The 72,089-nt window shown below is 31.9% G+C and overlaps 6 protein-coding genes, 1 long non-coding RNA gene and 1 pseudogene across 7 annotated transcripts; 4 read left to right on the forward strand and 4 right to left on the reverse strand.

Annotated features, from left to right (window-relative positions):
* The first annotated feature begins 3,970 nt into the window (after window positions 1-3,970).
* LOC131627676 (S-adenosyl-L-methionine:benzoic acid/salicylic acid carboxyl methyltransferase 3-like) lies at window positions 3,971-5,859 on the forward strand. Its single transcript, XM_058898516.1, has 4 exons — window positions 3,971-4,045; window positions 4,560-4,964; window positions 5,067-5,321; window positions 5,524-5,859. The coding sequence occupies exons 1-4, from the start codon at window positions 3,971-3,973 to the stop codon at window positions 5,857-5,859; spliced, it is 1,071 nt and encodes a 356-aa protein (XP_058754499.1).
* Window positions 5,860-12,087: 6,228 nt separating this feature from the next.
* Window positions 12,088-16,235, reverse strand: LOC131627647 (uncharacterized). The gene is made up of 4 exons (XR_009291543.1): window positions 16,003-16,235; window positions 15,749-15,837; window positions 15,464-15,551; window positions 12,088-13,697 (listed from the first exon to the last, which is right to left on the reverse strand). It is a non-coding gene; the product is annotated as an uncharacterized LOC131627647 (long non-coding RNA).
* Window positions 16,236-17,189: 954 nt separating this feature from the next.
* Window positions 17,190-18,093, reverse strand: LOC131627692 (auxin-binding protein ABP20-like). Its single transcript, XM_058898530.1, has one exon. The coding sequence runs from the start codon at window positions 18,040-18,042 to the stop codon at window positions 17,410-17,412; it is 633 nt and encodes a 210-aa protein (XP_058754513.1). The 5' UTR covers window positions 18,043-18,093; the 3' UTR covers window positions 17,190-17,409.
* Window positions 18,094-26,122: 8,029 nt separating this feature from the next.
* On the forward strand, window positions 26,123-26,833 carry LOC131627648 (auxin-binding protein ABP19b-like). The gene has a single exon (XM_058898486.1). It carries the CDS (start codon window positions 26,128-26,130, stop codon window positions 26,761-26,763), a length of 636 nt encoding a protein of 211 aa, XP_058754469.1. The 5' UTR covers window positions 26,123-26,127; the 3' UTR covers window positions 26,764-26,833.
* A 7,741-nt stretch (window positions 26,834-34,574) lies between these two features.
* Window positions 34,575-35,346, reverse strand: LOC131627691 (auxin-binding protein ABP20-like). Its single transcript, XM_058898529.1, has one exon. It carries the CDS (start codon window positions 35,289-35,291, stop codon window positions 34,659-34,661), a length of 633 nt encoding a protein of 210 aa, XP_058754512.1. The 5' UTR covers window positions 35,292-35,346; the 3' UTR covers window positions 34,575-34,658.
* A 5,179-nt stretch (window positions 35,347-40,525) lies between these two features.
* On the forward strand, window positions 40,526-41,308 carry LOC131627649 (germin-like protein subfamily 3 member 1). Its single transcript, XM_058898487.1, has one exon. The coding sequence runs from the start codon at window positions 40,532-40,534 to the stop codon at window positions 41,165-41,167; it is 636 nt and encodes a 211-aa protein (XP_058754470.1). The 5' UTR covers window positions 40,526-40,531; the 3' UTR covers window positions 41,168-41,308.
* Window positions 41,309-48,320: 7,012 nt separating this feature from the next.
* On the reverse strand, window positions 48,321-61,623 carry LOC131627650 (auxin-binding protein ABP19b-like; annotated as a pseudogene).
* LOC131627651 (germin-like protein 8-14) lies at window positions 57,130-57,905 on the forward strand. Its single transcript, XM_058898488.1, has one exon. The coding sequence runs from the start codon at window positions 57,130-57,132 to the stop codon at window positions 57,763-57,765; it is 636 nt and encodes a 211-aa protein (XP_058754471.1). The 3' UTR covers window positions 57,766-57,905.
* Window positions 61,624-72,089: the final 10,466 nt, after the last annotated feature.

A 72,089-nucleotide genomic window follows, 5' to 3' on the forward strand; every position in this document is an offset into this window, starting at 1 on the left:
ACTCTCGTGCAAGAAGAAAGAGTGAGAACCATATCTAGAGGAAAAGATTCAAAGGGCTTGCTGAGATGAAGGACAAAAATGTGGTATGTTCAAACTGCAATCGAACAGGGCATGGAGCTTAAAGTTGTTTCCAGCTGGTCGGGTATCCCGAATGGTGGGGAGAACGACCATGCGGTGAAAAAAATATGGTGGGCATGGGAAAGGGCGACAACATGGAGGATACGCTTCAGGAAGAGGACGAAATGGGAACGTTCGAGCCAATTCAGCGCACATCAATGGAGAAACCAGTACTGCAATGAATCTTCCTAACAAGAATGCATTGCCCAGAATAAGAAATGACCAATGGCAAACCTTAGTGAATCTTCTAAATAATCACAAAGGCAATGAAAATGACAAGATGACAAGTAAAAATTGTGAATGGATCATTGACACAGGTTCTTCCAACCACATGACAGGTAATATAAAACTCTTAAACGAGATAAGGGAGATAACGGGATGCCCAGTTGGACTCCCAGATGGAAAACAAGTGTTAGCCACTAAAGAAGGGTCTGTGATCCTTGATGGAGGATTGAAATTGACAATGTTCTTTATGTGCCAAAATTGAGCTGCAACTTGATATCTATTCCTCAGTTGACTATTGAGACAAAATGTGTTGTTCATTCCACACTTCGAAGATGCTGATTGGAGCGGGTGAACAAAGAGATGAGCTTTATTTCTTCAAAGGGATTTGACATGAAAAGGCACACAAGGCTAGTGGAATATTTCATCTTAATTTATGGCATCAACGCATGGGACATCCTTATCTGGAGATCACTCGTTTGGCTTCTAACCTAGAGAATAAGAGTAGTGAGTTGGAAAATAACGCATGTGATGTGTGTTTTCAAGCTAAGCAAACTAGAGATGTTTTTCCATTAAGTACTCATAATGTTGTTAGTAGTTTTGATTTGTTACAATGTGATTTGTGGGGACCTTATTGAACTCCCTCTTCTTGTGGTGCATCCTATTTTTTGACAATAATGGATGACTTTTCTCGAGCCATATGGATTTATCTATTGATTGATAAAAAGGAAGTGTCACGCACATTGAAAGATTTATTTAATTTTTTGAAAGACAATTTGATAAGCAGGTTAAAATGATACGTAGTGATAATGGAACTGAATTCATATGTTTGAAAAATTATTTACGAGAGCATGGAATCATCTTCCAAACCTCTTGTTCAGGAACACCACAACAGAATGGACAGGTAGAAAGGAAACACCGCCACATACTTAATATTGCTCGCGCCCTATGGTTTCAAGGTAACCTTCCCATCTCTTTTTGGGGAGAGTGTGTCTTAACTGTTGGGTACTTAATTAATCGCACACCTACACCAGTATTGCAAGGAAAAACACCATATGAAATGTTGCATGGACAGGCCCCCTCGTATAATCATTTGAAGGTTTTCGGTTGCTTGTGTTATGCTCACAACTTAAGAAAAACAAGTGATAAATTTGCTAGTCGAACGTGAAAATGTATTTTTGTTGGATATCCTTATGGTAAAAAGGGGTGGAAATTGTTTGATTTAGACACTCAATGTTGTTTTGTATCACGTGATATTAAATTTTTTGAGTCTGAATTTCCTTACGCTAATATAAACGAGAAGGAGAACACTTCCCTTGAGGAACAACCATTGTTTTTTGATAATGAAGGTGAGACAAATAGTCAAGTTAGGATAAGCGAATCAAGTGTGCAGGCTGGTATAAGTCATAACGAAAGAGGGGGAGGTGCAGGTGACTCAGAAAGTGAGTTAACTGATGAGCCAATATCAGGTTCCAATCAAGATGAATCTAGCAATTCTCATATTAACCCTTTAGTTTCAGAATCTAGTAACGATGAGAATGTGAAAGAGTTAGGAAGAGGTCACCACATCAAGATGCCTTCAGTTAGATTGCGTAATCATGTGACTCATACTATGCAGAAATTAAGCCCATCTCCCATCTCACCCTCTTTGCAGCATATTTCAGGTGCGCCTTACCCGCTAACTCATTACATAAATTATGCAAAATTTTCCCAAAAACATAGCAGGTTCATTGCTGCTGTTATTTATGAACGCAAGCCCGTTCATAAATGGAGATTCTCCATGCAACAAGAACTTCAAGCTTTGGAAGAAAATTGCACCTGGATTTTACAACTTTTGCTGGCTGGGAAGAAACCTCTCGGTTGCAAGTGGGTGTACAAAATTAAATATAACTCAGGCGACACCATTGAAAGATACAGGGCAAGACTGGTCATTCTTGGGAATCATCAAGTAGAAGGAATTGACTATAGTGAGACATTCTCTCCTGTTGTCAAAATGGTCATTGTTCGTCTTGTTCTTGACGTGGCAATCGTGAAGTAGTGGGAAATTCATCAAATAGATGTTCGCAATGCATTCCTTCATGGCGATCTTCAGGAAGATCTATACATGAAAAAACCTTCAGGCTTTCACACGTCCTCACATGGATTAGTTTGCAAGTTGCTCAAATATCTATATGGGTTGAAGCAAGCCCCTCGATGTTGGTTTGCCAAACTATCCGCTGCTTTTTTGAAATTTGGATTCCAACAATCATGTTCTGATTATTCTCTCTTCAACTTAACAACTCATGGAGTGCAGCTCGTAGTTTTGGTATACGTTGATGATTTGATTATTTGTGGAAATGATTTTGATGCAATAATACGCTTTAAAGCGTATCTTAGTCATTGTTTTCACATGAAGGATTTGGAGAGTTTAAAATACTTTCTCGGCGTGGAGGTTGCAAGGAACTCAAGCGGAATGTTCTTATGGCATCGCAAATATGCCTTGGATATAATTCAAGAAACAGGTTTACTTGGTGCCAAACTTGTGCCAACACCCCTTGAGGAAAATTATCAACTTGGTCTCGCAACGGGAAGTCCCCTTGACCACGCCGAACGCTATCGATGGTTAGTTGGACATCTCATCTACTTGTTTTTTACCAGGCCCGAGATATCTTATTGTGTTCACACCTTGTCACAATTCATGCAATAACCTCGCGCTGATCATTGGAATGCAGCGTTTTGCATTGTCAAATATCTTAAAGGAAGCCCCAACCAAGGTATACTGCTAAGCAAGATATCTAGCTTCCAGTTGCATGGATGGTGTGATTATGATTGGGCAGACTTCCCCCTAACTCGACACTCAATGGCTGGTTTATGTTTTTGGGACACTCACCCATCTCTTGGAAAACTAAGAAACAAAACACCATCTCACGTTCCTCGGCTGAAGTAGAATATCGCGCTATGGCTACAATCACTTGTGAACTCAAATGACGTAAAAGTTTACTCTTTGATCTTGGGATTTTACATAAAGGAACTATGCGACTCAGTTGTGACAACCAGGCAGTTTTGCACATTGCCAAAAATCCAGTTTTCCACGAGCGTACGAAGCATATCGAAGTGGATTGCCACTTTATCAGAAATGAGTTACATTGCGGTAATATTCAGACATCGTATGTTTCTACGCATATACAATTAGCTGATATTTTTAACAAGGCTCTTGGACAATATCAATTCCAAACTCTATTTGGCAAGATGGGCATTTGAAATCCTCATGATCCACCTTGAGGGAGGTAATACATATGATTTGGCAATTAAATGACCCAATATTTTGGGATTTTGGTCAAATAAGACAGCTAGCATGATAAATATTTTATTTCTATTTCTATGCACATAATTAGCTGAGAAAATCTTGCAGGTATAAATGTACTTCATGTACTTAATTAGGCAGCTATATTTTAGGTTCTGTGATGAGCCTGTAATATGTATAAATTGGGAAATAGCCTTAGAGAATGATTATCTGTATTTCTATGCACATAATTAGCTGTATATCCGATAAGTGTCCTTTTATATATAAATATGGGTTGTTCTATAGCCTTTTATCAAACACAACATCAAAAGATAGAGAAAGTGCAACATAAAACTAAAAGAAATAACAATGGACGTAGAGCAGAAAGTGCACATGATAGGAGGCCATGGAGAAGAAAGCTATGCAAATAACTCATTGGTGCAGGTATATATATCAAAAATTCTTTTCTCTCTTTTTTTTAATTCAAAAATTATTTTTAAAAAAAGTAATACAAGGTTTATGCAAATTTCAAAATTATAAAGTAGCTGTTAGGATAATATATTTTTGTTTTGGACAAAAGTTCGAATTCACGTCGTCAATAAAAGAATAGTATGTGCTTTGACCTCTTAAAAATGTATATGAATTTTTGAAAGTGCCACATAAAATTATTGGTGATGCGGCACATATGAAGTTGAGGTTTCAACAAAAAGGATGCGCACTTATGAAATATATTATAATAGAAGATAATAGATAATGGATTAGTAAATCTAGTGGCTAGTATTTAGCTACAAATATGGTCGGACATATCCTACCGAGGATCCAAACTCGGATTTCTCACATCAAATGTATATATGATTCTTAACATGATATCAGAAGTGGTACAATGATGACGAAAAATGAATGTGTCAACCCATATAATATACACTTATAAATATTTCTCGATTTTATGTTATTATAGGGCAATGTGATTTCTTCAACAAAGCTCATAAGAGAGGAAGTCATAACTAGTCTATATTCCAACACATTTCCTAGTAGCCTCGCAATTGCAGATATGGGTTGTTCTTCTGGACCAAACACTTTATTAGTGGTGTCAGAAACTATCAAGATTGTAGAAAAAATTTGTAAAGATCTGAATCATTTGTCTCCCGAATACAAAGTATATTTGAATGATCTTGCAGGAAATGACTTCAACAGTGTCTTTAAGTCACTTGACAACTTCAAAGAGAAACTATATGATGAAATCAAAACTGAAATCGGCAATTGCTATTTCTTTGGAGTACCTGGCTCTTTCTATGATAGAGTTTTTCCAGATCGGAGTCTGCATTTCGTCCATTCCTCTTTTAGCCTTCACTGGTTATCAAAGGTTAATACTATTACCTCATTTTTTATGTGATTGTCTAAGCAATTAATCAAATCACTTATAAAAATATATTACTGATTTCTGTTTGTTATGGAGAATAACTAGGTTCCCGAGGGTTTAAACAATAATAAAGGTGCTATTTACATCCAAAAAACGAGTCCCTCAAATGTCATCAAAGCTTACTATGAGCAATTTCAAAAAGATTTTTCCTTTTTTATCAAGTGTCGTGCTGAGGAAATAGTTGAAGGGGGTTGCATGGTTCTAACGTTTTTGGGAAGAAGAGATGATGATCCTAGTAGCAAAGAATGTTGCTACATTCCAGAGCTTTTTGCAACTGCACTTAATGACATGGTCTTAGAGGTATATACTTATTTCATAAATGAGGGAAAAATAAATGATTACACGCGTGTGTAAACACACACACCCGCGCGCACACACACAAACATATATATATATATATATATATATATATATATATATATAGTTGTAAATACAATATATTGTCAAAATAAGTTTTGAAAGATGAATATAACTCTGAATATTTTCTTTGTATGATTAATAGGGGATTATAGAAGAAGATAAAGTGAATAATTTCAACATTCCTAATTATTATCCATGTCCGGCTGAGGTGAAGTTGGTAGTTCTCAATGAAGGATCGTTTAACATGAATCATTTTGAGGTGTCAGAAGTGGATTTAAATGTTTCTATTAATCAAAGTGGATATAAATTTGCACAGGCCATGAGAGCTGTGTTTGAACCTTTACTAGTTAGTCATTTTGGCGAAACTATCATTGAGGATGCTTTTAACCGCTATCAAGCAATCTTGGCAGATCGAATGACCAAGGAAATAATAAAGTCGACTTATTTTACTATATCATTGACTAGGAAATCAGTATAAGGATGAAGTTTGGTGTGCTTGTTTGTGACATGAAGTTTGTTGTTTTGGTTTGTTGATGGAAGCAAAGATTAATAATTATAGGAATAATATGGTTGTGTTGCTTTCCAAAATGATAATAAATTGTTTGTGTTTTTCCTTTATATATTTGATATACTACTTATAGCATAAATGTGTCCACCTTATAGATTAAAATTTATTTGTTCCTTGGCTTCAATAATTACCAGATCAGAGTATAAGATCATAATAAGACTACATCAAACTCTCTTGCATAATAGCAACCCAAATTCACCCATATAGCAAACAACCTAAAAGCATCTGACAAAATAATTAGGATAATTCCCAATTATTTGAACACATCACACCAAATCTATGTCGTATAACTACAATGAAAGAATAAGTACATCATCCTTTCCATCTTGGCTTTACAAAAAGGGCACATTACTGACTATATTGCGGAAAACATCTATACTATCCAGGCTAACTCGGGAGGATATTCGATCCAACAACAACTTCCATGAAACACACTAATATTTGAAGGAGATGGGTTAAGTTCTTCCAAATTTGTTTGAAAATAAACATTTCTATGAGTGATAATCTAGTTGTTGGAGACAAAAAATTGGATAGCAAAACTAAAGTTGATTTAATCGATAAAATCCCATTTTTCCTAGGCTCCAAATCCAATTGTCTTCTTCGTGTATTAACCTCACCAATTGAATTACCTCCAAAAGTCCCCTGTCTAACCCTTAATCTTTCCCACTTTTAAACACTTTTATTCATTTATCAAATAAAGTCTTGGAGATTTGTCGTCTCCTTCGAAACCTGTCGAAGAAACTTATTACCAAGGTTCAATAAGATGGCACAATGAGCTTTCTCTACCGTTTTTCCTTTTCTCTTTCTCCGTTAATGCAACGTTTATGGTCGCGACTCCTTTCAACGCTTCTAAACAACCCTACTGAATCATTATGACTTTCATTTTCAAGCGCCACAGGCCAAAATCATTTACTCCTGTGAACTTTTCAAGCTCATACTTTGATGACGGCATCTTCTCCATGCTCACCGCACTAATTTGTTATGAAAACAATGCCAAAAACAATGTATAATAGGTTTCTTTTATTTGCAAGAAACCCACAATGGTAGGAAAGAGGGAAGCAAGAAGAACACAATGAAATTAGTTATAATCTGTTATTCTTTACTTTCTCTTTGAAACAAGATTATAAATGTTACAGAATAACAAATAACCTCTCTCACCATAATTAGGATTTGCATTGTGCAATGATGAGAGACTAATATGCTATTTATAATATAACTAAATACACTAAACTAATGTGCGTTTACACACAGACCCATTACACAAGCTAACTTAGGGAAAATTTGAATTAAACAAATCGACTTAACAAACATGCCCAATTCGACATACTAATAATCCTAACATTTCGACTACTACATACTTGAGCAAACTTTGACTACAGCATTGTAGGCTGAAATTCTGGCACTTACAAAACAGATGTCATGACAGATGTTATAACATCACCTATTGATAGAAATTAGATTGTGCAAAAAATAAATTGCAGAAAGATAAACAACACAATCAAATGTTAAGCCAGTTCGGTGCAACGTCACCAACACTTGGGGCTACCAAGTCAGGAAGGAAATCCATTATAATAGTATTAGTTCAAAGCCTAAACAGTCTCAGTTTACAACTTATCACCTAATCACTACTTCTATGCAATTTGTACCTAGGAACCTCCTAAATATGAGAACCCGATCTCACTTTCTACTATCACCTTAGTGATAAAAACAATTACAATTCTAACAATTGTATAAAAACTAGTCACAATCCTAGTGCCTAGAAGAACCAAAAAGAAAGATTATATTTTCCCATAAACAATACTCGATCTTGCTTAAAAGTTTTGATTAATAGCAATACTCAACTCTTTTTCTTAAAAGCTTCAAGAGTGAGAACAATTAGTCTACCTCATTGTATCAGAAGATACATGAGTGACATACAAACAAAAACACTAAAACCTTAAAGGACTCCTAAAACACTAAACCCGTATTTGCAGTCACGATTTCTATTTGTGAATGTTTGCTATACTAGGTTTATCAAGTCCTTATTTATAGACTTTTGCAATATGGGCTTGGACTTTGAAACAAATCGAGTCTTTTCATTTTCAATCAACTGCAAGATCTTCATAGAAAATAGGAACAAAACAAGTCAAATATAAGTTTCCTAAAAAATTCTCAAAAATCCTTTTTATAAAACTCAATCAAATCTGCATTTTCCCTAAAAACTCCTTGATTGGATGCGCCCGAATGTTTGAATCTTCCGGAATCTCATATTTTCAATCAAATCTTCAAGGATTAAAAATCAGTCAGCACTGTCATGATGTTCTGGTATAACATATCATAATAATTTTAGTTTGACATATATTTAAAAGGTGCCCCTATTTTTAAAGAGATTGCATGTATAAGGATAAAAACTCACATACTTTGGCATATATTTAAAAGATGCCCCTGATATTTTTTGTGTTTAAAATTAAAAAAAAAAATTCCATCAAAATATTTGTGTTTGTCATCATAAAAAATAAGTCATTGTTATAAACAAATTCGTTTGAAAAATTATGATCTCAAATTTTAGTTTTGATAAGTATAGAATTGTCTTTTTTTTTCTTTCTTTATTGTGTGTTTCATGTGTGTAGAAAATCTATTATATATTTTAAAACAGAACCAAATATCTTATATCACATAGATATATTTTTGCCACATCATTAAACATTTATGCCACATCAAATATATTCTTATGTGGTACTTCTAAAAACTCATCTTCACTTTTCTAAAAAAATTATTTCTCTATTAGATGTCATGGGTTTAACACCCGGTAACTACAAAAAAATTTTAATTTAACAATTAATTACTAATAACTTCAATATAAAATAACTCTATAAACTTTTAAAAATAGATTTATATATATATATATATATATATATATATATATATATATATATATATATATATATATATATATATATATATATATATATATATATATATATATATATATATATTATTTAAGTCAATATAATATAGGTTTTGTCTACATAAAAATACAATTAACTACTTATACAAACTTAGTTGATGGATGAACAAAGTAAAACAAAAAATAAAGTATCAACCTTAAAAAATTTATACTAAAATTTCATATTCGAACGTCTCAGACTCTACGTAACTAATCATTATTGTCAAAATTAAGATATAAGATAAAACTCTCTATTTTTCGAAAAATACATTTTTAATTTTGTATTTTATTCATCAAATAAGTTATATCATTAAATTTTGTTAAGATGGCGTTAACCTTATTGAAGAATTTGTCTCTCATTCATAAAATGATGAAAATTTAACATTTTAAAAAATATTGGAGTAATTTTTTTTTTAAAATATAAAAAAAATTATTGAAAATTTTGACTATGATGATTTGTTGCATAGAATTTGAATCGCTCAAATCTAGAATTTCTTCTATTCATAAAATATGAATAAAAATTATTGAAATTTTTTACTATGATGATTGGTTATATAGAGCCTGAATCGTTAAATATAGAATTTCTCTCATTTATAAAAAGGTAAATAGCTTTTTCGCCCATGCCATATAAGCGATATTTGAAAAATCTCTCTGTAAAAAAAAAGTTGCATGGATTACCCTAACATTTGAAGATTCTCTTATTTTTTTACCTTCATCACATCCGGTCAGCAAAAAAAACTAACGTGACAGATATTTTTTTATTTTTTTTCAAATGATGTGGATAGCCCATGCGGCTTATTATTTTATGAGTGAAGACCCATTTTGGTCCCTCACAAAAATTACACAATCCAAATTAGTCTCTCACAAAAAAAGGACCCAATTTAATCCCTTACAAAATTTAACCGGATCATATTAGTCCTTATGTTAATATTTTTTTAAGCCGGTTTTTTAAGCCAGTTTTTTCATACTTTTGAACCATGACTGGACTGCCACGTTTGCTTTTATTTTTTATTTTTCATTTTTAAATACTAAATTGATTTTTAATTATAATTTTATTTTTAAACAGTTATGAATTAATAATATCAAAAAAGTCAAAATTGTTTTTATATGGAATTGAACCCAAGACCTTTAAACAATATCTTAAGTCTTTACCAATAGTCCAATGTAAATTCATGACAAATAATTCCTATGATTTTTAGTAATTTTAAATGATTCTAAATTTAAAATAAAAAAGTTAAAATTTTTATGAATGGAGTCTTAAACCCTAGTCCGTTCAAGTTAAATGATAGTCACTTTACCATTAGACAAGTCAATTTATATTGTTAATATTCTTATTAGTGAATACTTAAATTAATAATTAAGAAAAAAATATTTACTTATTTTAAATAACAAACAAATAAATATTTAATAATTTAAAATAATATAAAAAGTTAAAAATAAAATTAATAAAGTATAATTCCTAAATATAATTAATCAAATAAAATAAATAAATTAATATTAAATTAATTAATTACTATTTAGTTTGAATTAACAAAATTATTTCAAAAATTAATTGATTATTTAATTTAAATTGATTAAATATTTTAACAATTAATTGAATTACTATTAAATTAGTTAATTATTTTTCAATTTGAGTTAGTTTAGATTAAGTAAATATTTAATTGATCACTATTTAGTTTGAATTAACGAAATTATTTTAAAAATTAATTTATTATTTAATATTATTAAATATTTTAACAATTAATTGAATTACTATTAAATTATTTAATTTGAATTATTTTAAAATAAGTAAATATTTATTTGAATATTAACATTAGAAATTGATTTGTATAGTTGTAAAGTGATTATCATTTATCGGACTTAGGTTCGAGACCCCATTGTTACATATTTTATAAATTTTGTTTTAGATTCAAAATTATTTAATATTTTTAAAAATCTTGAGATTTATGTCATTAATGCATATTGGCCTAGTGGTAAAAGACTTGAGTTCGATTCCTTATAATAAACAATTTTGGCTTTTTGGATATTATAAAATCAAAATTGTTTAAAAATGAAATTAAAATTATTAAATCAGAATTGTTTAAAAATGAATTTAAAAATAAAAATTAATTTAGTATTTAAAATAAAATCAACGTGGCAGTCTAGTCACGGTTTAAAAGTAGCAAAAAAACTGGTTTGAAAAAAATATTAATAAAAGGATTAATATGGTCCGGTTAAAATTTGTAAGGGATTAAATCAAATGGGTCTTCACTCTTATTTTATTTATTTGTTAATTTTAATCTCATCATAACATTTTATATTATATTTTTGGTTTATATGTGAAAACATGGTAAATTCTAATTTTTTTTAAAGATGGGAGTTGAACCCACTACCTTGTGATTACAAGGATAGCACCCATCGACTGAGCTAATAACTCACTTATGTTATTCTAACGAATTTAAGGATTCTTATAGTATAAATTATTGTAATTTAATTTAATTAAAATTTAATATGTAATAAACTTAATATTTAATTACTGTAATTTAATTTGATTAAACTTTATTATTTAATAAATTTATTATTTAATTACTGTAATTTAATTAAAATTTATTATTTAATAAACTTTACTACTGTAGCTTAATATTTATTAAACTAAATATTTAATAAACTTAATATTTAATTACTGTAATTTAATTTAATTAAAATATCTTATTTAATAAACCTTATTACTGTAACTTAATATTTATTAAACTAAATATTTAATAAACTTACTATTTAATTACTGTAATTTAATTTGATTAAAATTTATTATTTAATAAATTAAAAATTAAAATAGTTTAAATTTAAATTTAATAAACCTAAATACTTAAAAAATTAATTAGAGTTTATAATATATATTAGAGTTTATAATATTAATATTTCAATATTAATTTTATTAACTATATACTATAAAAATGGTCAATACGTTAATTATAGTTAAATAATTTGATTAATAATATATTAATATGTTAATTTATAAATTAACTATAAATATTAATACGTTAATTATAGATAAGTAATTTTTATAGTATATAATAATACATTGATTATTAAATATAAATATTAATAGTATCAAATTATTTAATAATATTAATACTGAAATATTATTAACTATATATTATACTATAACAATAACTAAATGTATTTATGTAACAACTAGAAACATCTAGTGTAGTGGAAAGGTAACAGCAAAAGTATAGTTCTAATATGCTCCCTCAAGTTGGGTTGTGTAAGCTACAAAGGTCTAACTTGGTCATAATTGTGGAAAAGGTTGGAGAATGCAGTGGCTTTGTGAAAGCATCAGCTAACTGGGCTGAAGAAGAAATGGGAAGCAAGTGTATTAAGTTGGAGGTGATCTTTTCGTGAACCACATGACAATCTAACTCAACGTGCTTGCTTCTTTCGTGAAACGCAAATTTTCCATCACAATACATAGTCTCATGTCTCGATGAGATGTTTTGGAAAAGTGGTCATAATGACCACAGTAGTGAATGGACAGTCGCGTCGAAGACTCTAAAAAAATATTCGTTTCTCCATATGGTCGAAAAAGACTTTTTTGGGGGACAATTTATTAGCTACAAATTCGACACTCACTAAGGAAGAGATGCCAAGAGAGTAAAAGAAAATATTTTGTAGAAGAAACTGACTTCGGCAGAGCATTTGGATGCTTTGGACAAGAAATAAGCTAAGAATTGGCCATGATGGCAAGCTCATGTTCTATTTGAGACTTAAAAGATTTGAATCTATTTGACTTGGAGTCCGACACAGAAACATTCGAAATTGGCCAGAAACTGTATTTTGGCCTTATCCGTTCATTATAAAGGACGTGTGGAGACTTGTAAGAGACGAAGTGCATGCAGACATAAACGTGCCATCTTCTGAACAGATGACCATTATAGTTGAATTAGTATAAATAGGGGTCTTAGTATTAAGTTTTCTGTGTGTTCAACATTGTAGTGTACTCAAATTACTCAAAGTATCTAAGCGTGTTGAGAAACGAGTATATGAGAAATGTACGTTTGAAACACCATTTTCATTTATAAAGAAATTTATTCGCATTCAAAGCACTACAAAAAAACTCATGTTTGCCAGGTGCAAACCACCCCGCAAAGACAAATATCACCCTGCAACGTAACACTTGCGAGGTGACACTCTCACCTTGCAAAAACGTTAGTCGTAACTTTTTGCAAGGGGATTAGCACCCCGCAACTTTGCCAGGTGATTTTCACCCCGCAACGTTTCCAGATAAAAAGCACCCCGCAAACACGCTTTTCAAGACTTGCAGACAACTTCATTCCATGTGCACAGTTAGTTCAGAGCAGGGTACAGTTGTATGTTAAGTGACTTGCGGGGTGAGTTTCACCTAGCAATATTTGAATATTCAAAAACTTTCCAGGTGAATTTCACGTGGCAAATATTTTGAGATACCATGTAACTTTCACAACGCAAATAGCAACATATATAATAAAAACAATATAATTATATTATTCTAAATATTAAAGAAAATCTGATTTTAAAGATAAATTTTTATCTCCGTGTAGAATTTGCAATTTTTCTGAATTAGAGTTTTAACTACATCCATTGATAAATACATTTTCGGGTCTTATTAATATTATTGAAATAGTAAAAGAAAACATATTTTAAGAGGACTAGAGAAATACTTACAGAACAAAATAAATACAACTCACTATCAACAAAAAGGGAGGTTATAGTAGACAGAATGATAGCTACCCCAAAAGAGAGACGATCACCAAATGTTGCCCAACAAGTGCAGCAAGAGTGGCTATAGCAACAAAGTAAAGAGCTGCAAGAATAATCAAACATTGAATATTAAAAATGGTCAAAACTAGTTAAACTACAGGACATACTAAACCAGTCTACTAAATTCTAAACCAATCAACAATACATACTAAACCAATGAACAACCACTGCTAATTTCTAAACCAGTCTACTACAGGACATATTTCAAAGCAAGTTAAAATAGTTACACCAACACTGTTTTTGGATTATTTTTTATAAGTTTTTCAAAAGCTAAATAGTTACATACTAAACCAATGCATAACATTTTTCAAAAGCTTAACTTCTTATAAAAAGCTAACATTTTTCATAGAAAAATCATGCTCCAAACAAAACAAGAAGCAACCATAACAAAATGAAATAACTACTTCTCTTGTCTTATGTTTGGACTAATAGATTGGCTTCCCTCAAGCTAAGAAGGTTTTCTTATCCAAAGTTCATCAATATATAAAAGACAGCCTTTTAGAAGCCAAATATGCATGTGCCTTTATACTTAACATATTTGGAACCAACTCAGATGAGTTTGCAGAGGTAATATTTTGATTGGTTTAATGCCTTTTCAGTTGAAAATTTCCTAATTTTTACATCAATTGTATCATTATTGATGAATTGTGTTTTGATAATGTAGGATAAGCAGAACTTAACTGATATTATTCACAAATATCACCAAGAAAGGGCAGGACAACTTTCAGGGAAATCAGATGCAAATTCCTTGACCACTTACCCTGAATACATTCTTCCTTACCTAGTTCATGCACTTGCTAACCTATCTTGCCCCAATATTGATGAATGCAAAGATACTGAAGCATACAATACTATATATAGGTATTATTTTATATTTTTACTTATGTAGGACATCTCTTTAAGTGGAAGGAGTGTTTTTGTAGTAATACATTTAATGCCTTATCCATGTTTGTATGTACATTTTGAAGATATAGCCAACCACTTGCTGATTTTTTCACATAATTGTTTGACTTTTTGTTCCTGAATCCAGTTTATGGAAGCTTATGTAGAGTCTTAGTTTAGAATAATTGATAACTTAGAATTCCAAAAAATATGTGCAGTAACTAAAGGTCTTTTCTTATCCTGTAGACTGGTTTAACTTCTTATCAAAAGGTAACATTTTTCAATAGTTACATACTAAACCAATGCATAACATTTTCAAAAGCTTAACTTCTTATCAAAAGCTAACATTTTTCACAAAAAAAATCATGCTCCAAACCAAACAAGAAGCAACCATAACAAGTGAATGAAATAAAACAGCTACTTAACAACTTCTGTAACACTAGAGCACAACCTGAGAATTCGAACAAACGAATCCATACAAAATTTAGCAGTACAATTGATTAACCAAATTTGGTTCATAAATTTACTAATTGTTTTAAACAACTAACAGTTTTAACAATTACCACTAACAATTTAAACTAACTATTTATGAACATCATGGTTTAATACGAACGGCAAATACGAACAGTTTAGAACATTATGGTTTAATACGAACGGCAAATACGAACAGTTTAGACTAACTAATGGTTTTAAACAACTAATAACTCTAACTATTACCACTTATAGTTCTGCACTACAAGAATTATATATGAACGGAAAATACGAACGACAAATATAGCCAGTTCAACACTACAAGAATTATATATGAACGGCAAATACAAACGGTAATTCTATGTCAAAAGAGCTGACATTTGTAAACCATTTCAGAAACTATGCATAAGAGAAAGTCAAAGCTACAGATTCAATTCAAGTTCTACAGATTCATACCAAGCCAAAACACTTCAAGGCCAATGTCAATTCATTGTATCAGTTCAACTCGAGCTATCTTATTTTGCATCCATCCGAGAGAAAAGACCTGCAATCACACATCAAAACCAAACCACATATCAGCCCCAAACTCACACATTCAAACTGCACAAAATAATACATACACATTCAGTTTAAAAAATCCAAACATTCAAGAGGCAAAAACAATGCATATTCAAGCTTTTATTAACACTAACAGTAGCCCAATTGGATTTAAAATTGATGAAATCAAAATGAAAAAAATACCTAAACTCCACCGTCGCCGGAGACAGAAAGAGTATTAATAGAAACTTTAAAGCTTATATGATTGTTAGCTAGTAACACCACGTCCAACACTGCAAAGGCATAAACCCAAAATCTCAAACTCAAATTGCAGAAACGATGGAAGAGAAATATCAAACGCACGAAATGAAGTTCACTAGAAAGGAACAAACAATTGCACAACCACTGTATGAGAAACCCCAAATGTCAAAATCCTAGAAAGGAACAAACAATTTTACCTTGGGAGAAGGCTTGAAACGAACGATTACAAATTGCGAAAGGCTTAGAAGGAACGAACGATAAAGCTTATACGATTGCAAATTGTTGGGTTAACGATTCTGTGAATTTTTTGTTTTTTCTTCAGTGAATAAGCAAGTGTGGGAGGCAAAGTGGAAAGTAGAGAGAATGAGGACGTGGGGGAGATGGAGATGAAAAGGAAATATTAAAGAAACTTTGTGAGGTGTGAAATATCCAGCAAATTTTATTGTCATTGGCACTTGCGGCATTTTTCTCACCCTGTAACTTTTGTGTCTGACACATGTCCCTACCACTCTATACATTATTAATTGCCAGATTTACTTTTCTCTAAAATTTTTAAAAAATTCTTGCGAAGTAGTCCTCACACCGCAACGTAAAAGGGCGTTGAGACTTGCGGGGTGATTTGCACTACGCAACTTTTGTGTCTGTAAAATTAACAAAAGATCACCTGCCACTTCTCAGTAAGTGTAATATTTATTTTTTCAATAAATTTTTTAAAACATCGTTGCAGGGTGTTTAACATCCTACAACTTTATTTTCCAAAATTTCAAACTTCCCTCCCTCCTTTACGAGATGGAAATATATATATATATATATATATATATATATATATATATATATATATATAAGAAATTTGGGTTGCGACGTGGTATGCATCCTGCAACTGCAATATTTTGCGAGGGGCATTTCACCTGCCAAATTCACCCGGCTAATCAACAATTTTCTTGTAGTGAAGTCCTTTACATTTTCTTTACATTTTCTGGTCGAACCCTTTAATTTTCTGTCAAATTTATATTCCTTTGTCTTTTTTATCTTTACAAACAAGCCTTTTACATTTATGCATTGTCTTTTAAAATTATCAAACGCATTAGTATTCAGAAAACTCATCACAACACATACAAAATTATACACATATGTCATAGAATCAATCTAGCCGATCCTGCAAATAATCGAAATATCAATTTCGGAGGACTAGCAGTTATTTATCAAAATGAAGAGTAAACAACATGAAAAGTCCGAAATAATGTGTTGTGGAACTATATGCTGAAGAAGCCAGATATTTTTGTTAAAACAATAAGGAGGAAGTCAGAAATATAATAGCTTGCATTGGTAACACCAACACTTACCAAGCTGATAGCAATTGGTACATAAAATTGTAATGGTTGTTTTCTATTTATTCTTTAGGCCTTGAAGGGTCTTTGTTTGCACATAATAGTTTTTTGATAAGTTAATACATTGAGATTGTATAGTATAATAAGAACCATGCATACATCCTCTTACATTATTAAAATGAAAATTTCATAAAAACGAAACACACGTAACTTTTATTTCATACATAATTAACTTAAATTAAAACAAACATAAACTAGAATAATAAGCTAGCAATTCTAGCCACTGCCACCAAACTGTGCCTTAAGCTTCATAATTTGTGAAGAATCAAGGAGAGTAGTCTTTTGAATTATTGGAGTTGGTAACTTATTTCTAAATAATAAATCCACAAGTAATTGAATGCTAGGATTTGAGCTACCATAAACAGCATAAAACATAGCTTTCTTCGGACCAGTATTAACTAGAAAATGCAACAGTCCTGTTGGAAAAACGAAAACATCACCAACTTTAAGATTTTTCTCATAAAGTTTTGTAGGTGTTATAAATCCAGCATATATTTGACCTTGAGCAACGATTATTAATTCAGATGAATCCGGATGAATATGCATTGGAACAGTTCCATTTATATCAAAATCTACTCTTGCTGCAGAGATACCGAGTCCATTGAGACCTGGTATATCATTGACAAATGCAGTGGCGGATCTAAGATTAAAAATGTTTTTTGAGTCTCCAGCTACAAGAGTAGAGGACGCAAAATCATCAGCTGTTACATTTGTTTCTGACTTGCATGGATAGCCTGAAGGGGTTTTAGGAAACATAAAGTTGGCTACACAGAAATCATTGGTGTATGTAGCATGGGAGGTATATGAGAGAAGATAAAAAAAGAGAAGAATAATGTGAATCATTTTCATCTTAAAATGGATGTGTGATAATAGAATAAAGTTGGTTTACTAAAGGGTAAGTATTATATAGTGGACATTTTCATCTTAATTTTGTTAGAAAGTGGAGATGGAAGATCTATATTATAGAGTCAATTTACCTCACAAAAGGGTAAGCAGTATATAGTGGACCAACCAAGGTGGTGGTCCACTGGTCCTCCTAAAACTCCCTCTCACCTGGACTTTAATTTCCTGCTCTAAGGAGGGATGTAGCTGTAAGTTTAAGGTGGTGGTCCACTGGTCCTCCTAACACTCCAACATCCAAGGTAGTGGTTAGAATGTGTAACCTACAAGATAGAGTTATAATCGTACCTTAGTGTGATGCAAAATAACACGTATATATGGACGGCGATTAAAATTTCCCCTTATGGATGCAACAGCTGGTATGGGAGACCGTTGGATGGGTTCCCACATTGAGATGAATGCGGTGATTGGTTCGAGTGTGCAAATCCTAAGTGAGGGCGTACCTATTTGTAAGTTTGAGTGGGCAGAGTTTGTAATAGGTGAGACTTAATGGGCCGTTTGGCCGACTTGAAACAGTTGTTGTTGGATCACAGTTCTAAAAGGTTTGCAAGCGAAGAAATTATCAGGTCGAATCGCGGACTATGTCGCTCTCTTTAAGACGTTTCGCGATACTTTCCAAAATTATGCAAAACAGTCGAACTATCGCGCCGCCTCCAGGATAAAACAACCCAGTTCTATACTGTACGATTACTATTTGCACGATAAATAATCGGTCTAGAAATACACCTTCAGGTGGTACTAAGACCATTCAAATATGGTATAAATACCATCTTAGTATCTAGTTTGACCAGTCGTAGTAATTTCTCAAACCAAGAGAAGTTTCAATATTTCTCCAAAGAGAACTTAATAATGAACATTTGACCAATCACAATAATTTCTCAAACAAAGAGAAATTCGAGTAATTCTCTAAAGAGAATTCAAGAAAAATTATACTTGAAAATTTCTCAACTCAAACGAGGATAAACTAACATTATTCTCTGAGTAGAATTCAAGAAAATACTCGGAAAATTCAACGAGTAGAAAGAAATGAGGAGAAGTTGGCGCTTCGACAATTCGAAAGACGCGGAGTTATGAGAGTGAGGAAGGAAAAACTCAAAATAAGTTTTTGGTGTGTTTTGGAATGAAACAAGTGACTTCATTATATAATGAAGTAAACTAGCCAAGATTTCTAATCTAAGTAATGTGGGACTAAGGAGTTTTTGCAACTAACATACAATGTGGAACTTGAACTTTTTCAATTCATCTCCCTATATTGGAATATATACATAATATTCCAACAACCCCCAACTTGAATTTAAAAAAGTGTTTCAAAAATAACATCAGACGTTTCTAAGATTTTGCATAAGCAGAGGTGTCTACGACTTGAACCTTTGCGTAGCAAGTAGGATTCCAATTCAATAAGAGTGACGCAATTGTCTTGAACTCTATCTCACACATCAAACTCACACGCAACCTATTTTTAAGGTGTATTCTAATAGATTTTGCTTTAATGGCCCTGCACGTGTATCCCGGTTTAGTGAAGGCTCTAGGAATTCTTCCTCGAAATATCATAAGAACCGGCCTAATCTATACAATCACATAGGTGAGTCCATCAAGAGTACTCCTATAGCCTAGGTACTACTTCATACATAGTATAGATCTCATTAAGAGTTTCTATTATCTCATCCTCTTATTACTTCAGGATTCATGCTTCTCTTATTTACTCTAGCATGATCGCCTCATATTACTCACAACTTGTTATTATCAATTGAACATATTTCTTGGGGTCTCCAGTCATTTAGGTTGAGTTACCATCATGAACAAATCATTTCTTTATAGGCATTAGTCCCATTTTTTGGATTTATTATGGACTTTCTCTCTAGCTAATCCTTTCGACAATGGATCTGCTAAGTTTTCACCAGTTCATACATGATCCACTCTTACAGCACCTTTAGACATACAGTCTCTAAAGGTATTGTACTTTCTTCTTATTTGACGTCTTTTACCATTATAGTAACGGTTCTCAATTTTTTTCAATAGCCGTTGTACTATTGCAATGGATCAACATAACTGGCATAAGTTTTTCCCATAAAGGAATCTCAGCTAGCAAGCATCTTAACCAACTTGCTTCTTCACTAGCTGTGGCTAGTGCTATCACCTAAGACTCCATTGTGGACTGAGCCAGGATAGTCTGTTTCTTTGATTTCCAGGTTACAGCTCCTCCGGCTATATAAAATATATTGCCACTAGGAGATTTGGAATTATCGGATAAGGTGTTCCAATCTGCATCATTGTACCCTTCTAGAAAACCATGAAATTTTTGATAATGTAGGCCGAGATCTATGGTCCTTTTAAGGTACCTCATGACTCTCTCAATAGCTTGTCAGTGCTCGTTACTCGGTCTACTTGTAAATATGCATAACAATCCTACGACATATGCAATGTCGGGTCTAGTATAATCAGTGGCATATCTAAGGCTGCAAATGATGCTCGCATATTCAGTTTGTCTCACACTTTCACCAGTGTTCTTAAACAGTTTCACACTTGGATCATAAGGTGTGCACGCAAGTTTACAATAAAAGTATTTACATTTGTTTAAGATCTTCTCCATATAGTATGATTGATCCAAAGAAATTCCTTGCACGGATCTCGTGATCTTGATACCAAGAATCTCGTGATCTTTCATATCAAAGTTGTTACACAATAATGATTTCACATCATTAATGGTCTGAATGTTTGATCCAAATATGAGTAAATCGTCTACATAGAGACATATGATAGTGCATATGCAATTTTCGAATTTGTAATAAACGCATTTGTCACTTTCATTCACTTTATACTCATTCGATATCATTAAGTTATCAAACTTTTCATGCCATTGTTTAGGAGCTTGCTTTAATCCATACAGAGATTTGTCTAACATACAGACCTTGTTTTCTTGTTCGTGTATCATAAACCCATTCGGTTGTTCCATATAGATTTCTTCTTCTAAGTAACCATTTAAAAAGGTTGTCTAAACATCCATTTGGTGTACTATTAAGTTATAAATACCAGCTACTGAAATAAGTACCCTAATGGATGTAATCCTGGTGACTGGGGATAAGGTGTCGAAGAGATCTATATTTTCTCTTTGTCTAAAACCCTTGGCTACAAGGCGAACCTTGTATTTATCAATAGTTCCATCAAGTTTTAGTTTCTTTTTCAAAAATCATTTACATCCGATTGATTTGCAACCAGGAGGCAAGTCTACTAAGTGTCATGTGTTGTTAGATTCTAGATATTCTATCTCATCGTTTATAACTTCTTGCCATAAATCTGCATCCATTGATGACAAGGCTTCTTGAAGATTTACTAGATCTTCTTCTACATTATAAGCCGGATAATCAGGCTCGTAGTCTTTAGAAACTCTTACTCCTTTACTTCGTTGAAGTTCGGTTTCTACATTGTCGTTGCTTTCTGTGCTTCTTATTACATGAATATGACTCGATTGAGTGCCCCCACTATTTCTCATTTTGAAGGGAAATTCATATTTATAGAAATCATCATCATCATTTGATTATATGATGACTTTTGCATTTAGGTCATAAAATTTATATGCCTTACTGTTTGCTACATACCTAATGAGTACACATTCATATGCTCTACTAGAGATTTTAACTTGTTTTAGATCCATCATTCTGACATAAGCCAAACATCCCCAAGTTCTCAAATAAGACAAGTTTGGTTGTCTTTTCTTTAATATCTTATAAGGAGAAATAGTAATCTTTGACTTGGGAACTCTATTCAGGACATAACAAACAGTCACAAATTTCTCCCCGCTACTGAGGTGCAGCACCAGAATTCATCATTATTGCGGCAAAAAGTTCAGTATGAGTTATATTCTTTCTTTCTGCTTTACCATTCAGTTCAGGAGAATATGGAGAAATCGATTCATGTACAATTCCATGTTGTTTATAAAGATTATTAAATAAACTAGAATCATACAGTCTACCTATCACTACAAATTCTTAATAAATCATTTTCAAATACTTTACATTTTTTTTAACTTGTCAATTTCATTCACAAAAATATCATTCTTTGTGATGATGGTGTACAAATCTACCCCAATAAATTGACTAAATCTTTCCTTATTTATAAGAAGAAGAAAAAAAACATAAACATGATTCTTTATAATCTCTGAAGTATACATGACATCCTTCAAGATTAAAGTCTTTTTATAGGTGGACCATGTTCCACTTCTCCAATATCAACAACATTAGTGGTGTGGACATCTCCTAACAACACTTTCTTATCTTTAGTATTCGTGTATGTTTTAAACATAACACGATCGTAACAAACATGACGAGAGACGCCCGTGTTAATCCACCAACCATCAGATCTATCAACCATGTTGATTTCAATTATCATAGCAATGATTTGCCCATTAGCCAAGTTAACTTGTGTATTACGGGCTACAATGGGTTCAAGCATGCTTCTGCATCTCTTAGCCATATGACTTAGTTTTCCTCAGTTGAAACAAAGGGAAACCAACATCATTTGTTTAAGGTAGTGGTTGTTGTCTAGTTGGAGCAATTGGGACCATAGAAGGGTTCCCATTCTTAATTCGAATCACAATATTGCGGTTCTAATTCTTTAATGAATTGCCATATAGCTTCAGAACCACACCGAATTTCTTTTTGTTGTTTAAAACAACCAACACTTTTCTATTTAATCATGTGCTAAGATTTTTCTTCAATTTAAATGAGAATAATCAGACTCTCAATTAAAAATTATTTTATTTTGTAGTAAAGCATAATTTATAAAAACTTTCAAACTAGAGGCAATTTGTCAGTAATAAAGAAATTCGAATTGTTCATATAAATACATACCTTTAGTCATGATCTCATGAGCAATTTTTTGAAGTTCGTAACTTTGGGTTTCCACGGACCTTTCATCTACCATCTGATACTTCATGTAGCTGCTAAAATCATTCTTTTGTTCTCCAGGTTCTTCAATGTCATACTTGTTTTTTCAGAGCCTCTTATACATATTTTGAAGTATCTTAGTTACTGTAATAGTCATACAGATCATTTGCGATTCCATTCAGAATGTTATAATAATTCTTTCTATCAGGGGATTTCTTTCCTAAGCTGTAAATTGTTCACTTTAATTTGTGCAACAGATTCAACTTCAACACTATTACGTGACATCTCTCAAACATGAATGGTTTGTCAAAGACAGTATCCGCAGAAGTACCAATAATTTTTTCGGTAGCCATGGCAATTCGAAACGTCTTAAAATTGTTGGATCATGGTTCTAAAAATTTTGCCACCGAAGAAATTACCGGGTCGAGTCGCGGACTAGGTTTCTCTCTTTAAGACGTTTCACGGTACTGCCCAAAATCATGCAAAGCAGTCAAATTACCGCTCCGCCTCCAGGATAAAACAACTCAAATCTATACTGTACGACTACTATTTGCACGATAGATAATCGGTCTAGAAATACACCTTCAGATGGTACTAAGACCATTCAAATATGATATAAATACCATCTTAGTATCTGGTTTGACCATTCGTAGTAATTTCTCGAACCAAGATAAATTTCAATATTTCTCCAAAGAGAATTTAATAATGGTCATTTGACCAATCACAATAATTTCTCAAACAAAGAGAAATTCAAATAATTCTCTAAAGAGAATCTAAGAAAAATTATACTTGAAAATTTCTCAACTTTAACGAGGAGAAATTAACATTATTCTCTAAGGAGAATTCAAGAAAATTCTCGAAAAATTCAACGAGTAGAAAGAAAGCGGGAGAAGTTGTCGCTTCAACAATTCGAAAGACGCGGAGTTATGAGAGTGAGGAAGGAAAAACTCAAAATAAGTTTTTGGTGTGTTTTGGAATGAAACAAGTGACTTCATTATATAATGAAGTAAACTAGCCAAGATTTCTAATCTAAGTAATGTGGGACTAAGGAGTTTTTGCAACTAACATACAATGCTGAACTTGAACTTTTTCAATTCATCTCCCTATATTGGAATATATATACATAATGTTCCAACAGTTGCCCTCCAAGTCCTTGTTACCATATACATAGCCAAAATTGATGTTGTAAATTTTTTCCAGATCTACTTCCATCCTAATATTTTGTGATCATTATGAAAGTTTTCTGAGTTAGGGAAGATACTGATGATGCCTTTAGTGTTTGTCCTTGATACTGCTGATGCCTTTCTGTAATTTTTTTTACTTTAAATTATTTTTTTAACATTGATTTACAAAATAATTTTTAAAAACTAAAAATTAAAATTCATTCAAATGAGTCCTTGATTTTTTAGTTTTTGAAATTGGAAAAAAAATTAAGAAAAAGTGATACACTTTTAATAATGGCCAATTTGTAACATTATGTAACTTTAAAACAGTTTTTAAAAATAAAATTACCCACATCTTTTTCTTTAAAATTAATTTCAAAAATTAATTTACATAACTTTAAAAATTAAAATCCAAAACTCATTTAAGCTAGCCCTTTAAGAAAATCAAATCTACCAAGTACATTTTACAGCTCCTGCGAACTAATTTTCCCTATTATTTATGATTTTATTTGGTATCATCCTCAATTTAATTGGATTAAATGTAACATGGATGAGACCTCCATTGATGTGCTTGATACAACTATTTGTAGTGGTATTTTTAGAAACTTCTAATCAGAGTATTTTGGCAGCTTTGCCATGAATCTTGGTCCAGACAATGCTTCTTTTGAAAAATTACACAGGCTATGTTAGCTATTGAGATTGCAAAAATGATAAAAACCGATCCGATTTATGGCGTGAGTCCGATTTCAAATTCGTGATAATGGCTTTTAGTAAACCTTCAATTGTTCCTGGAAAAATAACAAATGCATATTACTTTGCATCTCATCTAGGTCCATGTCAATTATGGCCATTTACATTTTTAGGGTAGAAAATCACTGTGTTGATAGGCTTGCCAACATTAGGTTGAAAATTTAATACTTTACTTAATGAGATGTTGTCTATATGAATATTAATTTCAGTTTTGTTGAAATTTTATTGGCCTCGTTTTAGAGCTTTATTCTAATGGGGTTTTGTTTTGGTCCCCTTGACTTCCTTTGATCCTTGATTTTTTTTTCTTTCTAATATACTTCTAGGGTGGTATTTTGCCCCCACTTAATAAGAAAAACAAAAAAAGTTAGGCTGCTTTAACGAATATTGGACCAGAATGACATTATGATTTTTATTTTTATTTTTTAAATTTCCTATATATTTTAATTTAGAAGAAAAATATGTTCCTAGTCTTTCTGTTTGATATTTAATTTGAATTGTTTATTTAATCTTTTTTGTTTATGTAATGATCTTTTATATTACATTTTATCTAATTGTTAACTTTAAAGTAAAAATCCTTTTGCATTAAAAACACATTATTAAAATAAAACTAGAAACAAATTGATTATAAGGTATTTTAGATTTTAATATTTAAATTTTAATATAAAAAGGTGAAAGCAGAAAGAAAATAGACTATTTGAGTTACCTAAAAAAATCACTGTACTTGTTTTTATTTTTTAACAAAACTTGTTAAAAAAACAATCATGCTAATAAAGCATAGAGAAATTCATTTGAAATAATAGCTGTGACATATTTCTATTGGATAGAAGTGAAAAATATTTTACACTCTCAATATTTGTATATTAAACTTAATTTAAAAACTGAAAAGATGTTTTAGAATCGTAGTTTAATAAGGTTGCGGTAGCTGACACTATAATGCAGCCACCTCAATTCTAGCTTTTACGAATTTAGTAAAGATCCTTTACTATTTATGTCGTAATCAATAGGTTTGTAATTGATTTGTAATTTCCTCTTTTCTTTTGACGGGTTTTGTCCCGTTTTATCGTGTAAAAGGTTCGGAAACCCTTTGTTCTCGCATTAATGGTATTTCTTGATTAAAAAAAAAAAACCTCAAATGATGGTCCAAAATTTGAAATTATGTATCCACCTTGTAAGAATATTAACATTATAAATAACAAACCAATATCCTTATTCTCTCATTCCACATCCAATTATAAAAAATGAAGATGGTTCCCATTATTCTTCTCTTTCTTGCTCTTTTCTCATATACCTCAAATGCTAACTCTTTTACTAATGATTTTTGTGTTGCAAACTTAGGGCTTCCAAAAACGCCTTCAGGTTATCCATGCAAGTCAGAAACCATTGTAACAGCGAATGACTTTGTATCCTCAGGTTTTGTAGCTGGCAGCATAAAAAGCCCTTTTAATATTGGATTTACATCTGTAAATGTGAATAATTTACCAGGTCTCAATGGGCTTGGCATCTCTGTAGCAAGAATAGATTATGCTATAAATGGATCTGTACCAATGCACATTCATCCCGATGCAACCGAATTGGCAATTATCGTTGAAGGTGTCGTTGATGTTGGATTTATCACACCAACAAATGTTTATCAGAAAACTCTTAAAGCTGGTGATGTTTTCGTTTTTCCAGTTGGATTATTGCATTTTTCAGTTAACTCTGGTCCTGGAAAAGCTATTGTATTTTCTGCTTTTAGTAGTGACAATCCTAGCTTGCAAATACTCGATGGCTTAATATTTGGTAACAAATTAGCAACCGAAACAATTGAAAAGACTACACTCCTTGAAAAAGCTCAAATTATGAAGCTTAAGGAAAAATTTGGTGGTAGTGGCTAGGATTGTTAGCTTATGATTCATCCTCTTTGTTGGTTTTAAATTAAGTTAATCATGTAAGCAATAAATGTTATGTGTGTTTTTTTATCAATTTTAATTTCAATAAAATAAGAGGATGATATGGTTCTTAATTTCTCATATATTTTCAATGTATTTTTTTACTAATAATTTAGATTAGTGGTAACAATAGAGACATGCATAAAATCTAATAAATACTTGATTATATTTGTATAATATTCCCCAATCGATCAACATCTTCATAGTAAATATTTGACTTAATTAGTTGTGAAATCCTTTAACTTACTTTCATATTTCATTGCATTTTAGTACTTTAAAACGGTTATGTTAATCAACTTAATCTTTTCTGTTAAATTATGAGAAAAACGTTTACCGTTGATGATGTGACATGACAGTAAGGCAACAGATTACTTATTGAGTCAACATGTGTATTAAAAAATTGATATTTTATTTAAAATATGTGGTTTTTTTCAGAGGTTAAAAATCTTCGTAAATTGTTAATAATGTCTAAAAAATATATAACAATTCTTCTTCCTAACCTTCTCTTAAAAATGACAATTTAATTAATGAAACATTTGTAAAAAATATGAACATGTAATTATAAGTGTTCCAACTTCTTTTTTTGACAACCATATAAAAGTGAGGAAATAATTTTAATATAGCTTCATTAAAGCATTGAAATTGCACAACATATAGAAGTGAAGAAACCCAGATATTAACAACAAGTAGAGAAACAAAATGAAAAGGAATACTAAGGTCTGCACACACTTGTTCCAATCAAGTGTTTTCAGTGGCAGATGTAATATGGAATCTTTAAAACGGCTTAAAAGGTTGAACCATAGATTATGCTCTTTCCACATGTTGCTAGAGTGCTCAATGAAATACTTGCACCATTTTTTGTGAAGCCAAAAATTAATATTTCAGAAAAAATTCACACTTTTCGGGAAAAAAAAAAATTCCTGCATTATTGGCAATACATGAATTAAATTACGAAGCTTCATATCATCAAATTATTTTAAAAAATCAACTTTAATTATAATTATCTAAAAATCCACATTTATTTGCAACCTGGTTTATCAAATTAAAGAGAACGCATTTTTGCTCTGGTGAAGAGGAAAAGGAAAAATGGAAAAAAGAGAAACAGAAGCTCATGTGGTGGATAAAATATTTAATAAATTATAAATAGTAAAATATTATTAAAATAATTTCAAGTCATCCAAATTAGTGCCACGTCTGCTTTACTTAATCCGATTTTTTACAAAATTTAACTGAAAGGACCAATGTGACTAACAGAATTTAATTTAAGGGACTTAAAACGAACGTTTATTAAATAAAGAACTTAAATAAAATCTGAAATTAAGATAAGAGACTAAAAGATGCATTAAGCCTGGATATTTTTACACAAGTTAAAGAGAACCTTTTTAAATAGTTAAAAGTGAATAATAATTTATCAGATTAACTTTGTTAAATATTGATGGTTTCAATTATACAAATGTAATCAAAAATACCAATTTCTAATTTCCAATTTTATTGTTGACGAATTCTTCTTGGTCATAGCTTAGGTTTAGTGTGGATTGATTAAGAGGATGTTTATATTTGGAGAGTGGATCCTTTAGATGGGTTCTCCGTGAGATCGATTTATGATATCCTTGTTTCTTTGATCGGACGATCGGAGGATAGCTTAGAGTTCGTGGTTTTAGGACTTGCTATGGTCTATAACAGCTGGGCTCCCTCTAAAGTTGTTGTCTACTCTCCACAATTGCCTCAAAATAGGCTTCTGACTAAACTAATTAAATCTTCTGAGGCACTAGATAATGATGAGGAGCAGTGAGGTGGGGTTTCTTGTGTGTGGTGGATATTGGGTTTCTGATGATGACCTCTTTGTATCTTGTGAGTTTACTTTGGCCCCTTAGCCACAATTAATTTGCAAGTTGTTTTATTTGTGCTAGTGTTTTTTTGAGGGGTTATTGGCTGATCTATTTGGATTATTTGGAATAAAATTATAATTAAGCAAGATCATTTATCGATTAATCACTGGATGTTGATGATTATTAGCTTGACGTGGATATGGGTTAATGCTCAAGTTCTGGGTTTTTAAGTTTCCTTGTTAAATTAGGAGCGGGACCCACTCATTTGAATTGGTATCTAAGGTGTGTTGGGTGGATAAATATATTCGAATTTTTAAAATATCATTTAAATTTTTATTTATAAATACTATATACCATGAATTATCTCAAAAAGTATTATATACTAATAGAATAACTAAGATCATAAAGGAACAAAGATAAATAGATTTGGAATAAAATCTTGAAATCTCATATCCACACAGAGAAGGATAAATAACATTTTTTCCACCATAGAAAACCTATCTAAGAGAGGGGTAAGATGTGATCTTATTTTTCCTAGATGTAAAAGTCCTCTCCCAACCAAGGTAAGAAGTCTTTTTTGTAGTAGCGAAAAATTGAGAATAAAAAAATAAGAGAAAAGATTAGATCATCCATCCAGAATCAAAATGGATGATCAAAATCCTACTAAATAATTCAATAAAGACAAATAATTAAATGATAAAAGCATATAACCCCCTCGCATACTTAAAATAGAGATTCTCTCCAGTGTTAATAGTGAAATAAAAAGGAGAGAAAGCTATAAAAAAAATTATGGAGGAAGCAATGAAAAATGACTTAACTCCTTTTTCTCCTCATCTATGGTCTACCCATCCTAATTAGTCTTTGTTGATGCAATTCGTCTAGTAGGAGGCGATGATGCTCCTTGAGTAAATTTCTTTTTATTCTTGTAAGAAATAAACACACAAGAAAAAAAATTAAAACACATAATTTTATGGGTTACCTCCCACGCATCGCTTCTTTAGGGTCTTTAACTTGACAATTTGAGTTATGTTTGGCATTCCACTTGAAGTAGTAAGCTCTTGCCAATACTTGTCTAGTTAAGCTTCTTGAATATACAGCAATGCTTCAACTTCATAGATGTATGTATGTTCCACTTTACCATAGATCATAATGATGAAGGGAATATACTCTCCAAGTAGTCCTTGGAGAATGACATCAACTTGATCCCTCTTAGAGATTGGATCACCAATGGTAGGCAGTGAATCTATAATAGCTCTAATACGAAGTACATACTCTCAGGTAAACCTTCTATCTTTCTTGATTGTCTTCACTTAGAATCTTATTTGATGAACTCTTGCCTTTATTTGCAAGTGAAATTCTTATACACTTTATCTCACACCTCATATGAGGGCTTACACGAAAGAAAATTTGGTAAGAATTTAGATAATGTAGAAAGAAACCCGTGAATAGGGCCTAATCTTGAATAGTCCAAGGCTCATATTCTTCAGAGATGATATTTCCTAACCTGTCATTATTGGTTTTGAACATGGACGAAATTTGTGGATTTACCACAACCTTGTGAAGCTTGTGTGACAAAATCACACCTTCGGTGCAAACGTGTTACTGAAGCTTGAGTGCACCATTATATATGTTATTGCATGCAAAGATCTGATTACTTGTTGCGTGTCTTGCAGCGTACTGTCTTGATTTTCCATTGATGTTTCTCAGAAGCTTGATTCTGAAATTGATTCACCAGAACAAACAAATTATGTGTATTTCCTTCCAAAGATGCAGAAATTTAGCACTAGATCAAGGATGATGATGAAGAAATGCGAGCGAAAGAAGGTTCATTCTTAGGCGAATGATACCATAATAGGACAAACTTTGATTCATTGAGAGAGTTTGCACAAGATCTTCTTGTGTAATTGATAATCATTGCTTGATGCAATGTGAGGAGCTTGTTATATATAGTCATCATGCAAGCATTGATAGTTAGTTACACACAATGCAAGGGTTTGTTAGTTATTCTAATTACATCCCAAACTACTAGGAATATCACTCCAATAAATTGAAATTGAATCTTATACAAGCAGTTTAGACTCATTTACTTGAAAAAAATTTAAATAACCAGGTTTAATAAAAAATTACAAAAAAAAACCATGTTTTCGGGGTATTTACCAAAATGTCTAGGTTTAGAAACCTAGATAATTGAATGCGCCAACTAAAATGGCGCATAAGCGTTATTTAGGGGTGCATGCGCCATTTCAAATGGCTAACCCTAATTTTTCATTTGATTGCGCCAAATGGAATGGCGCATTAGGGTATTTTTTCCCCAAATAGCCAAACCATTTGGCGCCTAAAGCCAACCCCCTTTTTTTTATTTTAATTTTTATAATTAAATTTATAAACACCTATTTTGACACCCGTTATTCGAAATCGAAACAACGGGGCTATATATAAAAACCTGAAATAACAAATTTCATTAATTTTAGGGAAACGATACATCGACAACAATTGATTAAAGAAAACATAAAAAAATACATAACAAAATGCCTAATGGCGTCCATCGCCAAGATAACCATCTGTTCCGCACGAAGGTCTTGTTACCGGACGTCTAGCGCGTTCGTTGACGCCGCCGCGAAGCCTAGCACCACCCTCACCCCTTCGTGCTTCTTGCTGGGTCTGTATAGCTGGGCCTGGAAGTGGGTTGTTCCGCTGGTCACTGTCTATGAATTCATCCACGCTACCATAATTTCCGGAAACCGACTATCGTAAAGTCGGTTACCCAAGCCCTCAAAAGTGTTAAATGGTGGTGGGAGAGTGGGTTGAGACACGACTTCCGGTCTATAGCACCCAGTAGCACTAGAACTACCTTGATAAAAGCCAAATTGGTTCGACGGTGTTGCATAGCCAAAATGGGTGCCACGGTGAGATGATTCAGCATGTGAACCATCATCGGGACTTAGATGGAGGCTTGACGAACCGGACTCAATGTTTTGTCCGAACAACCTTGTGGACCCTGTGTAACCTGCAAAGCCATGTGGTTGTGAATGAGTCTGGTATTAGCTAGCGGAATGGTGTTGGTCTTCAGCTTCTTAGAAAGGTTGAGACTGTGATTGGAACAAATTTTGTTGCCGGTAGTTACGGTTAGAATGGGACGAAGTATGGAACAGATTTTGTTGTTGGTTGGTGTACTGATTTTGTTCTTGTTCTCGTTGTTGTTGTTGCTGCTGCTGCTTTAGTTGTCGTAGTTGTTGTCGTTGTTGTAGTTGTTGTTGTCGTTGCTGTTGTCGTTGTCGTTGTTGTTGTTGTTCCTCTTCAGGTTGTTGTTGGGGAGGATGTAGTTGTGAGCACGGGGGTCTATTAAGTAAGCCGGATCTGCAATAAATAAATTAGGAGTGGTAACCGTACGGTACCAACTCATGTATTCTGCGGACGGTTTCATCTCACGATCACTCACGGGGAAGTCGAGGACATATTGGTGACGGTCCTTCCACATCTGGCGCCATTCGGGTGCGTAATCCTTCCAGTTTTGATGATTCCACTGATGGTTGACTCGTCTGAGGTGCCACACTCTAAAGTCAATTGGAGGACCGGATATACCTTGATGCATTCCGAACTGTAGTTTCACCCGGTCACTATGATGCATTTCGATGATGTTGTACCGGATCAGGAAAGTTCTTGCAGTCCAAATAGCTGCATCTGCACCTCTAGGCTCATGGTCGCAATCGAGATACGGTCTCCATTTAAACTGCATGCATAAGAGTTATACATTATTTTGGTCAAATATTTATAAAAATACACTTATAAAAGAGCAAAATATTAGAGATAATACATCCTCGGGTCGTAAGTGATCAATAAGCTGGCGGTACATTGTGATATTTGACCGTAGATTTTTTGTGAAGCCTATTTTTTTCACGCAAAATCTAAAACGCAAATTCAATGTGTTAGTTAGAGTAAATCATAATCCACTTATGTTGCATTAAAAATTTGAATTAAAAAGTTACCTCATTGCATACGGAAAGGTCCAATTGGTTCTATTAATCGGGGCCATTATAGGCATCCTCCACGACCCCCACACTTGCACCAACAAAGCGCATCCATAGAATGTGCAAGAATCGTATTTTGCGTTCTTGCACAGGGATTGGTACAACGTAGCCAACACTGCAGACCCCCAACTATATAGACTCACTCTAGTAAAATCCATTAACAAACGTAGATACATAAAATTAACGGTGTTATCGATACTATCTGGAAACAAAATGTTTCCAAATAGCAAGATCAAGTAACATCTGGTTTTCTGAAGTATAGTTTCTTAGGAAGAATCATCATCCAACCGAAATGTTGAATAATAGTCCTTTAACCTCTTAAGGTTAACACCTTGTCCCCTAGCACCAACTTGTCCCTCTATCAAGTCTATACCCAATGCCTGATGGCAAAGGGAATTTGCTTGCATAACACAACCATTAATTGCCTTACCATCTACTGGAAGGCCTAGCAACATGTGAACATCCTCTAGGGTTATGGTGCACTCCCCTGTTAGAAGATGGAAAGTGTGGGTCTCCGGCCTCTAGCGTTCTAACAAGACCATAACAAATTTGTGATAGACCTAGATCAGCGTGCGTCTGTCTAGTCTCGTCATGTTGGAATCTTGGGGCAGACCTAGATCAGCGTGCGTCTCATCATCTTGAGACAATGCAAAGCTGTAAGCATGTTGGTAAACATTGTGCAATAGAGCATTATCCTATATAAGACAACCAATACTTCTAAACATTACAACACACACAAACAATATTGCCTATTATCAGCTGATATTACAACACCCAAACACTAACCCGAAACAATGACTTCATCTCCCCAATACTTGGTAAATGCCCATCTAAACGGTGAAATACCGCAATCGACAACGCAAATATTATTTAGGGTTACTAAGAATTTTACGAACTCGGTTTATTAGTCGTTTTTACTAAAATATAACACCGGAATCAAAAACTTTGCGCGAAAATACCCGAAACAATTATTTTTTTTAAAAAAAAAATACCCCAACACATTGGAGCCAAATGAAATGGCGCCTATGTGTGGGATGTTGCACTCATGCGCCAATTGAATTGGCTTGAAATTTTTTGCCCTAAAAATTAGATGTTTGCGTCAATCCATTTGGCTTGAAATGAATGCGCCATTTCATTTGGCGCATACACCTTTCCGATCTCCCAAACCTTGACATTTTGGTAAATACCCCGAAAACATGGTTTTTTTTTTGTATTTTTTTTTATCAAACCTGGTTATTTAAATTTTTTTCCATTTACTTTATATAATGATTAATTTTTAATATAAATATATTTTATAAAAAATTAAACAAAATACAACCAAAAACAAAAGTTAATATAATTGCAATGACTAAAAATAAATAATTTATTGACAGAAATTAAATAAGCTAATGATATGTTTGATTGACTAAATGAAATACTTCTATAATATAATTGTAATATTTTTATTAAAAAAATTATTTCTTTTATTTCATAATAATTGTAATATTTTTATAAAAAAAATATTATTTCAAGAAGATTATCACATTTAATTTTCAATGTAATGTTAATTGTAATTTCTTAGTTGTATATTCTCTACATAATATATTATATGTGTCACTTTCAATTAATTATTCCTCTAATTTGTATTTATGATAATAGAAAAACATTAAAAATAACAAGATTAATTTTATAAAGTTATTACTTTCTTTCATTTATTTATAATATTTCTTTAACTTGTATGAAATATATCAAAATTATATAACAAATTGTTGCTAAAAAACAACATAAAAAACATTGTGTTTGTATAAGATATTAAGAACCATACATCCTCTTACATACTAAAATGAAAATTGACATAAAAACTAAAAACACATAATTTTTATTTCATACCTCTAATTAAAATGAAAATTGACATAAAAACTAAACACACATAAATTTTATTTCATACATATAATTAACTTAAATTAAAACAAACATAAAATTAGATTCATATAAGCTAGCAATTCTAGCCACTGCCACCAAGCTGAGCCTTAAGCTTCATAATTTGTGAAGCATCAAGGAGAGTAGTCTTTTGAATTATTGGAGTTGGTAAATTATTTTTAAATAATAAACCAAAAAGTAATTGAATACTAGGATTTGAGCTACCAAAAACAGCATAAACAATAGCTTTTGTGGGACCAATATTAACTTGATAATGAAACAGTCCTGTTGGAAAAACAAAAACATCACCAACTTTAAGATATTTCTCATAAACTTTTGTGGGCGTTATAAATCCAGCTTTGATTTCACCTTGAGCAACAATTATTAATTCAGATGCATCAGGATGAATATGCATTGGAACCGTTCCATTTATATCGAAATCGATTCTTAACGCCGATATATCGAGTCCATTGAGACCTGGTAAATCCTTGACAAATGCAGTGGTGAGTCCAGAATTGAAAATGTTTTTTGTGTTTGCAGCTACAAGACTAGAGGATGCAAAATCATTTGCTGTTACATTTGTTTCGGACTTGCATGGATAACCTGAAGGGGTTTTTGGAAACGTAAAGTCGGCTACACAGAAATCATTGGTGGATACAGCATGGGAGGTATATGAGAGAAGATAAAAAAGAAAAAGAAAAATGTGAATGATCTTCATCTAGAAAAATTGGATGTGTAATAATAGAATAAAGAGGTTGTTTGCTATTTATAGAGTTAATTATTTTGTTACAAAGTGGACATGGAAGATGGAAGATATATAGAGTCTATTTACTTCACAAAAGGGTAAGTATCATATAGGGGACCAACGAGGTGGTGATCCCCCTAAAACCTCTTGCCACCCGGACTGTAGTACCCTTACCGATAGGAATGTCAACTTGTCTCCGTTAACAGGAATCTCTGTAGGGATTCTCCGTTTGTGCCCTAAAGAAGAGGAATTTTCCCCCGCGAGAACGGGTATGGAGAACAAAGTCTTTCCGAAGGCACATCGGAGACGTGGGTGACGTACATATCTTTTGTCCCGTGGAGTCTCCGCTCTGCCTAAAATAGCATAATATCCTTAATTTATATATCATTCTAAATTATTTTGTAAGTTTATTTGTCATTTCATATAATTAATCATTTACACAAATTTAAAAATATATATGTATTGTTAGTAAAAGAGTGAAATTAAATAATTATTTTAATTTTTTTTAGTTTTGAAATTTTGGTGGCCATGACACTCAATATTATAAATTAAATATTGTTAAAACAATATATTTATCAAAAGGGAATAATTTCTAAATTTTTTGTGATTAGTTTTTTAAGCTTTTATTATTAATTTGGTTTAAAATAATAAATAAATAAAAAATCATGTTTATAGATCTCCGCATGAACCTTGAGGATCCGTCGGGACTGGGAAGGAGGACAATATCCCCCGTAGTGGGAATCCGAAGCGGGGATCAGGAATAAATTCAAGGGCGGGGATTGTGATGGGAATGTATCCCCCGTCTCATTGACATCCCTAATTACCCTCAATAATTAAAGCACGCACATTTAGGCAATTTTGCATCCAAATTAACATTGATATAAAATGGCAATTACTCATCTGATCCTTACTATATGGGATGCACCCTTAAAATTCCAAGAATACCTTTAAATGAATTCGGAGATGTATCTCCGATCGCATTCTTCATAAAACAAGCAGTAAATTGGTTTGGATATGAATATCCAAATTCACTCAGACCATGGGTGAGTTCAGAGATTCATATCCGAAAACACTCTTAAACTCATTTCTTACGCATTTTCATTAAAATTGACGCACTTCTCAGGGACTCTATGTCGATTTAACCAATATTGGAGTCATAAGAATTGTATCATCGCGTTCTGACCCTTGCAGTCAAGTGTTTCCGATTTTACGTGAGCTAATATAAAAATACTCGGTTTTCAGGAAAATTAACTCTGAATCGAAATTTTATTGTGTCATTTAATCAGATAAATATTAGGGATCAAAGTGACAAAAAAACAGAACGCCATCCTAAAAATCCTAAATTCCTTATTTTTCTATTTTATTTGATTTTTTTCATTTTCATATTTTCAAATAAATTTGTAGACACTTAATATGATTTTATTTAAGTTTTAGTTGTATTTTTCAGATTTTTATAATTTTATTTTAACCGTTTTTCTATTTTCAAACTGTTTTCCTCAATAAGAAAATTGTTGGCATTTACATATTTGTTGCATTGCGGATGCATGGCTACTAGGTGTGCATATCCTTATATATCAAATACTACGTCAAAAAAAAGCACAACAAGAAACTTTTCTTATATGCATATTCGAACATACTTTTTTTTAATAAGAATATAAGGTTTATTCGGAGATGCATATCCGAACATACCCTTTTTCATAAAAATAAGATTTATTCAGATATGCATCTCGAATTTAAGTATTTTGTAGAAAAAATGTGTGTTTGAATATGCATCTTCAAAAATAGAGGACGTTTTGAGAATTTCGCGCAGGATCTGGGAGAATGTATAAGGGTGAGATGAAAAATTGTCTATAAAATTACGCCAGACAATTATAGCCACACGCAGGCTCTGGCCCATTCAATTCACAGGTCCTATTTGAATTTTAAAAAATGGACTTAATATAAGTATTTACGTCGCTGTTTGGATCGATTTTGAAATAAAAACACATCTGATCCATAAATAAAATTACTTGCAGTTTAATTTAATTTTGAATAATTAATTATAAAATTAAATTCAATATAATTTTATATAATTTAAATTAAATTTTGAATTTTATTTAGAACAATTTAGATTTGAACAACCCTAACTCTCCTATATATTACACATTACTATTAGTTTGGATTTATAGTTATTATTTGCACTTTAGTTAGAAAACTTATACTTTTTAAATTATATATTAGTGTAGTATAATTATAAATATTAAATTTTAAATTAATATTTTTGAAATAAAAAAATGTACAATTAATTTTAAAAAAGGCTTAAATATTTTGGTGGATGTCCCCATATCTCTATTTCTTGTTAGAATTGGTCCCTGCCGTGGCGATCATGTTTTTCTATTTCTTAATGACATTTGACTCAAATCCCTAAAGCCTTTCCACCAAGTCACTTGTGTTATTTAATTTATGTTTGCAATTCATTTGTATATATTACATAATGCTATATTTTTTTTGAAATAAATTTTGTTTTGTTTTGAGTTTTGGTATTAATTATTGTTTTGTTCTAATAAATAATAATATACAGTAATAAATAACTGCAAATATTTTACATATTTATTGTATTGGAAAAAAGTTAAATAATAATGTTAAATAATAATAGTAAGTTTTACAATATTTTGTTAAACAATTTTTTTCCAATAATAATTAAAATATTTTGTGTTGGGAAAAAATGTGTGCGTTTTATTTAAAATATTAATATCTCAACTATTAATATTTAATGAATAAATTAATGAAAAGTTATAAATATAAGGGACTCTAATGAACTAAATATTTAATAAACTAAATAGAAGATGAAATCGTGGCTGATGAAATAATTTTCATTGAGGCAATGTATTATTAACTATTAACTCTGAACTAACTAAATTAGATTTAGAATTTGTGATTAAAAGCGATTGATAACCCTAGTATAAAACCACTAATAAATTATGGGTTTTCTTCCTTCTGTGATTGTAACCACGTACAAAATCGTAATGGAGTTTTATGGGACAATTATGGTGCTGATTGGATTGAGATCGGTGTAGTTTGTGACAAAAGTCAGAGGTTGTGGGACACGAGTTAGCAACAATCTGTATAGAGAAAAACCATGAATAGATGAGAACCATGGTGGTGGCATGTGGTGTTGCCGGAAAAATGGCTCAATTGTTATGTCAGGTTTTGTTTTATAAAATTACTTAGCTATAAGAGAAGGTAGGGTAAGGGATTGTGTATGAAAAGATACACGCGTTCTCAATATATTTTCAACTCATATCAACCTTTAAAAAAAATCAGATGGTTTAGAAAAGTGGTCCACCAATGTACCATATAGTTGATGGTTCATTCTAGATGTTACTTTATAAATACAAAATTTTGAAAGGCTAGCTAGGCCGCTTTTAAAAAAATTGGACCAGTATGATATTAGGATTATCTTTTAAATTACATAAAATAATATAGTTTTGAAGAATTTTTTTTTAATCACAACTATCATACTATGCTTGTTCGTTTTAACTTTAAAAAAAATAATTTTTTTTTATATTTTTAAAAGTGAATTTTATAAAATCAGTTTTTAAAATATTATCAATTTTTTTTAAATTGGTTTTTCTAAATTAGAAGACTAATTTTAACATCCTATAATATAAAAATAGTTGAAAGACTAATTTTCCTAAATTGGAAGACTAATTTTGACATTCTAAATTTTTTTCTATTGATTTTTCTAAATTAGGAGACTAATTTTGACATCCAATAATATAAACATACATTATTGAATATCAAAATACAGTTGAAATTGCAATTTTTTCAAAAATTTATATTTTAAAAATAATTTTTATGAAAAGTTATTTGAAGTAACTTCAAAATTAAATAATTTTTTAAAATTTTGATGTCTATTTTTTTAATCAAATGAAAAAATATCTAAACTAACTTTATAAGAATAATTGCTCAAATTAAATTTTTATTTGAAATTTTTATAAATTTTTTTTTAAATATTCTTACACAAAAATATGTTATACTATAAGAGTCATTTAAAAAAAAATCCAAAATAAACGAACCTATAATGAGAATACAAAATTCCAACAAGGTTTTTCAAGCACAAGATCTACTAAACTAATCACCACAACCAAACACCAAATAATAAAAGAGCAATAGAAAAATAACCGTAGGCTAGAAAATAAAAGAAAGAAAGAAGAAGAAAAAACATTATTTGAATAGTTTTCTTAAATTTTTTTCTTCTATTAATTATTTTATATTATATTTTGTTTTGTACCGGTCAAATACCCAAATAATAAAAGTCCATCTATTACTCTTGAGCAAGGTCCAATAACAATTCGACTTAGGTGTACATATATCCTTACTTACGCAAAACTTAAGGTACACACATTTTTCATACTTTATACTACCTTATTTAGATTCATCCATTGATCTGGACGATAAAATGTTAATTTTATAGGTCCACTCATATTCAACTACTCAAGAAACTAACAACACCATATCAAAAGTCCTTCATTACGATTCACACATAATTCTTGTTCTGATCACGAACACATCTTATATACATTGTTAACCTTATAAGTAATATTTTCTTTTACATTAATGTCTATTTTATTCTCTTTGAATGTGCACGCATGTGTGTGCGTGAGACTAGAAACATATTGATTATAGGTTTTTGGATTTCAATATCTAAATTTAAATAAAAAAGAATGGACAACGAAAATAGACCATTTGAGTTATCTCAAAATAAAAAATTCTGCAATTTTTTTAGCAAATTTTGTTAAAAAGACAAACAATGGAAATAAAGTGTAGAATTATTGAGTCTTTTAAAAAAATTTGAAATTGAAACAAATATTCTTTAAATTTTAAATTATAAAAATTTAAAAATATAATCTTTTGAAAAGAAAATTAAAATTTAAAATTCATTCAACCCTATAACACACAAAATGTTTTTCATCCCATCCCTTTATGTTTAAGACATTGTAGCACGTTACATTATTTCAATGTAGTAGTATTGTGTAAAAATACAATTTTAATTATAATTGATAATCACATTATAATTGCAGTTTAATAAGATCGCGTTTGCAGATACAATATTGAAGCCACGTCTTATGTGGTCCACAATTTAAAATCATATCTCCACCTAATAAGAAAATTAATACTATAAATAGAAAACTAATAACATTATTCTCTCATCCCACATCCAATTATCAAAAATGAAGATAGTTCTCATTACTCTTTTCCTTGTTGCTCTTCTTTCATACACCTCTAATGCTTCTTCTTTTACCAATGATTTTTGCGTTGCAAACCTAGGGCTTTCAAAAACCCCTTCTGGTTATCCATGCAAGTCAGAAACTATTGTAACAGAGAATGATTTCGCATTCTCAGGTTTTGTAGCCCAAAGATTAAAGAGCCCTTTTAATGTTGGATTTAAAGTAGCAACTGTCAATAATTTACCAGGTCTCAATGGACTTGGTATCTCGGCGGCAAGAGTTGATTTTGGTATAAATGGAACTGTACCAATGCATATTCATCCCGACGCAACCCAATTAACAATTGTTGTTGAAGGTGTCATTACTGCTGGATTTATCACACCAACAAATGCTTATGTGAAAACTCTAAAAGCTGGTGATGTTTACGTTGTTCCAAAAGGACTATTGCATTTTACAATTAACTCTGGTCCTCGAAAAGCTCTTGTTTATTCTGCTTTTAGTAGCGATAATCCGAGGTTGCATATACTTGACAAGTTATTATTTGGTAACAACTTAGAAACTCGCACAATTAAAAAGACTACCCTCCTTGACGAACTTCAAATTAAGAAGCTTAAGGCTCAGTTTGGTGGTAGTGGCTAAGATTACAAGCATATGGTTCATCCTCTTTGTTTGTTTTAAATTTAGTTAATTATGTCAACAATAAATGTTATGTGTGTCTTTATTTTACGTTTTTATGTCAATTTTAATTACAATAATATAAGAGGATGACATGGTTCTTAATTTCTCGCAATCTGTTATATAATTTAGATTATTGGTGACAACAATAGAGACATGAATAACATATAATATAAATAATAAAAAGTTGAAAATAATTGTATAATCCTTATACTAGATCTTTTCACAAAAATTAAGGAGAACTTTTAAATAGCTAAAAATGAATAATAATTTTATCAAAATAATTTTGTTAATTATTGATGATTTCCCATTAAGATTTTTTTTACTTTTTATAACATTTTTTAGAAAATCGATTACCCATGACTTTTTTTTATGAAATGAGGAACTCTTGGATGGTATATATGCATATTTCAAAACTACAAATTAACTTATTGGAACACTTTTTCTAGATCTATTGAGTTGCGTTTTGTTCTTTTAGGCTATGAAAACCATCAAGCTCTACTATTTAAGCTAACATAGCATGGTTATGTTTTTGAATACGAAGCCTATTTTGAAAATTCAGGAAATAGGATACTAGGGTTACCACCTGATTTAATTCTTAAATATTTTATAGCAGGTTCAAACGAAAAAATTTGAAACGATATAGCTATCCAACACTATTACTCTATTTCACAAGTTGTGGGACTAGCCAAACTTATTGAGGTCAAGCTAAAAGAGGTCAAACCTAAATTTACAAAACCCTCGCCTTTATAATTCCCAACAGAATTATCGAAAACCTTACCCTTTCCTAAACCCCATAACACCATCTAAACATGAACCACATCTGTAAACACAATCTTAAATCAATTACCTATGCGACGTACAACCTTAGCACAACGAGAATAGCTCATAGCTCAAGGTTTTTGCTTTAATTGTGATGAAAAGTTTGTTCTTGGCCATAAATGTGCAATAGGAAAATTCTTCTTGCACATGCAAAAAATGATAATCCTATTGAAACTCAAGAGACTAATGAAATTTAAGATGTAGTGGAAGTTGAATCTAAAACAAAGGAAACCTATTTTCAATTACAACCACAAATTGTTATTGGCCTAATTTTCAAAAAACCCTAAATTTTAATTGGTTACTTGATGGTATATATGTTATTTTTATATTTGTGAAGACTAATGCCACGTGTGATGAATAACTAACTCTCTAGAAAGTTAGTTATTCATCACACGTGGCATTAGTCTTCACAATATTTGATAATGACATCACAAACAAAATTCTCCAACCACACATAACTCAACATCTCAAAATCCCTACCAAAACCATCTGTAATTTCTCTGTAATGGTGGGAAATAGCTCTAACTAATTACTATGTCCCGACAATGTCCTATGTCCCCGCCAATTTGCAAAATCACATGTTTTTCGTACCATTCTATTTGCTTCCAATTAATGGAGAATTAATGGTCTTAAGAATGCAATGGTTTAGAACACTTGGGCCTTTTTAAGTTGATTATGCAATACTCAAAATATCTTTTACCTATAACAATCAAGACCTAACTATTTTAGGTGACCTTAAACCCCTTACACCCTTAACCTACAATCACCTTTACCATCTACTCGAAACAGACTCCATGCTTCAATGTACCTTTTGCTTTACCAAACCCCTCCCTTAAGATATACATCTATTTACCGTAAACCAACCCAAAAAAACACTACACATGCTCTCTACATCCCTACCTTAAGCAATAAAAAAATTTGTGAACCACTATCCAACATTTTTTTAAAACCTTTAAGGCCTATCTCCCACTAAACCTTATGATCACCACACCCATCTTGCACCAATAATTTCTCCCATAAATATTAGGCCTTATTGGTAACCCCAATCATAGAAATAAGCCATTACCGCAATCATTAATGACATGCTTCAAAAGGACTTAATCAAATCTAACAATAGCCCTTACTCGACACCTATTTCACCATTGATGAACTCTTTAATGAGTTGGGTTCTACACGTGTTTTTATTATGATTGACTTAGGGCCAGGCTACCATTAAATTTAAGTTATACCATATGACACTCCCAAAATGGTGTTCATAACTTTTTACGTACCCTATGAGTTTTTGGTTATGCCTTTTGGTTTAACTAATGCTCCTAGTAATTTTAAATCGACTTTTAATGATTTACTTCAACCTTAACTAAAACAGTTTGTTTAAATTTTCTTCGATGATATTTTAATTTACAGTCCTTGTTAAGTGATCATGTGTGTCACCTGCAGTTGATTTTAGAATTGCTTGTTTCATGCCAGTTTGTTGCAAAATTATTGTTGAAAGAGTATTGTGGTGTACTTTTCGTTTATATCGTATCCACAGGGATTATTGCGATATCACCGCCGTTCTATAGCCTATTTTGTCTTGAGTTAATGTTACTTTAGTTTTAGGTTTGCAAAAGATCATTCAATTCTTTTAGTAGCAAAGAGTAAATTAATGAAAGTTCTAAGTTAAAGAAAATGTATCAAGATTCGATTTCATCGACCTAAATTTGTATGTTTCCTTATAAATAGATGCTTATGAACTTGCTAACGATCAATATAATTACGTATCGACACCTATATCGTCCGTGTCCGCAACGATATAGTTAGATTTACCGTATTGTTTAACCGACGATTTCTCCACCGTTCAAACAATACAAATAACGTTTTAAGAACCGATACTTAGTAAACATCAAACTCTAAATCCATGTCTGCAACTTATAGTTTGAAAGATGATTAGTTAGGTCTAGATACAAACATTGATGTCTCAAACATTTATACCAAAGGAAAAGCTTTAATAAACAAACTAAACCATCTATATTGATCATCACTTGTTCATACACATATATTCACAAGAAAAACATACAAAAGGCTAGGAAGATTACATCTTATCTTGATACAAAAGGGGTTTAGCTATCCATGAGAATGGTAGCTTGCACAAGAAGGTAAGGATGAAGATCAACAAGCATCAAATGGCGATTAATCGACGATCAAGGCTTTCAATCTTCAACTCTTGGTTTGCTACAGTGTATATTGCTCTTGTTTCTCTCTAAAATATCTCCCACACCCTTAAAAAGTGATCTGGCCCATAAACAAATAAACAAAGTTTCGCAGACCGCGCTTAGCGCGGTGCAGCCCGCTAAGCGCGCTATCAATAATTGCTCAAACCGCCCAACCGCGCTAAGCGGGCTCCAGACCTCGCTTAGCGCGGAACTCTCTGCCAGAACTTCCTTCTTTTCTTCAAAAGCGCGCTTAGCGGGCTCAACCTCGCTTAGCGCGCTACCTCTTTTCAGCAATCCTTGGCTTTGGTCTTGGAACATCTTCAAAGTGCTTTTTCCATGGTCCAAGCTTCCAATTATCTATAAAAACTACAAAATCCAACATAGATTGCAAAGATAAGAACTATTCAACAATAATATAAATATAAGAATAAATATATACCAAATGACAATAAAATACTAGTTATTAACCACAAAAAGACTTGAGAGTTACCAAAAATTACCTAAGATATTTACACAAATTGGTAACTAACAATTATCTAAATGTGTGTTTTCTGTTTTTAGTATTGATTATTTAGGATGTATTATTTCAATGAATGATGTTATTCTAGGTCTTATGATGATTTAAGTAATACTACACTAACTGATGCCATAATCACTCACGACTCTTATGGGTTTTTAAGCCTCACAGACTTTTATAGACGGTTTCAGAGATATGTTAAGTTTTTCTAAATTTTCAGGGAGCACATCAATTGATATAACATTTAAAACACTTAAACAAAGACAAAAACATCAATATTGGCTTTTCTGAACTTCTCCAAGAACCTCATTCTAGAGATAAATATTTTTGTTGTCGCCATAAGTTTGTTGACAACTTATTTCAACCGATTAGACAAGCTTGTTGTGTACGTTTTCAAATTTAATCCAAGCCAAACCTAGTCTCCAAGGCAATCAAATCATGGAATTGATGATAAACACTTAAAATTATGGAAAATATGATCATCCAATCTATTATAGCTCTTAGTCAGTCGATTGGAACACCTATTTTGGAGCCCTTAGCCAATCACTAGTGATTACTTGCAAGAATTACACGATCAAATCATCAAGAGGTGCATTATAAATAGGTATTCATTTCTCACTTTTTTGCATTGCACATTATTTATAAAAAAAATGTGTGTGTATGTGAGATTATTCTCTCAAAATCATCACGGCTCTTAGAAGGACAGAGTTTTCTTCTAGTCCTCTCTCTAATTCCTTTACCGCTCAACAACAAGAAGTGAAACTCCTTCAAGACTTTGCAGACAGAATCCTTAGGAGAATTCACACCCTAGACACAAAAGTCTTTAAAGATTGTGAATTCTTTAGGACTTTTGAAGAATTATACCTACCCCACATTCCTTTGCAGCCCCTCAAAAATGTGTATCAACCATTGGTCAAGATGTTCTTCTAAAATCTTTACTTCATTGATGGAATTTTTCAGACTCAAGTCAAAAAGGCATAGGATATCTGTGTCAATGGAAGAGTTTAGAAACATTCTAAATCTTGCCCATGAAGATATTGTCCTTGAGTCCAAAGATTAAGGATACAACTTCAATCTCAAGTTTGTTGCATCCTCTTTGATAAAGAATCCATCACCCTCTATACCAAGTCCACTCATTGCTGGATATATCCCCCCTGATAATCGTGTGTTCCATTATATGACTAACCACATATTTCTTCCAAGAAAAAACAACTCTGGTCTCATAACCCAACTTGATGTTGAAGTTGTACGTATTAGAGAACAAAATCAATGTGAAATAGGAAAATCAAGTAATCTAATACATGATGGGAAACAAGAAAGACGAAGTATCTCTACTATATGGTAATCTGATCACAAAGATCCTGGAATGCACCTGATTTGATTTTGAATAAGAAGATTACACAAAAGATGTAATAAAAATAGGAAAATATGTCTTACCAACCATTATATATGAAATCATCAATGGGAAAGTGACTAAAATTCCTATTCAAATGAGGAGAAGAGAAAAGCAAATGATGAAGAAGCACCTGTAGAGTAATTAGACGATTTCAACTATAGTAATCCAAAACTACCTTTAACTGGAGACTTACTCAAATTCATGATTGAAAAGATTGAAGGGCTTAATGACAAAATCGACTTCATAACCTGACACTTTATCCTAGACTCGAGCAACTACTATGAGATATGTTCTTAAATGATGGTTTTGATATAAAATAATCTCACTTATGTGTCTTACTTCTATGTGTTTGCTTTCTTATTTTGTTACTTCAAAATTATGCAAGTTTCCTTGTTATTTGTACTTTGAATTTTATCAATTAATAAAAGGGTGGTGTTTTTCCCTTTTCTAAATACTATTATGCCTAAATTTGCATATTTGAATTATCGCAATGTATCATTATCGCAATGTATCTTTTACCCACCTTTTCGATTTTGATAAGGGGAAGAGGTATAATTATAGAGAGAGTAGAGTATACTCTTCACTTAATTAAGGGGAGGTTTAATTCCAAACATATAAATGTTTTTGTAAGATTTTCATCGATTCATATTTTTTTTGGTCATTTTATCATTTCTATTATGCTAAAACAACTACTATAGCCCCTAAATCGAAACACATGCACATCTATAATAAATAGAAAATGCAGAATAATGAAACTGCGGCTTCCCATACTAAATAGAATTGAATTAAACTAACATAGCTGTCAATTGAGTTAATTATAAAAAACTTTTAAATTACGTACAAGGGGGTAACAATGAGGCATAATCCGAATAAAATGATTAACGTTGTCTTTGTGTATCAAGGTTGGAGAACCCTTAGTTCTCTCTTTAATGTGATTTCTTACTTTAAAAAAAAAATTGAATAAAATGACGTATTTATCCTCCTATTTTCTAAACATCATGAACTTGAATGTCATTCAGATCCTAGCAATATCTTATTCAATGTTTATTTATATTACTCTCTCTTCTTTAATATGAAAATTTTTATTATTTCTTTTGTTTCATAATTCTCATATTTTTATAAAATATTATTTTAGGAAGACTATCACTTGTAATTTTTAGTGTAATGTTATTTTTCATAAGCAAGATAATAGTAATGGAAGAACTAAGAGCATTTCTAATAGTGTTATCTATTTTTGAGTTTGTTTTTAGATCCGTGGATCCACGTCATTTTAAAACAACTCATCTAATTTTCACTTCAATGGTACAATTCTAAAAAACACATATTGAGTCTCACAACTTTATTTTATTTATTAATATTTTATTTATATATGTTTTTAAAAAAAAATTAAAACATTAAATTTAAATATTAGAATGTAAAAAACTTAAATATCATAATTTAAAAGCAAAAAAATTATTAAAATAACATAAAAAAATAAAAATAAAAATAAAATAAAATCTATAAAACCAATTATTTTTTGTGTTTATTATTATTATACTCAAAGCAATGTTGCATTGATGCAATGCAACGGTTGCACCATGCTCTCCAATTCCAATGGCATTTTGTTGAAAAAGTAGTATTGTTATAAAATTCATGCTGACGAATTGAGGGAAAGAACTTCCGGTGCTGGACGTGTTTTAAAGGTTCTCCAACCTGTTTATCCAACAAAAAAGGAAAATAATCCGACAAAAAAAAATTACTAACCAATTGAAATTACTAGAGAAATAACAAAAGATCTTTACTAAATTCGTAAAAGCTGCTATAATTGGGATTAGTAATTTCTCCTAATACTGTCCACTTCCGAACCAAATTTTTTATACTTCAAACCGTATTATCAACATTCCAGAAGTAAATTTCAGTACATAATAACCAAATAGACCACGAAGTTCCAAGTCAAACAACTCCCAATTTGTCTTCTCTAACTTTCTTTCTTTTATAAAATAAATATCAATCCATAAAATTTGACAAGCACTCCTCCAACACTACGACCGGTTTACCGACCCAAAACCCTATCTCATTCCAAATAATCTTTACCACTTTACAATTGAAAAAAAAAAAAATCCCTAGTCTCAAAATTATATAACAAATTGTTGATAAAAAATAAAATTAAAAACATTGAGATTGTATAAGATATTAAGAACCATACATCCTTTACATTAATAAAATGAAATTTGACATAAAAACTAAACACACATAAGTTTTATTTCATACATAATTAACTTAATTAAAACAAACATAAAATTAGAATCATAAGCTAGCAATTCTACCCGCTCCCACCAAGCTGAGCCTTAAGCTTCATAATTTGTGAAGGATCAAGGAGAGTAGTCTTTTCAATTATTGCAGTTGGTAAGTTATTTTTAAACAATAAATCAAAAAGTAATTGAATGCTAGGGTTTGAGCTACCATAAACAGCATAAACAATAGCTTTTTCCGAACCAGTATTAACTTGAAAATGCAATAGTCCTGTTGGAAAGACAAAAACATCACCAACTTTAAGATTTTTCTCATAAAGATTTGTAGGTGTTATAAATCCAGCACTAATTTGACCTCGAGCAACGATTATTAACTCCGATGCATCAGGATGAATATGCATTGGAACCGTTCCATTTATATCAATATCTATTTTTGCCGCAGAAATACTGAGTCCATTGAGACCTGGTATATCCTTTACAAATGCAGTGTGGAGTACATCAAGAGTAGATGATGCAAAATCATCTGCTGTTACATTTGTTTCTGGCTTGCATGGATAGCCTGAAGGGGTTTTTGGAAACATGAAGTCGGCTACACAGAAATCATTGGTAGATACAGCATGGGATGTATATGAGAGTAGATAAAAAAAGAAAAGAATAATGTGAATCATCTCCATGTTAGAAAATTTGATATGTGATAATAGAATAAAGGTTGGTTTGCTATTTATAAATTATAATGTTAATTTTCTTACAAGGTGAAGATGGAAAGGTGAGTATTCTATAGTGGACCAACTGAGATGGTGGTCACCCTAAACTCTAATTTCTCGATGTAGTTAAAGCACAGAGTTTTAGGCTATTTTGCATATGAGCAGTTAATTATTGAACAAGTGGCTCAGATTAACACTGTTATATATAAAATTACGATAAACAATCATAGCCACATATATGAGGTCGACAACCCTGATATGTTATAGAGTCCTATCGTGGATAGGATTAGCTACCATTATAATTTATACCTTTAGTGTATTTTAGTAGATAAGTAAATAATTAAAAAAATACTTATAGAAAGTTGAGAGAAATATAGAAGTAAAGTTACAAATGCATGGAGATCTCGAAAGGAAGATAATCCCTCCTCGTCCAACTTAGAGCAAGAACCCACTCACCAAAATGTATTTTAAGTAATGAAAATTATTCCAATGGGAAACAGGAAATATGTGATGTAATGATGAAGTCCGTCGTGAAAGTTCTCTGGTACGGTGATAAGAGTCACTAGTAAGTGGAGGGGGAGATGTACCCTCAAGTTTAACCAGTTTAGTACTATAACGTTCAAGTCAGTGAAGTCAGAGAAGTGTAACTCACAAGAATAAAGTGAATCAAATATTGGTGTGACGAGAGTCACACTTATATATGGACGACAATTATAACTGCTCCCGATGGATGTGCCTTGTATGGGAGATCGTTGGATGGGATCCAGCGACTGAGATGGGGTGCGGTGCTTGGTTCTCGTGTGCACCTCCTTAGTGAAGGTGTACATGTTCTTAGGTATGAATGAACGGAGTTCTATTTTTTTGTCTTAATTGGCCGTTTGACCGACTCGAAAAGGTTGCCCCATAAGTCCTTGTCAAGATAGATGTTGTAAAAAAATTTGAAAGTGGCCTCAAGAAAGTTCCATTGAATTCTACGGAAAACATCTTTAACTTCGTTTGGATATGATTTGTTACCTCTGTTTTATATGCGAGGTAACGAAGGGCATCATTAAAAGTGCGTCATTTTACATCTCGAATTTAACCTCATCGAGAGGAAGGGTGTAATGATCATGGGTTCGATCCCCGCGATAACTTTTTGAAAATTTTAAATTGCCAAAAAAAAAAATTTCCCTCGGTTTTGTCATTTAACTAACAGGTAAAACACAATTGAGCTTATTATATCTAATATGAATTACATATTTCATAAACAATTGTTGCATCTAAGACACAAAGCATGGGAAATGTTGCAAGTAAATTATAATAATACAAGGAAAGAAAAAGAAGAAGCGATTTAGCTATGACGCCAAGAGCCAATGCGCCGAGTTTAGTGCCTTAGTAGAAATTATGACAAAGGGACTTATCCTCCCCGCCTACTCCATGACCTAATCGCTGACACCTTACATGGTCTATAGAGTACGCTAAAGCGAATCACGAAGCATCACCTTCAAGTCGGTAACCCAATCTTCCACAATTTTTAGGGCCTTGACATGAGCCTTGTCCTCCCGTTTAATTAGTTTTTCGATCCTCCTCTTCCTAACGAGTCTTCTCTAAAATAGCATCTGAGGCAACCTGATGACTCTTCTTCCCCACCTTAAGCGTAATTTCCAACTTAGTTATCCAGGCAGCCAGGGTAGGAGTAAGTTTCTAGGTCTTATCCTTTTCTACCAAAGATTTAGCAACCTTAACCTTCTTTTGTAGCTCAGTCGGGTCCTTCAGAATAGCTAAGCACCTCTGCTTCATAATTTTAAACTACCTATTTCAAGTGTCTTTTTTCTTGTAGGGATTACCGGTAGCCAATATATATCCTCGGCTAGCGATGACCATAGAAAGGAATAAAGAAGCCATGTGCATGTTATAAATGCTCTAAGAGATTAGCTACATTTTTTTGCCTCAGCGAGATTTTGGACGTAAAGTATGTCCTCTGTTGTCATAATCGCAATAACTTCATCAGGAGAACGGGAAAGCTGGGAGAAAAAAGGCAGTCATCTACATGAAAGGACTCATTTCCCCTGAAGCATAGTCCCCAAAGAGATGAGTCCATTTTGGAGAACCTTATTCTCCTAGGGGGTATTGGTCTTCATCATGGGCCCTCTTCGTCGAAATTTGAGATGGAAATATCTCTTTAACAATAAAACTGGTCGACCCCAGAGGCAATGGAAGTAGTTTCAGTGATGGAGACGAGAGCGGTAGACAGAGTAGAAGTCGTGGTTTGAGGAGGGGATTCACAACCTGGCTAGAGAGACAAGTCTGAACACTTTGAGCATCAACAAGGTCAAAGAGAAGCTGCAACTTAACCATGGTATCTACAAAATTCAATTACACATATAATACAAAAGTATTGGACTTTGTACTCACTAAAGATTTCCTTTCTCTCGTACCTACTGACCGCACTCACGATTGTGTAAGTGTCAATTCGCCTATTCTTTACTTTTGTGGAATGAACTTCACTAGGGCCAATTCGCATCCTTCATCACCGCATCGTCAAGAGAAAGAATGCCTAACATTTGTGATATGAATAGACATCCTGAAACATCCGACCATTATAAAGGTCATTGCCCATGATGTCGACAACGTCAATGGCTTCGCCAATACTCAGAACGAACAGTGTACCCACTAGTTATGCTTCCACCCAACTGTACTTTACAATGTTAGTAGGTTGCATCAATGTTACGCCCCTCCTACGCTAGTATTACCCTAATATTCCAAGTGGGTTTTTACCTCACCATTACTCGGTTCACAACCGGTGGCTCTCAGGGAAAGTTGAATGAAGTCGTCAACACATTCCCTTATTTGTAGGATAACTTGTATTTCCTCCTCAGTCAAGACGGGAGGAGGAATGGGGACCGTTGTACGATTCACCTCTCAGGCTTTGATGGATAAATGGGCCTTTAAGGACCTAGATAAAGAAGTTTCTTCCCCTAGAGAACCCCTAAATGCACTTCCTAAAGCAAAGTCATCAGATAAAGATATCACTTTTGGATCCATACAATCGTGAGTAAATGGATGGAGGTTACAATCAGGATACACACCCATTCCCTTGCCAAGGTTTATGAAAAGCTTCCAAAATTCTTTACTTCCTCTATTTATAGAGGAATGTGGCTAAACGACTCTAATCAACTAGAGAGAGGAATTACGAGACCAACGATTAGGTTTCTCTTTTGGGATACATGCAAACTCAAGTTTACTCAAGTGGACTATAAGCTATGTCATGCCCTAGGTTGTCGTGTCAACACATTTGTCTGAAGGATGTGATGAAACATTTATATGATGGAATTTCATTTAATGGCCTTGTTCCCCAATAGTTTTTCAACTGATCCCAAATGTTTCAGTTCGAGTTCCCATCGGACAACATTTTGGAGGCCGGCCGAAACCACTAAAGATTTTCCCGCCTCACTCAGTGTCCGTCAAAGCCTTGGAGGAAATTGTTCTAGGACGGACATATGCCCAAATAACTAAGGCTGAATTCATTTCAAACTCACCCCACTTGGTGAAAGGTATTAAAGTCAGTTCACACAAAAAAACAAGGTACACTCTTTAAATTTCACTTTTCACCATATTGATCTTGAATTTCGAACTAACTTAGACATTAGATTATTAACCATGCAGGTCCATCTCACACAGCCGTGACGGAGATCAGAGTAACTGGTTCGATATCATCAATCAATCAACTATATTCATTTCTTTTTCTTGAATGGAACATCATCCTTCACTAAAGTAAATCTTGGTATAATTTATCTCAAATTGTAAGTATGAGTATTCACTACAAAAAAAAACAAATTTGTCAGGTGAAAACACGCAAACGCAAATATCACCCTGCAACGTAATAATTGCGAGGTGGTATGAACACTCAGCAAAAACGTTAGTCGCAACTTTTTGCAAGGGGATATGCACCTCGCAACTTTGCCAGGTGGTTTTCACCCCGCAATGTTTCCAGGTTATACTCACCCCGTAAACCGCTTTCCAAGACTTGCAGAAAACATCGTCCCATGTGAAACCATTGATTCAGAGCAGGTGGAACAATTGAGTCAGAGCAGACATAGCAGTATGTTCAGTGACTTGCAGGGTGAGTTTCACCTAGCAAATAGTAACGCATACAATAAAAAATATATATTTATATTATTCTAAATATTAAATTAATATTTAGAATAATATAAATACAATAAATAATTTAAATTCAGGATATATTTCTACACAATATTCTATATAATAAATAATAAACTATACAATATTCATGATAACCATATAAATCAAGCTACTAACATGTATATTTAATTCCCTGGGTTAACTTCTACACAAATCAATTTGAGAGATTAAAATTTCGTGAAGCATTCTTCCTCTGCAACAGGAGTCACCTTCAAGGGATTTAGTTCTACATTTAAACCACTTTAACAAATTCAATCTTTTAGGCCCTTTCTTGCTGCTATCATATTTATGTTATTTCTTACTACACATTTTCATACAACATACACACCAATTATTTCTATCATACAAATCAATTAAAATTTTTCTAAAATAACAAATAATTTATAAAATGTGTACCTTTGTAAATGGATTTGATGACAATATAGAAAGCAGATCCGAATCTAGCAAATTTTTTGAGTATTTCGGTCTTAATTTGGTAATAAAATGGAGAGAATTGAGAGATATGTAGAGGAGTTGGGAAGGGTTTCACAGAGAAAAGGGTTTGAGAAAGAGACAAAAGGGGTTTGAGAAATTTAGAAGTAACGGTGGAAAAAAAGGGAAAGGTGCATGAGATATATAAAGGAAACTTGCGAGTTGAATATCACCCCGCAACTTTTCTGATAGTTGAAACTTGCGAAGTGCAAGTCATCCCACAACATTAATGTCAGAATTTGTTTCCAACGTTCACCTGCCCCTCTGTCTGCAATCAATGCTTTTCACCAGCTATTTTAAAAAAACCTTGCGAGGTGGCTTTAACCCCGCAAAATTTATTCCGTTGGAACTTACCATGTGGAGTTCACCCAACAAATAATTTTTCACGTTATAACATTAAATATTGTCTGCCACTACTGACACATCATTGATTGAACAAATAAATTTCTCCAGAAATTTTTTAAAAACAGATGCGGGGTGTTTGTCACTTCACAACCTTATTTTAGAAAAATTTAAATTTTCCTCTAACAAATGCGAAATGGAAAAACTTACAATATTTTTTTTTTAAAAAAAAGTTGTGTTGCGAGGTGAATAACACCTCGCAAGTAGGGGTGTTCGCGGTGCAGTTTGAGCGGTTTTGACGAAAAAAATCATCCGAATCACAAGAGAAAAAATCACACGATTTGGTTTGGTTCGATTGACTTTTAGAAAAAAACCGAACCACACCAATGCGGTTTGATTCGGTTCGGTTGGTTCGGTTTTTTACAAATATTTTGTTGAGCCATACATACACATATAGATGACAACATAACTTCGTATTTAGACATTCTTCACTATCAAATAACAAAACTCATCATATTTTGACAACAACTTTTCATTTAATATGTAAAAATTAAATTAGACAAAAGTGGAATAATAAACATAAAATAATAGCATAAAACAATATAAAAATTATTATAATGAAACAAAAAAATAGAAGAGACGAGAGATTAGTGAAGATGAAAAAGAAAAAACAAAAGAGTTGAGAGATTAGATATTAGAGAAGAAGATGTGCGATAATAACGAAACTGAAATAGGGAACATTGACATAAAAATGAGTAGGTGAAAAAGAAAGAATATAAGTGAGTAGAGATTAGAGAAGAAGAGGGAAGATGTATGTGGCAAAGAATACGCGATAATACTATTAGAGATTTGAGAAGATCGGGACTGAAATTATATGTATAAGGATGAAAAAATTGTTCGAAATCATAAGGTTAAGGTGTGCGATTTGATTCGGTTTGGTTCGGTTTACAAAATACAAACCGTAAACCGAACCGAACCGTGCGGTATTGTTAAAAGATTACCCAAACAAATCTGAACCAAAAGCATTTTTTGCGGTTTCTGTTTGGTTTGGTTTAGTTTGCAGTTTTCTATTAAGTTGGTTTGATTTTGAACACCCCTACCTGCAAGTACCTTTTTTTTTTTGTGAGGTGATTAACACCTGGCATAATCACCCGGCTAATAAGTTGTTTTCTTGTAGTGATTGGTTGAATTAAAGTATATATTGTCATCTTGCAGAGGATAATTTGAATGGAAAATCATTAAATGCTTTAGGAAAAGAAGTTAGAAGAACAATATATGCTAGAGTAGATACATTGTTTTTTGAATTTTTTAGATTGTTATATTACAGCTTCTCTTAGATTCAAATTATCAAATTAATTATGGAACTTTTCGGCTGATATTTTCATCTACTTTGTAGTTTTACTTGTTTGAATATTTTTAAATAATTAAATATTTATTTTGTTTTGTTAAATAATTATAGTGGGTATATTTTAGTTTATAATTTTTTTTTTTAAAAATTGAATGATAAAATATGAAAAAGTACCAACTTTTTTATTAATAGGTTAAATTGTTGCCTAAAATAATAAATTTAAAATTTTGGCATCATTTTTAAATGTTTTGAATCAAAAGAAATAGCATGGTTTGAACTGTCACTAATTCACATTTGAAATTGTTCACAATTGTCACAATAGACTTTAAAAACAAATTGTCAAATAAAATTGATGATAATTATAAATGTTGCAATTACAATTTAGAGACAAATTCAAAACCGTTGAAATACGTAACGAAGTTTAACTATCATAAAACAGGCTCGTGAAACAAGATTTTGAAACAGTTAAGAAATGCTCGCAACGCAGAATTGGCGACAATTAGAACTATCACAACACTCAAAATAATCGTTGCAAAAGTTTTATTTTCTTGTATTGATAAATTAGTTGGTGTAAATTAGTTATATAGATGAATAAATATTTTTTTTTATACGTAGACAAAGTGAAAATAACCACTAAAAACGTCAAATCTAACAATATTGTTTTTTTGCGAGTTTTTCTAGGATTTATAATCACTTAATTACTGAAGAATAGCTTACATTCTTGAAGATGACTTTAATGTTACCTTGCTTGAAGGAAATCCTTACTACCTAGTACATTCTACACGATTTAATCTGGTCCTAGACATTTATTATTTATAATTAACTTACACTTAAGCAATACTTTGTCTAAGGTTAAGTTGCTTTTAAGAAAATTGGACCAGATTGATATTTTGATCTTTCTTAAAATTACATAAAAGATTTTCATTAAGATGAAAAATACTTCCCTGACCTTTAAGTTTGATTTTTATTTTGAATTGTCTATTTAATTTTTTATCATGTATTGATCTTTTATGTTTTACATTTTATCAACATTGTTAGACATTTAAGATTTCTTTTGCATTTAATATCTTTATGTTACATTGCGTGATTTTGTGAACTTGAACAAATATTTTTAAATAAAAAGATATTGTTGTAATAAAACTATAAACAAATTCATTCTAAGGTTTTTGGATTTTAAATATTTAAATTTAAATTCAAAAATGAAAGGAGAAATAAAATAGACTATTTGAGTTATCTCAAAATAAAAACTACCGCACTTGCTTTATTTTATTTTATTTGAAAGAAATAAACTTGTTTAAAAGACAAACAATGCAAGTAGAGAAATTTGTTTTCAGCTTGTTGAACCTCTTGGAAAGTTTTGAAATTGACAAATATACCTTTTCATTTTTAGAATTTAACAACTAAAAGAGATACTTCAGATTCTAAAATTCAATCAACACTATAATACACAAAACCTTCTTCTTCACTATATTTTTTTTTTTGCTTAAGTTTACAATGCATTGTAGCACGTTTTAAACATAGCTGTTGCGTGAAAAAAAATTCAATTTTAATTATGATTAATAATCAAACTATAAATGCAATTTAATAGGTTGCGGTTGCAAACACTATATTGCAACCACGTCACATGACGTGGTTCACAATTTAAAATCATATCTCTACCTTGTAAAAACATCAACACTATAAATAGCAAATCAATATCATTATTTTCTCATTTCACCTAAATGAAGATGATTCTCATTATTCTTTATGTTGTTGCTCTTCTTTCGTATACTTCCGATGCTAATTCTTATACCAATGATTTTTGTGTTGCAAACTTAGCATATTCAAAAACCCCTTCAGGCTATCCATGCAAGTCAGAAACCATTGTAACCGAGAATGATTTCACATTCTCAGGTTTGGTAGCTCAAAGCTTAAAAAGCCCTTTTAATGTTGGATATAAAGCTGCAACTGTAAATTATTTACCAGGTCTCAATGGACTTGGTATTTCTGCATCAAGAGTTGATTTTGGTATAAATGGAACTGTACCAATGCATTTTCATCCCGACGCAACCGAATTAACAATTATTGTTGAAGGTGTCGTTACTGCTGGATTTATTACACCAACAAATGTTTATGTGAAAACTCTTAAAGCTGGTGATGTTTTCGTTATTCCAAAAGGACTTTTGCATTTTAAATTTAACTCGGGTCCTGGAAAAGCTCTTACTTTTTCTGGTTTTAGTAGCGATAATCCTAGAGTGCATATCCTCGATAGGTTACTATTTGGTAACAATTTAGAAACTCACACAATTGAAAAGACTACTCTCCTTGACGAAAATCAAATTAAGAAGCTTAAGGCTCAGTTTGGTGGTACTGGCTAGGATTCTTAGCTTATGATTCATTCTCTTTGTTTGTTTTAAATTAAGTTAATTATGTAAGCAATAAAAGCTATGTGTGTTTTGAATTTATGTTTTTTGTCAATTTTAATTTAAATAAAATAAGAGGATGATCTCGTTCTTAATTTCTCATATAATCTCAATGTATTTTTTTTACTAACAATGTTTCATATAATTTATATCGTTGGTGACAACTGTATAGACATGTATAAAATTTAATAATTATAGTGAAAAGAATGAGTATAATTGTTTAATATGTTGGACTTTCCCTCCTATTTGGAGAGACCCAATTAGATGTGGGTTAGTGATCCTTGTGTGTGTAAGACTTTTTTATCACCCAATAATAGAATTAGGCTATTCATTCATTGTGTGAGAGAAACAACAAGAAAAATTAGAGAGAAGAGTGAAATCCCGCAACCTCAATTTTGCACAAATAAGTCCCATAAAATTGAAGCTTGTGCAAAATTCAACGGTCGGATCATCATGAAATTTTGATACAACATTTATGATTTATAAGAGCACATTCTGAACGTTGATGATTAGATTCAGAGCTTTCTAAGAGGCCTGTCGACTCCATCTTTGAGGTTAGAATTTCATTGTGTTTTTGGGTTGTTTTGTCTCTATTGATTCTTGTTGTATTCTAAGATGGATTGCAAATCCTGATGATGTTGATGTATACCTCTAACAAGTGTTAGAGACAACCTTCTATGTACTCATTGTTGATTATAGTGACGATTTTAAGTGGCCTACGGATCCCGTGGTTGTTTACTCCGAGTTAATAAAGGTTTTTCCACGATAAAATTGTGTTACGTTGTTTGATGTGTTTTTTAATTTGTTGATTGTCGTTGCATGTGATATTTGAGAAAATTTATCTTGTTGGATTTTTCCCTTCCGTTTGTGATTTCCTCCCAACAAGTGGTATTTAGAGTCGTGGTTTGATTTGAGTAACGTTGGAAACAAACACATCTAGGATGGTAAATTTGAATGGTTCCAATTATAATGTTTGGAAAGGAAAAATGTAAGATTTTCTTTATGTGAAAGGTTTTCACTAGTCGGTTTTCTCTAATGAAAAATCCGATGAAAAAGTGATGAAGAATGATCTTTATTGTATAGACAAGTTTGTGGTTATATTCGTCAATGGGTGTGACTTTTTGAGTTTTTTTCTCTCTTTAAGTGGGGTGTCTTTTTGAGTTTTTTTATCTCTTTAGATGGGGGAGGGGGCTAAGTCTATGGAAGGTTTCGTTATGATTTGACATGTAATGATGTTGCATATCGGGTTAATATGGAATGATAAATAGTTTTTTTTGGTTCGTCAACAAGCATGAAATAGGTAGATGATAAGACCATTTATTTGGCCTGAACTTGGTTTTTTAATAGGTCAACACTGAACTCTCTCCTTCATTGATTGACTTCGGAATATTATCACGTGCCTTAGCTTATAACTGTTCAAGTGGTTTAACGTTTTCTTTTGCTACTAGTAATTTTGGTGTTGCTAGTAGTTCTTCTAGTTTGTTGATGTCGGGTTTGATTGTCAGAGTTCTAATTCGTTTTCTCCTAAGCGTTGCTTTGGTGCTTGGGAACTTTGTTGGGCTAATGCTTTCTTGTGGTGGGTGTTCTTAGCCTCTTAATATGGATTATGTTTCTCGTCGATTTATTTAGCTTCTGTTTATCTTTTTTTGTATTTCGTAGCACTCCTTGTGCCATCTGTATTTAGTTTTGTATTTTGTGGAGTTTTCTCCCTTTGACCTTGTGCCATCTGATCACTCCACTATTTTCTCAATAAATAAAGTATTGTTAAAAAAATATAAAATCATTTTATGACTTTTGAATTGACTAACAAACAAATTTTAGATCAATGTCAAACTATATTAACTTCAATCTTTATCTCCTTGATTCCAATTTTTTTTTCTAATTGATATTTGTGATTTTAGTGTTATATCTTTATTAACTTCAATCTCTGTGTTTCATGAATTAACTTGAACCAAAGGACATTAATAATTTGATTCATTTCTCAATAATCAATTCAAAATTGGTTTTATATTTTAAACTTTTTAAAGAAAAAATATTAAAAAATATATTTCTTTCAATGAAAAAATATTTTTAGAAAATAAATATTTTTTAATTTTTAGAAATAAAAAAATATTAAAATATTTTTTCATTTTTAGAAATAAATAAATATTAAAATATTTTTATTTTCCAAAAAAGTTGTAAAACTTTTTTTTTATTTTCAGCAAATAACAAAACATTTTTTTTTCTAAAAAGAATTGTTTTTGAAAAACAAACAAGTTTCTTCAAATGTTTTGTTGTTGCATTTTCGGATAATAATTATCCAAATTTTTAAAAGCGTTAATTGTTAATTAAAAATTATTAACATGTAATAGTAGTATTTTTTAACCAATTACTCAAACAGTTTTAAATGATTTTCAACTTAAATTTTGTTAATAGACTTATTTATAATATGTTGTTGAATTCATTAACTATGTAAAAAATTCAAAATAAAATTATTCAAATACATTTAATTTGTAAATGGGTTCAATTAATCATATTTTTTCACACTTGTATATCAACTAATATGATTTCCTATAGCAGTTGGTATAGATAGTGTGTCTAGATGACATAGAAATTGTTGGTTAAAATTAGTGTTGTTCAAAAAATCCAAGAATTGAACCGAACTAAACTGAATTAAATTGAAGTTAAAATAATTAAACGGTTATTTATGGTTAGTGAATCAAACCATTATGCACAAACAGTTCTAGAATCGAACTGTAATTGAAATCGAACCGAACTGACAATGAAAAATGCTTAAAACAAGTTAAAAAATTGAAAAAAATTTAAAAAAATAACAGTTCGGTTCTTTGATGAACGGTTCGGTTTGGGAAAAATTGCCTTCTAACGGTTCGGAATTTCGAAACGGTATATCAAACCAATAATTTTGATTCAATTCGATTCTTAGTAAATTGAAACGGTTTGATTCAATTTGAATAAATTTTTATTATGATTCGGTTCAGTTCAATTTTTCTCACGAATCGTACGACGATTTCCCCTAATTAAAACAATTGATAAACCATATGAATTTATTAAGAACCATATATAGTAGTAGTCTCTTGTTTTGTTAAATATACAAATTTAACATAAAATAGAAAAGAAAATTACTCATATGAATTTATTACTGACATAACTTATTTAAAACCAACACATAATTCTAACCACTACCGCCAAACTGACCCTTAAGCTTCTTAATTTGTTCTACATCAAGTAAAGTAGTTTGTGCAATTATGGAACTTGATAAATCATTGCCAAATAATAGATTATCAAACAAATGCACACTAGGGTTTGAGCTACTAAAAAATGCAAAACCAGTGCCTTTTTTACCACTAGTGTTAACTAGAAAATGCAATACTCCCTTTGGAATAACCATAACATCACCAGGTTTAAGAACCTTTAAATAAACTTTGTTTGGTGTAATAAATCCGGCCGTCACTTCGCCTTCATAATTTATAATTAATTCAGTTGCATCAGGATGAGAGTGCAATGGTACCGTTCCATTTACATCATATCCATGTCTGCTCTTACCGCCGAAACACCAAGTCCGTTAAGACCTGGTATTTCAGTGACAAATGCAGGAGTAAATCCAACCTTAAAAGGATCTTCTATTTTTGCAGCTACAAAGCCAGAGAATACAAAATCATTCACTGTTACATTATCTTCAGATTTGCATTGATACCCTGAAGGGGTGGTTGGGAGTAATAGGTTTGCTACACAAAAATCATTGCTAGAAGTAGCATGAGGGATATAAAGTGAGGCAAGAGAAAAAAAGAAAAGAATAGTGTGAATAATCTTCATATCTTGAAATTGGATGAGTCAAGAGAATAATGAGATTAACTTGTTATTTATAATGATAATTCTTAAAACTTGGTTAACTAATTTCTTTAATTAATTTGAAATGGTTATAATTTAATTGGAATATATGAAATTATTTTATTATAACTTATTTTTTGAAGATAATTATTATAATTTATTTTGAAGATAGTAAATTATAAATATTTTAATGTATATTTTGAATATACCTGATTATTTTATTTAATTTAAAATTATTACTATTTACATATACTAGACTATTTAAAAAAATATTAATTTTAATATAGTTATCCACTTTTTTTTCCTAATACTTTATACACCCTTATCCATTATTTACGTATAACTTATGAACTTTTTTCCTAAATCTTTTTTTCCTAATATATATTTCTTCCTAAATCACCCTCGAATAAATATTTAAATAACTTTTTTTAAAAGTTATTTTACTACTAAAATATTTTAAACCATTTGATTAATTTAAACTCTATTCAAAAAAAAAAAATTGACTGAACAACTATTCGGTTAATCCATGAGTGACGTGGTTCGGCTTATAAATATATTCATTACTATTAAAATATTTCTCTTTAAAAAATAATATATTTTAATTATTTTTTGTTCATTTAAATTGTTCAAAGTTACAAAATTATAAAATACTAGTAAAGTTATGAAATTCATTTATGAGATACTCTAAACTTCGAATAGATAATCTAAACTCCTCTAAATTAATAGAAAATATATTATAATATATTTATATTTTTTTTATTATAATAATTATTGAATTGTGAATTTATAATCCGCTGGTTTCAACATAATATGTATGTATATCTATTATTTTTTATAAAACAATCTTGAGAATAAAATCTAAGACAAAGGGAGGACACTACAAAAAAATAAAAATAACTCTTTCATAAGCAAAAGCCCTCGTAACATTCAAATTTTTTTTTAACTAACCCCATAATAAATAAATTTTAATCACTTATAACTTATATAATTTGTGAAAAAAAATCAAATAGAAATAAATATTTTAAAAATAAAATAGAATAATAATATAATAATTCAAACTTAGGTATTTCAATATTTAAGTTTAAAAAAATAGAAATCAATATTTCAAAATTCTATAATACTCAATAATCAATTACACGCTCAACTTCGTGGGAGTTATATGCTCACCGGCTCCTGTAGATCCGTCAACCCCTTCATATCCCCCCGAAATCTTGATATTCCCAACTTTGGTTCATCAATTGTGAGAAAAGGAACTCTCGACAAATTTGACTAAAATTCTTGACAAAATATTTATGCCGTATGAATCTTAAATTTTCAATAAAAAAACATAATTTTAATGAAAAAGAGAACTTACTACTTCCTCCGTTCCTTTTTAAGTGTCGTTTTAGAAGAATTTCTTTTTTCAATTTAAGTGTCGTTTTATAACTTAATGTTATAATTTGTCAATTATACCCTTATTTTTTCAATAACTCCACCTCACATTTTTCAATTAGTTATTGAAAAAAGAGAGTGTATAAATAAATTTATTTGGAAAAAATAAATAAATAAGGGTATGATAGAAAAAGTAACTATAACAATCCACTATCTTGGTTGAAGAGCTTTTTGCTAAAATGACACTTAAAAAGAAACGGAGAGAGCAGTAAATATTTATTAAATGATTCAAAAAATTCGGTAAATATCACATCATTTTTATAATTTCCCAAAAATGACAAATAAAAGGAATTTGTTTTTTAGGTTGAAAGGTACTAAGGTAAAAGCAGTGATATTGGTTCGAATCCAATCCAATAGATGATAGTGATATTTAGTGTATCATGCCCATAATAAAAGTTTTTCTAGCCAAAAGATGATCCCAGTTTGTCTGACTTATCGTTAGTTTTGCATTACTCTCACTCAGGTAAGGACGGATAGGTGGCATAGTGCAATCCTCACTGATATAGTGTCCTATCACAGCCCTAATATTCCATTTTCTTTCCTTAGCTCTAAAACCTTTGATTGATAGCAATGAGAGAGAGGGAGGGAGAGAGAGAGAGAGAGAGAGAGAGATTCCAAATCACTTTTTCGTATTCAAAGGAAGAAGAAGAGTAGATGGACTTTTCTTCTATATAAAATAAAATAAAAAACAACTGAATTTCAACTTACCTTAGTCTAAAGTCAAGAACAAATTGCTATGACATTCTAATCCTATCGGTTGACAGTGGAGTTGTGTTGATGGGCAATGATCACCCCTTGCAATGTAGTTGGTGTTGGTTCGATCAAAATGCACGACAGTGTGGTGAAACTAAGGTGCGGTATGTTCCAAAAATGAAAAAAATCTTATCTCTTCAAAACAAAATGATTTGATATAGAGCACTAACACCATCAATACAAGGTGAGTCTCATTGTGCATCTAATGTAGCGCATCAAAATTTTATCTTTGACTGAATAAATACCTTGTTTTCCCTTTGCAGCCACGAAGAGTGATGTTCCGCCTCTTTCTTAAAATATCGTTCTAGGCGCTTTAAGTTCAATTGTATGTCCCTCAATTAAAAAGGCGAAGGAATGGAAAGGGGAAAGTCCAATGAACCAACATTTAATTGAATAGATTCTTGATAACCTGCTTTGCCTTAACCAACCTATTCTACATGAATCAAGAAAGACAGTGGCAATGACCATCTTGATGGAGTAGAAAGAATAATTACAACTAGGCATGAAGCGAAGCCTAATATAATGGGCTACCTTTTATCACCTCTTTCCCCCATGGAAGAGCTCTGATCTATTTTTGATAGTTTAGAGGCTTAGGAAACACCATTGGGTGCTACATCTTGTAGATTGGCTATGGATTTGTCTCGATTGCTTTGACACGGTGAAAGTTTCCGGTTCATCTTCTTTCTTCCCTATGTTTCATTCGAATGGTGGGTTTTGTATGTATATTTCTACTCTTATTGTATGTACATTTGTTGATCTTGGGATCGTTTATATATTCGCTTTACAAATCATCATTGTTGTTGTTCTTGATCATTTTGCTTATATGCTTCGGATTTATGTTGTTGTAGAAATGGACATCATAAATCTTGATTAGGAATGATATCTGTTAGTTTCTAGGTTTCAGATATGGATTTAGAGCTAATAACTGTAATGGATATCGATTTTAATGCCTCAGTGTTGTTTGTGTCGGTGGAGAAATCGCTGATGTGAGCTTTCGTCGGTGTTGCAGAAATGGACACTAATGCCGCGTCTCGGTTGATGCCTGGTGATTTTGATGCGTATTGTGAGTGTGTTACGATAAGATCTTCCGATTTAAGTATTCGACGGGTAGAACGAAATGCAATTCCATAACTATTTCTGTTAGACTATTGAGATTGTTTATTTGCTTTTATTTACTTTTCCCGCATTTACCTTTCTGCATCCAAATCATGAAACTTAGAACGCGAGATAGTTGAACGACAATTTTTCTCTACCAATCTCTGTGGACTACGATACGATATAACCTATATCACCCGGTAATAAATAATACCTATTACTTTTTGCTTGCCGCTTTACCGCATCAACACTCATCGCGAGTATAAGACTATGTATTCCAAAAGACGCGTCTCACGGTGATCGACATTAAAATGGAAGTGTATATCCTCTGCTACCAAGTGGTCAAGATACACTTTGAACGGCTTTGTCACCTGATTCTCTCTAAGCGGGGCGAATGCAAAAGTACACGACATATCCTTAGTATAGGTCAGTACACATGATCAGTCGGAGATGCGTGGGAAGTGCTGGAGGATCCAATCTCGAAAAGTGTTGGAACACATGAATCAATAATAATGGCGTTGCAAAAGTGTTAGAAGAATGACACACAAACACTAAAAGACCAAAAAGTATTACCGTCAATAGTGTGATGCTGCCTGTCACCTATTTCCTCTTCCACATAACCTTCAAATAACTTAGAATACAAGTAGACCAAACAAGCGCCCCCAGTTATACTCCTGGATTCGCTCAAAGTCATCAAAAATAGTGGAGTCCCCTAAAACATAAAAAATAATGCATTGATCAACAAAACTACCTATCAAACACATTTCTCATTATGTATAAACTATCAAACATGTATAAACTATCTATTTCATAACCTAATAATCAATTTCTACAAATTTGTACAAAAACAAAAAAAAAAAACTTACAAAACAGTATTGGATAGGCTCTTTAATGGACTTGTTAATAGAAGAAGCTTTGAAGTTCGTTGAATAATTAAGAGAATGTGATTTAAGAGAGTTTGAGAAAATTAAGTGGTTTAGAGTTGGTTTTTTTTAAAATGAGGAAAGAGAAAAGATTCTGACGCATTTTTAAATAAATAACGTTCAAAAATGCATTCTTGTAATATATATGAAAATGTATCTGCGTAATATTTTTTTCATTAACTTAAAGTCTCATTCAAGAATGTACTGAGTTGAAGTGCACATGAAGATCTATCTCCAAAATCTACAAATTTGATTGTATTTTTTTTAATGTGCTAATAACTCTCATAGAGTGTATTAAAGAATTCCCAAATTATTAATAGTGATTTGGCCCTAAATCAATAATTCTTCTTTTTTGTTGTTTAATAAAATTGTTTTGTCCTAGTTTTGCCTTCCTTTTTAGTTCAAAGCCAAAACCATCTTCTGTATGGAGAGGTACCAACCAGCAATAATTGAATTTTTTTAGCTTTCTTTCGTGTCAAACAAGGTCATGGGGCCTACCTAGGAATAATACATTTATATATATATATATATATATATATATATATATATATATATATATATATATATATATATATATATATATATATATATATATATATATATATATATATATATATATATATATATATATAATTTTGTGCATTCCCACGAGATACACATAATTGAATATTATATTAACATAAAAATTCTAATATCAAGATACATAAAAGTTTATTTGTTTGTATATAAAACTATTCAAATACATATATTGAGATTAGATGTAAAATTGATCTTATATTTTAAACAATTCTTTATAAAATATAAATAAAATAATTTGACCGTTGAATTATTTAATATTATTATAATAATGTATGGAAAATTTCGAATGATTTAGTTATTTATTGTATATATTTTATCAATTAAGTTTTACATATATTTTAAATAACTGTGTGTATATATAAATTTTAAATAAATTTTTGAACGAATGTTCTGTTAATGCATATATAATATGATGTTAAAGATACACACTTTTGATGTTAAAGATGTTATACATCAATATTTTAAGTTTGACTTATGATGTAATACATATTTTCTGTTAATTCATTGATTTATAAGAAATAATATTTTAAATAATATACCAATTAAAACATTTGTTCAGCTTGTAAGCTAGTTTATATAGTAAACTATTATCACTACATTATGATTTTATTCATAATTTTATGTAGAAGGTATCTCGGTAAGATACTATAAGTGACAAGGAAGGTAGTGAGTCCCAAAATAAGAGTGTTGAATATTAGTTTTTACAGAAAATACTATATAGTTAATTATAGGATTAGAGCGCGCGCGCAAACGCCCTAGAATTGAATCATAGAATAGAGAAGAAAAATGAGAGATAAAGTAAAAATAAACAAAAGTATTCAATGGCAGCTGTGTTATTACTAGGTGTTTGCGGTGTGGTTTGAGCGGTCATAAAAAATCATCTGAACCACAAGAGAAAAAATGTGCAGTTCGGTTTGGTTCAGTTGCCTTTTAGAAATAAAATCGAACCTAACCAACCAAAATAAGGCGATTTGGTTAGGTTCAATTGGTTCGATATTTTTTTAAAAATAATTGAGTCATACATACACATATAGATGACAACATAACTTTGTATTTAATCATTTATGCGTTATCAAATAACAACAAAACTCATCATATTTGGACAACTAATTTCTATTTATATACATAAATAAGATTAGATAAAAGTGGAATAAAAAAACATAAAATAGTAGTATAAAACAATATCAAAAACATTATAATGAAATTAAAAAAAAAGTGGTAAGTTAAAAATGTAAATACAAGTGCATGCTCCACAATGTATTTTTGAATCATGACAAATATCTCATGAAATATCTCTCCGCACAAAACAAAAGGAATTCAATGTTTGGAACCGTCCATCAAAGCATTAGGTCGACTCAAAAGATGAAGAAATGTATTTCTGCAGTTCTGAATATTTTAGGTCGACTCAACTCAAATCTAGGTCAACCTACAGCATTGAAAAAGTCATCTTGGAAGTTCTGGACCATTTAGGTCGACTCATCACAGGCTCCAGGTCGACCTCCCAGCCTTCTAAATAAGTATGCACATCTCTGCTCGTTTTAGGTCGACCTCCTGGACACTTCAGGTCGACGCAAACTGAATGCACAAAATCGAACAAGGCCCTGCTCATTTTAGGTCGACCTACTGGATGCTCCAGGTCGACGCAGACTGAACACACACAAACTGAACACAATTATGCTCATTTTAGGTCGACCCACAACCAAAGTAGATCGATGTATCGCGCAAAAAGATTCAGCTCTCTTTGGTGTTCCAAGCTCAGCTTCCTCTTTCTCTCATATATATATTTTTATCTCATTATTGTTCATTCAACACCAAGAACTAAAAGACACAAAGAATCTTATCATCTTCTCTCTTCTTCTTACTCCAACACAATTACACATAACAATTCTTATGTTGTGGGTTTCTGATCAAGAGTGATAACGTCCATGGAAAGGAATTAAGTGTTCCTGTGGGTGAAGATTTTTGGGGTTGTTTGGTGAATAAAATCTGCAGATTTTGCCCTCCAACAAGTTAAGGTGATTTTGGGGGTTTTTGTCAAGAGGCTTCATCAAGGATTCAGCTGAGTGTAGAGGTTGAAGAACAAGGGTTCGTTCATACAATACACTGCAGAAGAAGAATCAACGATAGCTCTTGAAGTTGACTTGATCTTACTTAAGATCAAGGGAAGAGGAGATAAAGAATCAACATAAAATTGGTTTTATTGTCCATTGCTTTAGATTCTCTTGTAATAACCTTTTTCATACAATAATGAAAGATATCCCAATTCCCGTTTGGAGTTCGGGGAAGATGTAGTCGTAGCGAGGACGTGTCGGCGAACTGCCTGAACAAATATCGTGTTCTTTATCATTTTTATCTTTTCATTTGTGTGCCATTTATGTCTGGTTTACAATAGCAAATCTGATATCGATCTGAGTGTTAAACTTGTGTTGTAGAACCTGCAAGCATAATGACAAGTCACCACATGTTAGGAGTAAATTAATGGTAAATTCATGTGTTAATATAAGTGATTTCTTCTCTAAAACTGATGCAACTTGTGATAAATCCATAGGTTTTTGTTAAGAATTGAACTGAACAAGTTTAGTTCGTGCGTAAAGCAAATCAAATCACTTGTGGGTGTTATGGTTGCAGGTTTAGAGCCGAATTGAAACTTGAGAAGAACATGAGGAGGAAAGAAAGCTGGAAGTCTCAAAGGCAGAAGAAAAAGATGGAAAGTGCAAAGGGCGCGCCGCGAGAGTTCCTAGGGCGCGCCGCGAAAATATCTCTGTTTTGAAGCGCGCCGCGCCAGTCCGATGCCGCGCCGCGGCCTCGGCGTTAAAAGCCCAAAACTTCTATTTAAAAGCCCTAGCTTCCAAGAGAAAAAGGGATCTTTTGTGAGCGAAATTAGGAGAGCATTCTGAGTTTGCAGTCAAGAACAACAATTGAAGGCCAATTCTTTACCAATCGAAGACATTCCATTGATGAAGATGAATCCCTCCATTAATTCTTGTGTGTTCTTCATGTCTATGGAGAGCTAAATTCCTCTTGTTGAATCTAAGGTAGTAGTTAACCTATGAATATACAATACCATTAATTAATTCCTGTGAACAATTATTTGAATTCATTATCAATAAGAAACCTTGTTTTTATTCTTAAATTATCGTTGAATCTTTGATCGAAAGAAAGGATTTAACTTTTGCCCTAGGTTACTATATTGATTCAATTGCAATTTGCAGAGATGGAATTGGGATTGAGTTTTCATAATTATCGTTCTTAATTACTATTATCGATATTGATATTTGGAGAGATCGAATCTCATACCGGTAAAAGTTATCTAATTTGATTTGCAGACATGGAATCTTATTTGAGGATAAGTGAAGATAATGATTCAAAAGAATGTTCAATTGTGAATTAATTGATAATTGTATAGGAATAGGCTGATGAACCCTAAGGTTCAACATATTTCTCTAATTGTTAACAACAGTTCATTACTCGCTTTTAATTTATTGTTTACTTTTGATATTATTAGAATCATAAAACAATCCAACTCAATTTTCCTAACTCAAAATAAACAACTATAGAACGGCAGTGATATTAACCAATCCCTGTGGATACGATATATTACCGAAAATATTTACCCAAAAATACTTTCAACAAATTGGCGCCGTTGCCGGGGATTGGTGTCAATATTGCACGCATTGCAATAGTTCTTATTTTGAGTTTTAAATTTTATTTTCTTTATTTTGGTTGTTTCACGTATTTGTTAGTTTGTGCAGAAATTCGTGTATGCGCAGCAAAGTTCCCAGTGACCAACTTCTTTTTGATCCCGAGATCGAAAGGACCGCTAGGAGGCTAAATAGCAAAGCACGAAGAAGAGCAAACATAGCAAAAGCAAGAGACAACACAACCGCGACATCGTCACAACAACTTGAAACCATTGACGAGTCGCAAGAAGGACTCTTCTTTCACGAACTATTCACGGAAGAAGAACCGGAAGTTATTTTACAACCTACTGTTGGCAACATGGCGGCTAATGGTCCATGTGCTAATAGTCCAAGACTCAATCCTCAGTTCGCTAGAACTGCCGCCAACGGGCGACCGACAGAACTGAAGACCGGTATCATACAATTGATTTGTGCAAGTCCTTTCGCCGGATTGGACCATGAAGACCCGTACACGCATCTTACTCGATTCTATGAGTTAGCGGGTACCACGGGTGTCGCTCAAGCTGATGAGGAAGCATTATTTAAGAGGTTGTTCCCACACTCTTTGCTATCTAAGGCAAAAGATTGGTACTTGGATCAACCTGAAGCAGTGATGACTAATTGGAACACATTAGAAGAAAAATTTCTGTAAAGGTTTTACTCTCAAAACCGATTCTTCGAAGCAAAAACAGCAATAGCAGTATTTTCTCAAGGTAGTAATGAATCTTTGAATGAAGCATGGGAAAGGTATAAAGCTATGTTGAGAAAGTGCAAAGGACACGGTTTTACAGACGTTGATCAAATCCATATGTTCCGTAACGGTCTCACAGCTACAAACAAGACACTCTTGGACGCCACAGCTGGTGGTTCACTCATGTCCAAAACACCTGCGGAAGCTACTCAGATAATAGAGCGAATGGCTCTAAATGATCGTCAAGGCAACCATGATCGAACGGTAAGAGATAAGAAACCCGGAGTGTTGGAGCTAAACAACAGTGATGCTCTACTTGCTCAGAACAAATTGCTAACTTCACAAGTGGAACTTTTGACACAACAAATGTCTAAATTACCACAACAGATCAAGGAGCTGAACGAGATATCTAATTCGTATCAAGTAGCTAAGTGCGAATTGTGCAAGGGAGATCATCAAACAGGATTCTGTCCACCAGTGCTAGAAGAAGAAGTGAATTACATGAATAACAACCAAGGACAAAGGCAGAATAAATATCAAAATCAGCCATACCAACAAGGTTATCCACCAAGATATAACAATCAAGGGTACCAACAAAGGCCACCGAATCAAGGGTATCAACGACAAGCCTTCCAACCGTACACTCAACCACCACCACAACAAGGAGGACAATCAAAGCTAGAAGAAACTATGACACAATTTATGCAAATGTCCATGACAAATCAAAAGAATCAAGAAGCAGCTATAAAGAATTTAGAAACTCAAGTGGGCCAACTTGCTAAGCAGATTGCAACTAATCAATCAAATGCAACTTTCTCGGCCAACACTCAAGAGAACCCAAAGGAACATTGCAAAGCAGTGGTGACAAGGTCTGGACAAAAAGGTGGCAAGGATGAGCAGGAAATGAATGAGGTTGAAGACGATAAAGAAAAGGAAGATGAAAAACATAATAGAGAAGATGAAGAATATGAAATTATTAACAAGGGGGCTGAAGAGGAAGATATGAGTAAAGAAGTCAAGAAGGAGAAATTAAAAAGAAGGAGTGCTAAAAATAAGATGGTGAACAACACAATTCCAAGTCAACATTTGCCATATCCTCATGCTCCTTCAAAGAAAGACAATGCTAGACAATATGCCAGGTTTATGGAAATTTTTAAGCAACTACAAATTAATATTCCATTCTCTGAAGCTATTGCCCAAATGCCAAAATATGCGAAATTTATGAAAGATATCTTGACAAAGAAGAAAAGACCGGAAGAAGAAGAGGTTGTTATACTTGATGCACAATGTAGTGCTATC

Source organism: Vicia villosa, unplaced genomic scaffold (assembly GCF_029867415.1).
Source record: "Vicia villosa cultivar HV-30 ecotype Madison, WI unplaced genomic scaffold, Vvil1.0 ctg.000393F_1_1, whole genome shotgun sequence".
NCBI lineage: Eukaryota > Viridiplantae > Streptophyta > Magnoliopsida > Fabales > Fabaceae > Vicia > Vicia villosa.

What these genes read in the sequence shown, in the direction of transcription:
- LOC131627651 (XM_058898488.1), top strand. Translation starts at nt 57,130, where the DNA reads ATGAAGATGATTCTCATTATTCTTTATGTTGTTGCTCTTCTTTCGTAT.
- LOC131627648 (XM_058898486.1), top strand. Translation starts at nt 26,128, where the DNA reads ATGAAGATGGTTCCCATTATTCTTCTCTTTCTTGCTCTTTTCTCATAT.
- LOC131627649 (XM_058898487.1), top strand. Translation starts at nt 40,532, where the DNA reads ATGAAGATAGTTCTCATTACTCTTTTCCTTGTTGCTCTTCTTTCATAC.
- LOC131627676 (XM_058898516.1), top strand. Translation starts at nt 3,971, where the DNA reads ATGGACGTAGAGCAGAAAGTGCACATGATAGGAGGCCATGGAGAAGAA. An exon ending in CAAATAACTCATTGGTGCAG is followed by an intron (nt 4,046 to 4,559) that starts GTATATATATCA and finishes ATGTTATTATAG; the next exon opens with GGCAATGTGATTTCTTCAAC. An exon ending in GCCTTCACTGGTTATCAAAG is followed by an intron (nt 4,965 to 5,066) that starts GTTAATACTATT and finishes GAGAATAACTAG; the next exon opens with GTTCCCGAGGGTTTAAACAA.
- LOC131627691 (XM_058898529.1), bottom strand. Translation starts at nt 35,291, where the DNA reads ATGAAGATCATTCACATTTTTCTTTTTCTTTTTTATCTTCTCTCATAT.
- LOC131627692 (XM_058898530.1), bottom strand. Translation starts at nt 18,042, where the DNA reads ATGAAAATGATTCACATTATTCTTCTCTTTTTTTATCTTCTCTCATAT.